The 71,895-nt window shown below is 42.6% G+C and overlaps 1 protein-coding gene, 1 long non-coding RNA gene and 2 pseudogenes across 2 annotated transcripts; 1 reads left to right on the forward strand and 3 right to left on the reverse strand.

Annotated features, from left to right (window-relative positions):
• Positions 1-1,426, reverse strand: part of LOC128316049 (60S acidic ribosomal protein P1-like) — a 1,910-nt pseudogene extending 484 nt beyond the window's left edge.
• A 23,152-nt stretch (positions 1,427-24,578) lies between these two features.
• Positions 24,579-28,056, reverse strand: SIX1 (SIX homeobox 1). Its single transcript, XM_015071815.3, has 2 exons — positions 27,190-28,056; positions 24,579-25,127 (listed from the first exon to the last, which is right to left on the reverse strand). Exons 1-2 carry the CDS (start codon positions 27,747-27,749, stop codon positions 24,833-24,835), a joined length of 855 nt encoding a protein of 284 aa, XP_014927301.2. The 5' UTR covers positions 27,750-28,056; the 3' UTR covers positions 24,579-24,832.
• Positions 28,057-30,082: 2,026 nt separating this feature from the next.
• On the forward strand, positions 30,083-32,428 carry LOC128316051 (uncharacterized). Its single transcript, XR_008299437.1, has 2 exons — positions 30,083-30,294; positions 31,071-32,428. It is a non-coding gene; the product is annotated as an uncharacterized LOC128316051 (long non-coding RNA).
• Positions 32,429-46,492: 14,064 nt separating this feature from the next.
• On the reverse strand, positions 46,493-55,181 carry LOC106974562 (ferritin light chain-like; annotated as a pseudogene).
• Positions 55,182-71,895: the final 16,714 nt, after the last annotated feature.

A 71,895-nucleotide genomic window follows, 5' to 3' on the forward strand; every position in this document is an offset into this window, starting at 1 on the left:
GAAACATATAACTGGCATATTATCCTGAAGGGTCCTGAGAAGCCAAAAATCTGAACATGCAATCATTAGCAAAGTCAAAATATGTCAATCTCATGAGCTGATTGTACCATTGTAAGTGTAAGAAGTAACATCTCCATTCTGTGTTCTGGCTTGGCATTGATGTAGGTACAGACAAGAGTGCTAAATATCATGTAATCTCATGCAATATAGATTGTTTGTTTTATTAAGGTATATTTGACACATAACATGATATTAGTTTCAGGTGTTCAACATGATTCTGCATTCATATATATTGCAAAAATAAGTCTAGAGGCACGTGGGTGGCTCAGCTGGTTAAGTGTCTGACTCTTGGTTTTGACTCGGGTTATGATCCCAGGGTCATGGGATTGAGCCCCACATTGGGCTCTATGCTAATTGTGGAGCCTGCTTAGGATTCTCTCTCCTTCAGTCCCTCTACCCCACTCATGTTATCCCTCTCTTAAAACAAAAGGCTAGTCAACATCCACAATATAGATTCTTCATTTTTTAGAAAAAAATTTAAGTAGGCTTCATGCCCAACACAGACCCCAATGCAGAACTTGAACTCATGCCCCTGAGATCAAGAACTGAGCTGAAATCAAGTCAGACACTTAACCGACTGAGCCACCCAGGTGCCCCTCAATATAGAATCTTGTCAAGCACCCATCATTTTTCCATAAAATCTGAATTCCAGCACCATGGTGTTATAGTCCTGAGCTGCACATAACCAGAAATAAAAACAGAAAGCTCACTCTGCCTTGAGCCCCTTCCAAATCTGAATCCTATTTTGTAGGTTTAAAAATTTTAGCCACAAAAATCCATTAACCAACTTTGGAACAAAGGAAGAGAATTTTTGTTTTAGCTCAAAAGACTCTTTTGTGAATTATGCATGATGTTTTTCCAGTGCTAGGAAAAGAGAGCCAGGGCAGGAGAAATACATGCCACCAGCTTCTATAAAATTCTAAAAGCAGATAACTGGTCTCATCATGTCAAGAACATACTAAAGACAATCCTTGGGTCAGTTATAACCTAAGGACCAACTTTTTTTTTTTAAGAGCTTTTTATTGAACAGGTTACAGAAGAGGTTTAGCTAAAAAGACCAAAGCCCATGTCATCATCAGACTCCTCAGATTCTTCTTTCTTTGCTTCCACTTTCTTCTCCTCAGCTGGAGCAGCAGTGGTGGAAGAAGCAGGTCCTCCTGCTGGGGCAGATCCACCAGCCCTTACATTGCAATGAGGCACCCGATGTTGACATTGACCAGGGCCTTTGCAAACAAGCTTAGAAAGGTTCAACATTTATACCTGCTGCTTGAATGAGGGCATTGATCTTATCCTCCGTGACTGTCACCTCATCATCATGCTGGATGAGGGCTGAGCAGATGCAGGCGAATTCCTAGACAGAGGCCATGGGCAGGTGAGTGCTGAGCTGGCACAGTGCTAGTTGCTGGATGAAGTGAGGGCCTCACCCCAAAGCAGCCTTAGCTTCCTTGGAAGGACAGAGCACCTTAGCAGCAGCTGAGACAAGGCCCAACTTTAAACTTTCTGCAAAAATGATTAAAAATTTTAAATTTCTGCAAAAGTGATTCAAAATAACCCCAGGAGGGGCACCTAGGTAGCTCAGTCGGTTAAACATCTGACTTCAGGTCTGGTCATGATCCCCCTGGTCTGTGAGTTCAAGCCCCATGTCGGGCTCTGTGCTGACAGCTCAGAGCCTAGAGCCTGCTTTGGATTCTGTGTCACTGCCCCTTCCCCATTCACACTCTGTCTCTCTCTGTCTCTCAAAAATGAATAAACGTTAAAAAATTAAAAAAAAAAAAAGGCTAGATGATTGTCCCTTTTCAAGGGCCTCTTTCCCCCTACCTTCTCCTAGGTAACTAGCATGAAAACAATGCTATGCAATTTTCATGTCCTTCCCAAGGACCAAACTGGAAGAAACTTCATAAAGCTCTTGATAGACCAAGGTGTGTATTTATTTCTCTTAAAGAGCCATTTCTACCTTCTTGCCCTCAATGGAAATTACAAATTGTCCCAATGCTAATATAAGCCCCAGGCTACTGAGTCCATAAGTCACAGAGTCCATTAGAGTGATGCAAAGAAACACTTTTTCCCTAAGCCCCAAACAGGGAATTTGGCACCAAAACTAAAATTGATGAGATTACATATTTGGTATTGAAGCCAACTCATGGTCATAGCCAAGGGGTCCCTAATTTCCTACCCTTCTGCAAGATATAGGTACGGCCTCCTTAAGGTAAAAAGCCACCCACCAACTGCCTATGTCACCAATGTATAAAACTCAGTGAGCTCATAATATAAACAGAGAACTATTTACTATATTCTTGGCACTGGCAAGCTTATAAACAATAGCTCAGTGGAATATTTTTGCATTAGGTTTGTTTCCTGAGTGTGTTTTTCTTATAAAATCTGCACTCTTACCCAAAGATTACATTACTCATTAGGCATTACAGCTGTCCTTGTGACCTAAAACAAAGGGGTGTTACCTGGGCATTTTCCCAGATAATGATCAGCCATTCTTGGGTTGAGGTACGGGAAAGTTTTTGTGTACAGCATCCAGCAGGTGGCACTCACATCCAAGGCTACAGGGAGCTTTCCCACTGGCAGAGAAATCTTTGTTCACAAAAGATTGTTCATTACAGCTCAGTAAATAAATAGTAGACAGATGGCTTCTTAATAAAAGACCATGAATTTCACTCCTAGTGTCTTCTTAAATGAAGTTTTGACATTGCATATAAGCAGGAAGCAATTTATGTGGCTTTTTGTGTGTAAAGTAATCCGAGACTGGAAAAATTCCACACTGAAAATATAGCTTTGTGGACATTATGAACTGAATGTTTGTGCCCCCCAATACTCATTTGTTAAATTCTAATGCCCCAATATGATAGTATGTAGTGGTGGGGCCTTTGGGAGGTAATTAGGTTACAAAAGTAGAGCTCTCAGGTCACCTGGCTGGCTCAGTCAGTGGAGCAGGCAACTTTTGATTTCAGCGTTGTGAGTTCACACCCCACCTTGGGTGTTGAGATTACTTCAAAATAAAATCTTAAAGAAAAAAAAAGAGTAGAGCTGTCATGAATGGGATTAGTTCCTTTATAAGAAGAGGCTAGCTTCTTATAAACACACATAAGAGCTAGCTTTCTGCTCTGTCTGCCAAGTAAGAACACAGCAAGAAGACAGCCTTTTGGAAAACTGAAATATGGGACTCACCGAGAACTTGACCATGTTGGCATCCTGATCACAGCCTTCCAACCTACAGAACTGTGAGAAATAACTCTTGTTATTTAAGCCACCCTGTCTATGGTAATTTGGTCTAAGATATTTCTGTTATCCCTTGCATAATTTAGCAATATTTGCAATAGAATTAACGAACCATATGTCACTTTGAATATTAAAAAACAAGCCCAAACCATTTTGAATAAGAATGAATTAAGCAGAGAAAAACATAAAACAAAAAGATATTCCTTGCTAAATATTCTCATATAACAACAGTGCCTATGGTTGCCAAATCATGTTCACGAAGGCCCAGGAATTGTTTTGCAAAAGGGATGGAATCAGCATGATCATAGACTATGCTTAGGATATATGTACCCTTGGGTCACATGTGGTAATTATGATTATGAATCCATATCATCTCTTCCTGAATAAGCAAAATCAATAAGCAAAATCAACTACTCTATTACTTTATTAATGTAAGGGGAAGTGCAGTAAAGTCTTGTTAGCCGTACAAGATCAGGTAGACAAATACGACCTAACAATGCAACTCACCACACACTTACTATGTATCACACAATCAAAAACCTGCCACATAAAGCAATGTAACCTCTACAGCAAGTGTGTGAGGCAGGTAGCACAATTATCTCCACTTTGTAGGAAAGGAAAAGAAAGTTTAGAAGCAAATTACATAACCCACGTTAGCTTCATCTCCTCATTGTAAAATGAGAGAAAAAAAAGTATAAGCTATTTTTTAGGGCTGTGAAAATTAAATAAAAGAATCCATGTTTACTCTTACTTAGCCTTGTAAGAGTAAATCCTAAGTATGTGATTACTAATACTAGTGCTGCTGCTGCTGCTATGATCACTACTACTATTATGTCATAAAAGGATACAATGTTACATAATATTATTATACATACTATATAATTATTTCTGATGCATTGTTATAGATTGTATTAATATATATTATAATTTTTATTATGTTATAGAAGTAGGTATTTGTTCAGAGTCACACAGACAGTATGTGGCAGAGTCAGAATTTGAACTCAGGTCTTTCTGACTCCAGAACTTGAGTGCTCAGTCTAGAGGAGGCAATGCTTTTGAATGACTAAACCAGGGTAATTCTGAGAGTAAAATAACACTTCTGGAAATAGGAAATTACTTTCTTTTATGGAGAGAATATAAGAACCATCATCAGAAAACAGCCATCTCTCCAAGTTTCTCCTTCCAGATCCAAACACACACATGAACAAGCAAGTGCCTATTCTCCCCAACCCATCCTGTAGGTTAAGATGACCTTTTATCTTTCTGACCAAAATATGGTACCTTAATGGTCATAGAATTACATCCTTCTCAAGGGAGGCGGGTAAGGAACTAAAATTTAATGAAGAACCATGACTGGTGTAAGCCAGAACTACTCAGCTTTGAACCAAGGTAACCACACCATAGGATGCATAGCCAAGTCTTGGTCCTGGCTTATCCAGTATCAGCAACACGACCGAGTGAGCTATAATCCAGGCATTTCAATCACAGTGGTTGGTGGTGCCAAATCATGGCATCGAGGGGCAAGTTCTCCTACTAGTAACCTTAATAAGCTGGGTGTGATTTTGAATATTTCTTGATAGGATTCTAATCCACCCACCAAGTTCGTTTCATTCATTTGCCATTCTTCTGACTGCCTTGAAATGTATATGTAAAATTGTTTTGGAGTAGTATATTTTAATATATTACACTGAAACCCCTTTCCTAGTTCATAAGGATAAAATGAATTGATTTAAATTATATTATTTTGGGTCTTGGATTCCCAAGATTTCTGTGTATGTCTATGTTTCAAGCTATCATTTCTTCAATACCTATCATGTATTGGGCATTATGCTTAACACTTTAAATACATTTTTGCATCATTTAATCTTCAAGTGTAAGCCAGGAGTTCTTAATTTAGGATTAAGTTCAGGGTGTCCATATATTAGATGAAGAAAAAATCACATCTATACTTTAATTAACCTCTAACCTCTAAATAAAATGTAGCATTTCCTTGAATTATCACTGTAGGCAGTAAACCAAGTAGCATATCCATAGTACCTATGTCTTTGTCACCAATAGAAACCACAGATATTTTCAAGTCACATGCTAGCTCTTGCAGATATCTCAAAATATGACTTATACTAGGCACTTCTTAAAAATTACATTAATTAGGGGTGCCTGGGTGACTCAGCTGGTTAAGTGTCTGACTTCCGCTCAGGTCATGATCTCATCGTGAGTTCAAGCCCCCCCATCGGGCCCTGTCCTGACAGCTCAGAGCCTGGAGCCTGCTTTAGATTCTGTGTCTCCCTCTCTCTTGGTCCCTCCCCTGCTCGCACTGTCTCTCTCTCTCAAAAATAAATAAACATAAAACTTTTTTTTTAATTACATCAATTATTATTAGACCAATTATTGTTGATTACTATTAGGGTCTAATGGTAATTAATAAAAGATAATATATATTAGTAGCTCACAAATTTGGTAATTTTGTCAAGTATAGTTCTTTATAGCTGATTTTAGTGGTATTTATTTAAAAACATTGTTCTCAGAAGGGGTCTGTAGACCTCACAAAACTGCGCCAGGTGTACTTGGTACAAAATAGAGTAAGAATCTCTAGTCAAGGCTAATCACAATAACTCCACTTCCCCCAACCAGTGACTTGTTTATAAATTAGCATATGACCCAATTCTGACCAATCAGACAAAGAAAAATCTGTTAAAGGGAGGCTTCCTCTTTCCAGAGTGCTCCAAGAAGAGAAAGTTGCTCTGATCCCTCTGGTTGCAGCTGGGCCTAGATAAGATGGCTGGAACAGTTGCAACCACTTTGCAACTAACCTAGGGAGGACATTAACACACAGAAGATGGTGTCTCCAGGAGGACTGCTGTGAGAAGACTGCCTGGAGGGTCCTGCCTGGAACCTGCCCTACTGTTTGGGTTTGGGTTTTCTGATATTTGCAGCCATATGTACCTAAATTCTGCTGCCACACTTAGAGAAAAAGCCTCTCTGAGAAGGTAACACTCAAGTGGCAGGAAGGATTAGGAAGAAGAGGGGCGATCCTCAGGGTTAGAGGAACATAGTACTGAAGTATAGTGACTGAAGGGGAGGATGAAATGAGATAAGATTAGCAAAAAAAAAAAAAAAAAAAAATCATGCAGGGCCTTCCAGGCCACGGTGAGAAGTTGAGACTTTTAAGTGTATTGAGATGCCATTGAAGGACTTGAGGCAAAGAAGTGACAAGATCCAAGTTCATTCTGGCTGCTGCTGTTTGGAGAATATACTAGAGAGGGAGTATAGCCCTGGGGAGATGTGGGGCTATTGTAGGAATGAATCTAGGTAAGAGATGATGATAACCTGGACTCTATGATGGGAATATTAATTGAAACTGTTAATCTCAAAATTTAGTTTGTGGAAGAATCACTTCTTGTATTTGTTTAAAATGCAGGTAAGGGGTGCCTGGGTGGCTCAGTTAAGTCAGTTAAGCATCCGACTTCATTCAGCTCAGGCCATGATCTCGTGGTTCATGAGTTCTAGCCCCTCGTCATGCTTTGCACTGCCCATCCTCCCCCTACACATGTGTTCTTTCTCTCTCCCCCCCCCTCTCAAAAACAAATAAATAAACATCTTTTTAAAAAGAAATGATCTTATCATTCTCTGTCCCATACATTCCTGAACATTATTCCTTCACTCAAAAAGCATCTATTAAGCTTCATCTAGGTGCTTGGCACAGACCTGGGCACTGGTCATACCAAAATAAATAAAGCATACCCTCTCTTATGATAGATGTTTATCATTTTCCCTATCTTTCCTTGGATACCATTCATGCTATAAAACGTAGCATTATGGAGAAAAGGAAGATCACAAAGAGAAATTAGATTCAGTAGAAAATAGAAGCAGGAGAATATTCAAGAACAAGACTTTGGAAAAATATAAACTGATGAGACTGTCCTGAGATCCTGCATGTGGATCAGGTCTTATTATGAATCACTTACCTGAACCTTAAACAAAGAACAGGCAACCTCTAATATCAGGACAGCATCTGACAACCTGAGAGCACTCCAGAGACATGTACTGAATACTCAGAAGAGAAAAGTATGTGTCTAGATTGTTTTATAAATCACTGGGGTCAAGATTTTCTTGTTGAGGGGAGGAAGAAACAAAAAGAACTATAATGCCATCTTCTAAAGTTGTCCAAGACAAAGTCCTCAAATCATTGCATGCTGATCCCATCTGAAAGGTAGAAAATCTGAGAATCCATGAGATATTATTGGGATTTTAGCCCCAGTCCTAGACCCTTTGATGCCTAATATACTTGGCTCTCTAACTCTCTCCTGAATAAGACTAGAAGGGGTTTATTGTGAGCATAATTACTGTTTCTCCAAATAATACCAGAAATTCTTTACTAAAGGATAAATACTGAGTTGTTTCGAGTAGGCATCAAAGGTTACAATAAAGCTTTAAACACTTCTGCCAAGAGCCTTAAAAGCAACAATCATTCAGTAAGTAACAGCCTGTTCTCATGAGTTATCTAGAACCTCAAATTTTTTCCTAGCCACCCTGAACTCTTCTCTTTAAGTTTGTTTGTTTGTTTGTTTGTTTTTGAGGGAGAGGAAGAGAGAGAGAGAGAGAAAGAAGGAGGGAAGGAAGGAGGGAGTATTCATGCATGAACAGGGAGGGGCAGAAAGAGGGAGAGAGAGAATCCCAAACAGGCTCCAAGCCGGGCTTCATCTCACAAACCATGATGAGATCATGACATAGGCTGAAAGCAAGAGTCAGATACTTAACCAACTGAGCCACCCAGATGCCCCTCCTAGCTACCCTGAACTCTTAACAAGTTGACAAACAATATGTTAGACAAGTGCAATAAAGAAAATTATGTATTGTGTACAAGTCACACTCTCAATAAACTGCCTTTGCTAACATTCTGGGCACAGCAAGGCTTTCAGGCTGCTGGCATATCTCTGATTTCAAATATAGAAATAAATTTAAAAGTATAAAAATATAGGGTGCCTGGCTGACTCAGTCCATAGAGCATGCAACTCTTGATCTTGGGGTCATGAGTTCAAACCCCACTTGGGGACAGAGTTTACTTAAAAAATTTTAAAGATGAAAATAAAATATACAAATATAGAAATTGAATCCTGGCAGCCTAAAAGCTTTATTTTACCTTAATAGACATATGGCTTACTAATAGGTGGGGAAAAGAGGATGAGGAGACTGCCTGCCTAATTTAAATTTAAATTTACAAACTATTTATAAAATTGCAGCATTTGGTTTGCCAAGTATTGTGCTTTCTGTGCTGCCAAATGGCCAGTTTGACTGGGTTTGGGTAGTTATTGTGTTTTGTTGTTCTTTTTTTTACAGAATTATGATACTAGCTTTATATAGACACAATCTTACGCACTTGGAAGAATCTGGTTTTAAAACTGTAACTGTAGCTTGTACACATGCTTATACTTCCTAGCCAATACAACTACAATTGTTCCCAAAAGATACTCTGTTTACATTAGATTTATTTTTCCTGGTTTAATACACAGTTAAACACCCATAAATTCACCAAATCTAGTTAGATAAAAATCTTTCTCTCATTACCTTATGAATATTTACTATGGTTAACACCTTCCTGGGGTGCTCTGGCAGCATTTTTGTTTAGGGTTTGTTAATGAAAACCATTCCTAGAAAAAGTCTAGAGTCACATCTAAAGACAAAGATCTTTTTAAAATTTTTTGTAATAAAAATATTTATCCTCCAAACATGAGTACTAATGTAGGTGAAATCAGTCTATACTTTTTTTTTTTTAAGTTTATTTATTTTGAAAAAGAGAGAGGGAGCATGCAATGCACTGTCAGTGTGTAGTCCACTCAGGGCTTGAACCCACAAACTGTGAGATCATGACCTGAGCTGAAACCAAGAGTTGGATGCTTAACCCGTGGAGCTATCCAGGAGCCCCGCCAGTCCATACTTCTGTTATAAAGTATGTGAAGCTACCATGATGCTTTTCTGTGTAATTATGCTTTCCACTTCTCAGGGACAATCTGTCTCAAAGGGAGTCATTTAGCTACCTGAACAGTTTTCTGTTTCTACCAGCACAATCTCATCAGGAGAGATTGCACAGGGAGATAAGGCTATCCTACGTACAGCTGCATCTAGAGTCCAAGGTCAAATCCTACTGTTAAAGCTACATTTGGCTCAAGAATCATTTTGCAGATTGCTCATTTTGTGGATTAACCATAATTCTGCACTCCTTGTTAGAAAGAAAAGCTCTCTTTATATATAACTGGTCAACTCTTTAAAATAAATGTGACCTCAACTCTATGAATTAGCTAGTGGCCATGGGCAGGTTGTTTCTGAGACAGCCACTTTTTTTAAGTTTATTTATTTATTTTGAAAGAGAGACAGAGATAGAACGTAAATGGGGGAGGGGCAGAGAGACAGGGAGAGAGAATCTCAAGCAGGCTCTGCTGTCAGTGCAGAGCCCAACTCAGGGCTTGATCCCAGAAACTGTGAGAACATGACCCGAACCAAAATCAAGAGTCAGATGCTCAACCAACTGAGCCACCCAAGTGCCCCTGAGATAGCCACTTTAAATCATACTGCCAGCAGGAGAGAGACCTTCCTGAATGGTGGTTTTCTAACTACTGCCAAATTCTCAAGGTAGAAAATCGTTCCCATAAGAGTTAAATGTACATCCCTTTACCCTTTCCCTTGCATACATCATAAACAAAGACAGTACCGAGTTTGAAATCTCATGAGAGGCTTATCGTTTTAAACCTTACTTTTATTATCATTTCTTGTATATACATGGCTACAAATTTCACTTTTTCTAAGATTTCATTCTAGGCAAATGTTCTCATTTAATTGTAACACTGAGAGCATATCTAAATATTTGGATTGATTTCTGTTGAAAGCAAAGGGGCTAGACGTTTAGCAGAGATCACTGTGCTGACATGTCTGCTTTCTATATGCAAAGTGATTGGCTCAACCAAGCAGCACAAGTCCAGAAAAGTTCACTCAATCATCTAATCCCTTCTTGCATTACATTTTTCCATTTTTAAATCTTTGGCTAATTAGAAGCACAACCTTATCATGAAAGAAAAGACGATATTTCCTCTTCTCTTTTTAATCCACCTTCATTCCCAACTGCAATGTCTCCTCCCACCATCCTTAATTAACTACCCACTGTTGATGAATGAATCAATCCTTCAATAAAGATAGTGTTTATTTCCATTTGTAAAGACATGTGCATCCAATCTACCTGGAATGGTTATGCAAATGAGTGCAAAAGGAAGAGATAATGAAAAAAAAAGAAAACAGGTTTCAAGAGATAACTACAGAAGTCAAATTGCTGAGAAAATAAATAAGTTACAGTGTTCTCTGACTTCTCATATGTTATGAAAAACTATGGCCATTAGAAATTCACTACTGAGGGGGCCACCTGGATGGCTCAGTAGGTTAAGTGCCTGACTTCAGCTCAGGTCATGATCTTCCGGTTGGTAAGTTGGAGCTCCACATTAGGCTCTGTGCTAAAAGCTCAGAGCCTGGAGTCTCGTTCGGATTCTCCCCCTTTCTCTGCCCCTCCCCAGCTCACACTCTGCTCTCTCTCTCTCTCTCAAAAATAAATAAACATTAAGAAAAAAAAAATTCACTGCTGGTCTTGTTGATTTTCTCTAAATAGCAGATCCAACATAAGACCTTTTCTGACACTGAGTTGAGACATGGATGCACTTTACCTGAGATGGTACTTCATCCTAATAATCCATTGATTTCTATAAAATCCAATAATTGATTTTTTCCTTACTAAAAAAATTTACCAGTCTGGTACTTCAAATAGATTTTATATATATATATATATAAATATATATATATATATATATATATATATTTGTACTCGTGTATATATATATATATATACATATATATATATCTGTACTTGCAGCCATTAATATCATAGTCTCAATAATTTACTAAAAATTTGGAAGTTTGTATGTTTTTCTTCCATAAAATAATTTGTAGGGGCACCTGGGTGACTCGGTTAAGTCTGAGTCTTTTTAAAATTTTTTTAAAATGTTTTTATTTATTTTGAGACAGAGAGAGACAGAGCATGAGCAGAGAGAGGGAGACACAGAATTCGAAGCAGGCTCCAGGCTCTGAGCTGTCAGCACAGAGCCTGATGTGGAGCTCAAACTCATGGACTGTGATATCATGACCTGAGCTGAAGTCAGACACTTAACCAACTGAGCCATGCAGTAGCCCCAAGCATCTGAGTCTTGATTTCAGCTCAGTTCATGATCTCACAATTCGTGAAATGGAGCCCCAGCATCCAGCTCTGTGCTGACATCGCGGGGCCTGCCTGGGATTCTCTCTCTTTCTCTCTCTCTCTCTCTCTCTGCCCCTCCCCAGTTCATGAGCTAAATAAATAAATAGAATTTGTAGATATCATAATTTTTTGTCGAGGCATAAGAGGTTAAGTCAATTGAAATATGTCCAAACAGAGTCTTCAAATCTTCTCAACCATCACCTTAACAGCCATCCACAAAAAAATACCACACTAAAGTCTAGAACAGGAAGTGAAGAATAAATAGCACTTCCAGTTATGGCTGGAACATAAACGAGCATGGGGAAGTCTTAAACTTGAATTTCAGCCAGGATACCAGGATTGTTGATACCATTTCCAAGAGAACTAAAGAATATTAAGGCGAATTATGTGGTCAGAACTTGAGGTTTTCTTTCTCAGCTAAGAAATATGGCATGTTAGAACTCTCTTCACTCGATGGATGAAAAGATATAATTTCAGCGTTTAACCAGTTGGTATGCTTGGTCAAAGAAAGCCAATGCTGGAATTACAAATAATAATCTGCATCAAATTAGCCTTCACAATATAGACTGGCCTGTGAACAAAAAAAAAAAAAAAAAAAAAAAAAAGAGTTATAGATTAGGCTCCAGACCTTCTTACCCACTCTTTAGAAGGGGATGCAATCGCCACAAGAATTTCCCACAGGAAACCGCAAACCCCAACACCTCTGGTACCACCTGCATGTCCTTTTGCACAAGTATTGGCCCACCCCAACTTTAATTCTTGAGAGCCAATGGGTATACAACTGTACCAAAAACCACTGAATTTCACAACATAACTTGAGACAAACTGAATCTGAAAGGCTATTTTATGGGTATTTTGCCTCCAGTCCTGCAGGTAATACAATCCCCAGTACCCCCACTGGCTAGCAGTATTTGACTCTCCTAATCCTCATTACCATACTTCTGTTGGCATACTCCTCAAGGGAAGTATGGCTGAGAGCACCAGCAAGGAAAATAAGTCTTTCTTAATCATTTGTGTTGTTCATAAGAAGTGCAATGGAAGATTAGAATCAACCTTGAGTCTTGTTTGTGAGTTTTGTAAATATCCTCACAAAAATTTGGTACTTTTGTTTTACTATACTTTACCCACCTATTTTAGGTAATCTTTCAAATTCAAGTCTTTGTAAGTCCAAAGTCACACGATGATTTGGTTTTTAAAAATGGGAGGTGATCACAAATTATAGTATTTGTCATATATGTGTTTTTACAGTAAATTTGCCACCATATAATGCTAAAAACTTGAACTTTGAAAAATAGAGTATTTGTATTTCATTTCGTTCCTTGTTTAGCTCAGCTAACTAGTGCTAAAATCTTCAAATTCCATAAGAAGTTTACTTATTTTTCCATTGTTTTTGGCCTTAATCAAAAGGAAAAAAACATGCTTTCAAAAGTTGAAGGACCAGTCAGGTATCTGAAATTGACCTATAATTAAAATCATAAAATGTCATGCATCATAAAATATACTGAAAACATCTAGCATGTTATCTTCTGAATACTCCAGGAGGGCTAATTCATTTTAGCTATAACTAATTTCCAGTGGAAAGAAAGTTATATACTTCTGAGCATATTGACAAATAAGTCTTTCAGTTTCATGGAGGTTAAGTGGTTGAACAGGAAGTACTGCCTCAGCACATATATATCAATCCTTTAGAGAAATTCTAAAATCAAGGGGCCTGGATTTCCACACTTACTTTATTCCACTATGATACATCTGTAAAGCAGAAATAAGACTCCCCTCTTTATCCAGCCTTCAAGTTCAGTCATATATTTTTTTATTTGAAATGAACTAAAGCTGATTTAGAGCGGACATGCCTTTTGGAATGCCCTGAGGACTTTCATTTCTTGAATGATATGCTAAAGCTTGGACTCTACCCAAACCTCCTTGAAGCACCCTCTGCAAAGTTTAATCTAATTTAAATTAACTTATTCCTCAGCATAAAATGCTCTTACTTCTCCTTATTTTTTTGAGTGAGCACATGGACATATTTTTGTTTCTGAACATGTAGATGCTGAAAAAATTTAGAAAGAAAAATCCCTACATATTTCTTTATTTCAGTCATGTTAAAAGCAGTGACAGAAAGTGTGATTCTGAGAACTCCTGGCCCTGGCACTATGCAAATCATTTCAGCAGCAATAGTTCCTACCAAATGTTTCTCTGATGGCCCTGAACTCTCATTTTTCTGTCCATCCCTGTCTGTGTACTGCTTACATTCAAATATTTACTTCGCAAATAAAAGTAATATTAGAACATATATTTGCCAAAAATAAGCATTTGTATGGACAATTGCAATTCTGCGTGCATAAGGTTGAGTACATGTATATAACAGAACTTTTTGGTAAATTGCTAAACATTCATCTATTCCCTGTACCTCTACCTCAAGGAAATTGTGAGTGTAATATACGGTTTATTAAACAAACAAACAAAGAGTGTTGAACTCTTCCTGAGTGTTCAGTGAGTGTATAGTGATTGACTACAAATTACCAACTTCCCTAAACTAAAAACTTAAATATGTATAGTTTTTAGTTGGCTAGGATAGTTGAAAAAAAATGAAGATGCTGGAGCAAGAGGTTAAAGAATTGAATACAAAATGCTTCTTCCAGTAATGACAATGAAAGCACTGTGAAGGGATTGAGGTATGTGGGGATCCATCCTTTTTTTATATATTTATTAAAATTTTTTAAATGTTTATTTTTGAGAGAGAGAGAGAGAGCTCATGAGTGGGGGAGGAGCAGAGAGAGAGGGAGACACAGAACCCGAAGCAGGCTCCGGGCTCAGAGCACAGAGCGGTCAGCACAGAGCCCGACATGGGGCTCGAACCCATGAACCGAACCCATGAACCATGAGATCATGACCTGAGCTGAAGTCCAGTGTGTAACTGACTAAGCCACCCAGGCACCCCTGTGAGGATCCATCCTTAAAGACATCTACCACATGTTTGCTTCACCTCCTCTCTGGGATTTATTTTTATTTTTGCCGGGATTATTCCTCCTATCAGTAAATCCCAAAACAATCCCAGAAACTTCCTTCTCTCTCTTCTTTCTCTCTCATTCATTTACCCATGCAAATTTCAGCTATGCATATTACTTTCGATAATACCTGAATGAGAAAATCCTTGAAATCAGAGAAGGATATGCAATATGTCAAAATGAGCTATTCATCCCTGGTGATTTTTAGAGTGTCACAAGAGAAGAAATGTACCCAAGAGGGTCCTGCACAATTCCATCTCTGGGAATTGTGCTCTATCTAAAGACTCTCTGTCATTTCACCAGCCCATTCATTTACTCAAAAAACATTTATCAGGTGCTATTATATCCAGCACTGTGTTAACATCAGCAAAGCATTAAATCTTCAAAGTAGTTTCTTACTCTACACTTATGTTGACACATTTAGGTGGGCCTTAAATTCTGTACTCAGCTGAATGCTTTAGTTCCCTTCTAAGTAATTTGTCATTTTCAGCACATATAAGTGGGTTTTATTTTTCATCAATGGAATTCTACCATATATGATGGCATCTACATAAGTGTTCAAATCATGAAGAATAGAGATGACAAAATCCAAGCATTATATACCTAAATATCATTCCAGAATTAAATTACTGGAGTTCACCTTCAGTGTTCTAGGCTCGGAGCTTCAAGAAATAAGTTTCAGCTCTGACTACCTCCAAAGGCTAATCAGACCTTATGTCTCTAGTCTCTATTGCAGTAATTTGTGCATCTTTCAGCGTTTCAGACAAAAGGAGGGAATGGCCATGATCTGCCCTCACTGGAAACGCTAGCATCATGGGAATTTTCCCAGGCAGCTTTGTGCAACTAAGGAGGCTTCAAGCATATTATAATTATAGCTACTATTCATTAAATGTCTATTGTGCCAAGCACTTTACATTTAATACTTCCGCTCATTTAAGCTTCACGGTACCCCTGCAGTGTAAGTATGATAGCTCCTATTTTCCCTGGTGAGGATCAGAGAAGTTGGGTAACTGGTGCAAAGTCTAACCACTTGCAAGTGTGTCTAAGTGATGGATCTGCGACAATGCATCGTTCTGATTCTCACTTCTGTCACGTGTTTCTGCTTTAAAAAAAAAAAGCAGCCCACCTGCCTAGACTCCATGAAGGTTGGGGAGAAAGATGGAGACTGACAACGTTGTCTGGGAAAGATTTCTGAACTCTAGACAAAGAGTAACGACAATTTGTAAGACAACAAGTAGTCGCAGCTGTCTCGGTTAAGGAGAAAAACGCAAAAGAAATGAAGAGTATCAGAAATGCGATAAATAAAGGTAAAAATATATATATATGGGGGGGAGGGGGGGAAAGCGAGAAAAACGCGCCTTTAGAGGCCTTGGGTTTACTGCCTTCTACCACCCCTGAGGTTGCGCGAGCACAGGGCGCGGTGACTGACGGCAAAGTACGACCCAAAGATTGTTGGCCGCGTGGGAGTCTGCGCGTCACCTCCTCAGCTCCCTTTTCTCTCACTACCGCCCCCCCCCCCCCCCCCCCCGCCATCTCCCAAGCGCGGGCGGGAGCTTCCACCGCCAGTGCGGGCGAGGCCCGGAGGCAGATGGACGCTGCTGACTGATGGGGGCGGCCGAGCGCGAGGGCGCTGAGTGAGGCCCGCGCCTGGTCGCTGCTGGGCCTCAGGATCCCGGCCGCTCACCCTTCGCGGGCCCCGGGCGGGGTCGGAAGGGACACCTCCGCCCAAGAACCTCCGCCCGGGCAAGTGTGGGCGCAGAGGTCGGGCCTGGGCCTGCGCTGCGGCCCTCGGGAGGGTCTAGGCCCTGGTGCAGAGGCCGCGCTACCCGGCATGGGTGTGTGCTAGGCCTGCAGCCGTGAGTTTCCCTCCCCACTCAGGGTTGACCCTGAAGACAGATGTAACTGTGGCGGCAGCGGCGGCCCACGTGGTCTGGAGGCGCAGAGCGCTTGGGACGCGGCGTGGAAGTCGGCCCCGAGAGGCGCCCGGGCCTCTCGCGCCCAGCTCTCTCCGTCTCTGCTCTCCTTCCCTGGCTCAGAAAGCCTGCCAGCCGCAGCCCCAACCCTCTCCTCTGTCCTCCCCCAAAGCCGGGCTCCGCTTTCCCTCCATCAACTCTAGGCCGAATTCAATCCGAGAAGGCTCCTTTGAGCTTTTGTGTTTGCTGGGGGAGATGTGGGCGCAGGAGGGATCGCGTTACAACTTTCATTTCCTGAAATGTTTGAGGGAACATCCAGGGTTTTTATCCCCCCATCAGGCCGGGCGATGGGCTCGGGTTTCAGGCCTTGTCACTCAGCTGTCACCAAACAAACGAAGCTCTCAGAGCCCTGGAGAGGGAGTGCTACCTGCTATTCATGACCCCTAGAGCAGGTGATCACTCATGGGAAAAACAGGTAGGATTAATCATAGGGCTGTTCTCTGTTTCCTCTCCTTTTTGGCAGACCTGCCCACAGTGTGAAACCTGTCAGAAAACAAATTAACTCTTTCTTGTCCCCCAGGGGAACTAAAAAGAAATTTTCAGAAAACCCAACATGCATTTACACCAAGTGACCCAATGAGAGTTGGAGGGAACGTCTATACATCTGGCTCCATTTGGCAATTTCTTAGCTTGTGGGGTTCCCATCCTAGTGGGACTTGGAACCTGAGGCAACCAGGAAAGAATGGGGCATATTCCTATCACCTGGTTCTACCTATTGAAAGGTGCCCCAGGTGTGGTCCCAGAACTTAGGTAGATTCACCTCCTTTCTTCCTGAGTGTCAGTGCAGCTGCGCTTGATCCTAGTTAAAGGAAAACCTCTACCCTATCACAAGTTTCTAAGAAACATCTTTAAATGGGTGTTTTCCATCCCCCAGACTCTTCCCTAGTCAATCTTGTTGAGCATCCATAATGGCTCTGTATGAGAAAATCCAAACTATTTCATAATTTCCCCCATTCATTTTTATTCCTAACTTAATTTAGAAGTAATTTCTTAAAACTTCTTGCCTTAGTTGATCAAAAACAGAAATTTAGCATATTGGTGTTCTTTGTTGTGTGGATACTGTTTAAGTGCTCCTTATTAAATATTATAATACAAGATTTAAATTATACCTTTATTTTCTATTTTCCTCTACTTTTCTTTGTCCTATATCTCTGTCCTTCTCTGGGGGAAAAAATGTTTTAATTAGAAGGAAAGAGGAAATGCGTACAGATTTGCTTCTAAGATACATAAATGTTGGAAAAGTAACAAGGACAGTTTTGGAGCCATAAAACAGACTGGTTTTTTAAAACAGAAGTGTGGTTAGGGGACTGCATTGTCATTCAGCCTTGTAGTTTTTCCATAAAAGTTTTGTGTGTGTGTGAGAAATCAAGAGATATATCATATGTAAAAATAATCCTCTGGCTTTCTTTATGAAGATTTTGTCTGTTTATTTTGAAAACAGCCATTGGTTCCAGATTCCCAGAACGGATTTTGTTAGATTAGCTATTTGTACTCAGAGGTAGAGCCCTGAGCAATATTATTCTTCAATTAAAATCAAGAACTTGACTTTAGAAGGAAGCATGTTATGTTTATATAGCATCAGCAATGCATAGAAAATATTCACCACACATATCTGAAGACAGACAAGGCTTCGATTGTTTAAATGTTCTTTTCACTTCCTAGATACTAAGGCACTTTGACTTTCTATCTGGCTTAATTTTCTTAAGCTTGTTACCTACTTTCATTCACGGCATTCTAAATAAATACAGAGCTAATGCTTCTTCCATGTAACTATCTCCTTGACTTAGAGATAAAGGTGCCTTTTGCAAGGTATTGCAGACTATGCCACCACACTCCCCAAATGCATTTTCGGTACAGTCAACCTAAGTTTTAGTTTTTGCTCCCTTCCATCAACCACACCAGTCCCTGCCACTACTCCCCCAAACACACACACGCTGCAAAAGTTAAGGGAGCATTACTGCATACTGATGCTTACAATTTAAGTATAATATCTGTGTGCGGGCTAACTAAAGACGTCACAGCTATGTGGGTTGGGTTGGGTTTGTTATTGTTTTTCACAGTCCCGTTGCCTTTTCCTCGTATTTAGATTATTTGGATAAGTGGCAAGTCAAATTGGAATTGAAGTATTGCAAAGCAGGTAAAGCCATGCCTGAAGTAGGGGAGCAAAAGAGAGAATAGTTGAGTTTGTAAAAACCACTTAATATAAATTGGAGAACACCTAAACAGTTGGTTTTACAGGCTTGCTGACTAGAACCTGCAGACTTTGTATGAGGGAAGTTGACTGACCAGGTCTATGACACGTTAAAGAACGTTTCAATGTTCTTTAAGAACAATGTTCTTTAATGCCCTATGTTTAGTAAAAATATGTAGTCTAGGACTGTTTTTTTTTCCTTTAAGATCCCACATCTATACCAGCTCAGGTCCTGAACCACCACTCCCCCCAAAACCCCAAAACCCATGTACCTATTATAAATACACCATGATATTTTAAAAGCCATAATCAATTTTAAATCCTAAATTAAATTATGATAGCAAATTTAAATAAATTTGACTTGTGTTAATTCATGAGTGCTCCTATTGAGGTCTCCTATATCAGTCCTATAAAAGATTTATCTCTAAGTTAGAGTAGGAAGAACAGGGGACCAGTTGGAGGAAGCTAGTATGCATTTCCATGCCTTCTTACTATAGTAAGTAAAGGGCCAGAATCTTTCTACTTACCTGTCTTTTTAATGACAACCGCTAATGGCAGTGAAGAAAGGAGAGCGGCCAATATCACTTAATAGTATTTTAATTACAATTGGGTAGCCACTTCAGGTAAGCTTAAGTGTGTGTTAAATCTGAAGTAAACCTTTTTTTTCCCCCTCCAAGATAGGATTGTTTGAGGTTTGGTTTTCAGTTTTTTGGTTTTGTTTTTCTTTGTACATTTTCCTGTTTGATCCCTTGGGGGGGGGGCAGATTTTTGATTTTAAGAATATTTTAATGTTATGGCAAAGGAAAACAATTAGTGAACACTTTACCAAAAAAAGGGGGGGGGGAGACTCCCAAGTAGCAAAGAAAAAGAGGGGAGAACTATGGTTCTCAGCTCTACCTGCTGAGAACGGGGTCTCAGCTGTCCATTAACAAGTTAAAAGGAAAGAAGCTGAAACTCATACTGAGTAAGAGTCCGGAGTCCACGCGCCTCAAGCAGTCTCTTTCTCTTTGTTTTTAAATGCTACTGTAGTGTTGTTTCTCGCTGTCTGAAAGGACCACAGCGTCTAAAACGCTGATTGTCATCCTCAGTGGGAGAACAGGTTTCCAATTTCATCAGCTGGAACGAAGTTGTGTGTGTATACTCGGCTTAAAACACTAGAGAAAACGTGGCCTTCCCAGGGTAGCGCTTTTCCTGGGTAGACAGTAAACCAACAATTCGCCCCAGATTTTGACTCTTTTCGTTCCTGGCTGGCTCATCCATCTCTTTAGAGAGTCTTCCGTGTGGAGTCACTGGAGTCAATCAGACTGGGGGAGGGATCACTATGATCTTGAGGGGCTCGAGCGTTCCCACCTAAGGTCGCAGAGCATACCTGCTGGCTAAGGGACTGAGCCCTCGGGTAGCCTTAGTGCGAATTGCCCCTTGGGGGCCAAATGAGCACAGGCACTGGTTCCGCTGGCTTCCGGAGGCTGGAGGAGGGAATCTGGGAGAGTTTTTAGTGTTCTACTCCTGGGGAAAGCTCCGAAAAAGGAGAAGTAGCTCAGAGAGAGCACATGAGTCACCTGCGACTCTCCTCACCTTAACCCTGACCCTTTTATCCATGTCAACGCCACCTACTCCACCAGAGAAGGGCGGAGTGTGAGCGGCGACAGTCTGGTCCGCAGTGCGCTTCGGGTGGTGCTTTCCCTGCTGGGGCCCCGGGCTGTACGCGGGGCAGAGGTTGATGCTGGGCCCAGGGCCACTGGCCAAGGGAGAAACGTCCGACCGGGCCCTGCCAAAGAAGAGGAGCTGTCGTCCCGACCTGGCAGAGACTCTAGAAACCAAGGCCGCTTTCCTGTGCCGTCGACCTTCTAGCGACAGGGCAGGGAAGAGACGCGCTTTCTGGCTGGCACTCCTCCGCCAAAGGCGCGGGTGAAAAGCTCAGGTCCAAAAGCCGAGGCCGAGGCCTCAGGAAGCAGAGGAGACAGAACATATCGGAAGCAGGGGAACAGGCGGCGGGGCCTAGGCCGCCTCCTAAGTAGGCTCCTAGGCCCGAGGCGGCTGCCCTGGACCCGAAGCGCGGTGTCGGAGCACCAGGAAGCGTTCCCCCTGCGGCCGGGCCAGGATCCGCCTGGGGCCTGGACGGCTTTATCCCGCCGCCACGCGGCCCGCTCCAACCCCACAGTGGTGCGGCCGCGGCCGCCTAGTGCCTCGCCCAGAATTTAGCTCCACAGGTTAAAAAGGAGACCCGGACTTGGGCCTGCAAGGTGGCTCCGGGGTCCACAGGACGATGGCAGCTCGTTGTCCCGCGAGGCTCAGGCTACCACCTCTTTGGCCCTTCCAGGGCAGCCTCGCAGCCTCTGTTCCCAAAGCCTCGGCCGGCCGGGCCACCAGGCCCTGCGCCTGGAGATGAGCTGTGATGGGATTCCCGGGACGCGCACGATTCTCTGTGAACTGGTAGAGAAGAGCCTCGGCCAAGGCGGGGAGGAGGGAGCTGCGGCGCCCCGACTCCCCGTGCTTCCGCAGGACAGAGTGGCAAGAGCTGCCTCCGGAGTCTGCGGGTGGCAGGGGGAGCTCCCCCAGCGTTCTGCAACCGGAGACGCGCGGAATGGAAGCCTCTGGATTCCCGGGACCTGGAGTTCTGCCCGCAGACTTTACCAAAGACCTCCCGGAGGGGGAGGAGGTAGGAGCGAAGCCCCCCTCGGCCGCAGCCGCCGCCGTAGCCGCAGAGGCGGCGGCGGAGCAGAGGAAGGCCGGCTGTGCGTGGGTTCAGGGCCAGGTGCCCGCCCGGCCGTCAAGGTGCGGGGGAGAGGAGCGTAACGACGATCACCGCTCAGCAAACAGAGTCCGCCCATAAGCGCCAATGCCAATGCCTCTTCCTGGAAGCTTCCACTTCAGCTCGGGGTCAAGACCAAGCTGTCCTTGCCTGGAGAATTGGTTCAAGACCCGCAGTGTCCGGCCCCAGGGGCGCCTGTCTCCTTGCCTGCAGCTCGTGGGGCTCTGATGGCTCTCGAGCCCCTACTTGCTAAGCCAAAATCTCGGAACCGCCAGCCAAGTCCCTTTGCCTCCGAATAGTTAGGAAGCTTCGTTCTCAGCCAAGAGGTCAACATGAGCAGGCAGCCAGGACGCGAACAATTGTGTGTTCAGATTTAAAACGTCAAAAAAAAAAAAAAATCGCACTAGTATTTGTTTTTTCATTTTACTTGGCAAAAGGCTGTAAGGTTTCGTCCTAAAAACACTATTTATAAGCCGTTGTTCATTACTTTTGGCTATCATTAAGAAACCTGCAGAGGAGAAACGAAAAGTGGCTTTTGATTCAGTTAAACTGCGACGCCGAGAAGATAAATTGGATGTCCCTTAACAGCTGGTCCTCGAAGATTTCCTCAAGGAAAAAAAAATGTGGTTAGTTCCCCCAATGATCGCTCCAAAACGATTGCCAAGAAAACTCACAGCAATAGCCAGTTTTCTCGCCTACTCCTGCTTGTCCCTGGTTTCGCCAGACTGAGCCGAGGCCGGCGGAGGGAGGCATATTGTGCAATTTCTTATTAAACACATCTGGAATATGCGCACTCTGGCTCCAGTGCCAGGGATTTTACAAAGAGTTTATGACTGTGACAGAAAATTGTCCTTTTAACGAGTTTACAAGCAGTAATCACAGGGGTTTTTACAGGACTGGCCCGCTCTGCTCCTCACCAGATCTGCAGACATTTCCAAGATTCACCAACCAAGGGAGAGGAAGTGGGCCCGGGCGCCCAGGGAGACAGATCTTCCACGAGTCTAAAATTATACCAAGCAGAGCTGGAAGAGTGGGGGGTAGTCATCGGAGTAGGAAGAGAGGGCATGTAAGAAATTAAAGTAATTGGCCCTTCCTTATTTTCCAGGGAGATTTCCGCGGTGTCCTTTGAAGCCTGTCAGGGTCATTGAAAGCTATCTTTGTGCAGGGTGTTTGTTTTGGGGAGTGAATGTGAAGAATGTGCGGAGATCCCCTGTGAGAGCCCCTCCTGCAGAGGGTGGCATTTCTCCGTGGCCCAAGACGTGGAGAATAAACACCCTAGTGACTTAAATAAACACCAACTTAATGATCCAAAACACTAACAAGGGAGATTGGGACCCTGAGCTCCCAATCCAAATGATGGTCTCCCAGCGGCTGTGTGCACATCTGTCCATCACTAAGGGGGAAAAAAATGACTTTATAAGTAAAAGTGACTACAGTTAAGTACAGTGATCCTGTCTCCTTTGAACTCAGTCAAAGCTATTTGACATTAAAAAAAAAAAACCTCATAATAAGAAGGCCTAAAATTCTACCACCACCACCCCTCATACACACAACTCAGTCTCCTAGATCAGGACAGGAAAGACAGGAAAGAGTAAGAAAGAAATGAATATATTAATAGTGACACGGATGGGGAAAAAATCAAAATTATGAAAGTGTCATGTCAGAAAATAAATAGACTCTCTCTGGGGAGCAATATTTTTACAAAGCACAAGCAAGCCAATCCTGTTATCCTGAGTAGAATTTTAATAAATAATGCCATTTGTTTCACTAATTTTAAAAGCTAAATACAAAGATACATCATTTTTGCCCCAGGCAAAAATAATATGGAGCCTACACGATTACTGGGATTTTTCTGGACACTATCTCACAGCAGTGCAAAGAGCCCCTGTCCTGTTGGTCTGCTTTCTATTTATACAGGTTAATTCACAATGTTGTTATCCATGTTCAAGTCCCCCCCACCTTTTTTTTTCCCCAAGCAGATATATTATTTTACTTTCACAGTTTTGTCATAAACTCATTAATACAAAAGAGCTGAGTTAACATATGAATGCTGTGGAGAAGAGCTAGTGGTAAACAAAACTGCATATCTAAATAATAAAAAAATAAATAAATACCCTAGAGCTAACTTCACTCTTTTTCTATCACATAATCAACTCAGTCACCACTCTTGGTTCAGGTGGTGGCCTTCAAAGTACCCTGCAATTCATAACCATCATTAAGTAAGAAAGCAAGAAAACTTCAAAAAAAAAAAAAAAATAGGGCCCAATGACAGCAATACACAACTCACCTTTCAGAAACAGAATCGTACTCCTGGTGTTCTACTAAGTTTTAATTTAGACTGGTTTAGGTACAATAGAAAAGAAACCTGAAAACACATGCTGTTTTAGTAACAAATACCAGGTTGCCAGATTTGTCGCATATCTTTGCAGGCTAGAAACTAGGAACAAGAGAAACCCTTAACAGGAGTAGGCTACAGATATGAAAGCTTCAAGGGCATGAGAAGTAATGGCATTCAGGAAAGTGTTTTTGGTTTTTTTTTTTCACATTGGTACATTTTTAAAGTTTGCCATTAAAAAAACCCAAGAAAACAAACAACAACCAAAAACCCCACTAAATTTGACAAAAATAGTTGTAGCACTAATGGCCACTGCTATTTCTAACTGCCTTACACAGAGGGCATTAAGACATTTAGGCACTTAGTTTTCCCCCTAATACTGTTCTTTCGTTTTAATCTACATAAAAGTGTTTAACACTAAATAATGAAAAATGTAAACTTAATTTTTTCCCCATCAAAAAAAAGTTATAAGATCATATTTTTCCTATTCACCTTAAGAATGCAAACATTTTCCTCCTGGCTGGAGGCTTTTATTTTCACTATTTTGACTTCTCTCTCTCTCTCTTCATTTCCTTTTCCTCTTCCCAAATGATTTTGCCATAAATAAATTAAAAGGAAATAAGTAAAATTCAGTTGATTTGTAATTCCCATTCACTGAAAAAAAAAAAAGAAAGAAAGAAAGAAAGAAAGGCTACTGAAGCTGGCACATGGATTGCCCAGAACCAAGACTGGGTGAGTGGGTGCTTTTGTTTGTTTGGGTTTTTTTTTTTTTTTTTTTTTCCTGATCTCTGCACTGGGATGGGAAATGCAAGAGTTGGAGAGAAGAAGGTAACTAACTAAGCTTGAGATCGCTGTTGGTTTTGAGTTTTAAAAAGATATTTGTGAAAGTCCACCATTCCTTTATGCGCAGAGAACCCCAGAAACAAGCTGCAAAAATGTTCCTGATTTCTATTTACAAGTGTCCCTAGTCACTGCTTCCAGGCCCAGTACCTCCCCACTTAAGACCCCAAGTCCACCAGACTGGAGGTGAGAGGGCCCAGCAGGGAGTCCTGGAGCTGATGCTGGTGGGCTTGCAGGCCGTGGCTGGGCTGTGAGGCCGTTAAGCCAGGGAGAGAATAGTTTGAGCTCCTGGCGTGGCCCATATTGCCCTGCAGCAGAAGTACCGAGTTCTGGTCTGGACTTTGGGGAGGTGAGAATTCTTCTTCTGAGCTGGACATGAGCGGCTTGCCCCCTTCCAGAGGAGAGAGTTGATTCTGCTTGTTGGAGGAGGAGTTATTGTTTTCGGTGTTCTCCCTGAGAAATAGAGGACAACACCATATGGTTAAAAAAAAAAAAAAAGTAGGTTAAAAAAAGTGTGAGTGGAGGGAGGGGACCTGGCAGGAGAAGAGAGCCATTGTGCAATCAGTCATATACCCAAATGGAGGAGCTGTGCCCTCCCACCCATCCCCAAGGGTCCTGGGGTGAGTAAGGAGGCAAAGGAGACTGGAGAAATGGGAAACTACTGGCAGAGCTTGTGGGGAGCCACGTCCTTTCCTCTTCCAGATTTTAGAAAGCTAGATCAGCAGGACTTATTTGAAACACAAAAATTATTTTCAAAATTGTGTTCAAGCAGTTATTTTCAAATACCTATCAACTGGCATCACGCTTTGGAGTAATTAAGTTTGAAAATCGTCCAACAAATGGTCGTTGGTGATAAAGAAAATGATCAGAGGACAAACAGAGCCCAACGCACAGATGTTTGGGGTGAATCAAGTCAACTGTCCTGTTCCCATCTGAGGAAACAATTAAACGTCGAGTTTCCCTACCCCTGCCCGGAGGTTGTGGTTTCAGAGGCACAGGACAGGTCATGGGAAGTGGTGTCCAGAGCGGCCCAGTGACCTGAGTAAACACAGGGAGCGCAGCCAGTCTCTCCGATTTCATCAGGGAGTGGGCCCTCGGGCCTGACTTATAGGAGGGACCTTTTGTAACTAAAGTCTAACTGGAACCAACTGTCCCCGTCCCCGCGTTAGTCGCTCAGTCCTTGGTCCCTCACAGCTCCCTCTGAACCCCCTCCCGGACATCCACAACCGCGCACCATTTCCCAGCAGAGGAAACTTCGAGGCCCCGCGCAGCCCGAGACCGGGTGCGGCGTGCCTGGGCGTCGGTCCGGATGCTGGGTGCTGGTAAACTTCACGGTTTCGGAGCCCTGGCCGCTTCCGCCTTCAGGGTGCTGGCCCATCCTCCTCGGCCCCAGCGCTCCCCCTTTCTCTCCCCTGCCCTGTCCCTCTCCCAGGACAGCCGCCGCGGCTTAAAGTATCCAGGCTCCGTGCTTTTCCACCCGGAGGGGGAACGCAGAGGCGACATCTGCGGCCCCCAGGCTCTCAAGCGAACAAAGGAAACCCAGCCCTACCAGGCGCTCAGGTTTCCCCAAAACTCCTCGGCTTCCCGGAGCGCGCTCGCCGCCGCCGCCGCCGCCGCCGCCGCCGCCGCCGCCTCCTTGGGCTCTTCCGAATCTCGTTCGGAAACTCCAACAGCAAACGGATGGAGCCGGGCCAGGTGGCCGGGGGTGTTCGCGCGAGGAGGGCGGAGGCAGAGGCAGGTTAAAATAACATTGCCTTCTGAGCTCCGGAGAGAAGTCTGCCACTGGGGACCCCCTTCCTCAGCCGGGGCGGCGGCGCGGACCGCCAGATGGACCCGCCGCGGCCCGGGACACGCGCGAGGGAGCCCGGAGACGAGCAGTCCTTTCCGGGCTTGGGGCGCCGCGTAATAAGTGCAGCGCCAACTCTTCCAAAGCTCTCCTTTCTGTGGATTTCTTTTGAAAGACTCCTCCCTTTGTACCGCTAGTGCGGAATGAAGCGGCGACCTCTCGCCTAAAAGCCTACCAGGAGAGAGCGAGGAAAGGACGCGGCGGCAGTGGGGGCAGAGCAGATGTCTCAGGCCGGCTCCACACCTCTGGGGAGCAAGAGGAGAGAGGTGCGCGACCCTCAGCCCCCACCGAACCCCTTTCCTCGAGACACCAATCAACACTTCTCTCGTAGTTGATCTAGAAGTTCTCCCTGCACCGCCCCCCCCCCACTCGTCGCCCCAGCCAACCAGGGAGGCACGAAAAACAAACCTAGCGCCAATATTTCCTGACACGCACACCCCAAGAAACCCACGCGCGGGCGCTCAAATCAAATGACTCCCCATCCCTAGCAAGCGATCTCAGAGTTCATGAACTTTCGCTGCAGTACCGCGGAGGCCCGGGCGCCGCCCCGCGGACGGGCTCCAGCCGGCGGAGAGGACGCGGTGGCGAGTGCCAGCGGGGGCGAGAAGGGGCGGAGGGGAAAGGAAGGCTTCCCGGGGTCGCCCGAGCAGCGGGAAGCACGCCGCGTACCTTTCCTTGGCCTCGGCGGCCCGGTCTCTTTGCCTCCGGTTCTTAAACCAGTTGCTGACCTGGGTGGTGGTGAGCCCCGTGGCCTCGGCCAGCTCCCGCTTCTCACGAGGCGAGGGGTACGGGTTGTGCGCGTACCACTCCCGCAGCACACCCCGCGACTTCTCCTTGAAGCAGTAGCTGGTCTCCTCGCCGTCCCAGATGGTGCGCGGCAGCGGGAATTTTCGGCGCACCCGATATTTGCCCACCGCGCCCAGGGGCCGGCCGCGCAGCTTCTCGGCCTCCACGTAGTGCGCCTTCAGCCACAGTTGCTGCAGCTTGGGGTGGTTGTGAGGCGAGAATTGGTGGCTCTCCAGGATCTTGTAGAGCTCGCGGAAGTTCCCGCGGTGGAACGCAACCACGGCCTTGGCCTTGAGCACGCTTTCGTTCTTGTGCAGGTGGTCGCAGGCGGGCAGCGACCACAGGAACCTGCCCAGACGCTCCAGGTTCCCGCCTTGCTGCAGAACTTCGCACACGCACGCCACTTGCTCCTGCGTGAAGCCGAACGACGGCAGCATCGACATGGTTGGGGCCTGCCGAGATGCACTGCCCGGGCGCACGAGGCAGGGAGCAGCGCCTTAAAAGCAGGGGGGCGGCAGCCGCAGGGAGGGGGGCGCAGCTGCTCCTAACCCCCTCCCTAGGATTTCCGTAGGCGAAAAAGCTAATCGAAATTTAGGGCTGGGCGGCCGAGGAAGAAGGCGGAGGGGGGCGCGCTGGACACGGAGAGGCCGGTTCACTCCGCAGCCTTTTTGGGCCTCTCTGGCTCCGGCCTCCCGCCGGGTTGATGCTGCTCGTTGCCGGGGAACTTGGTTTCTGTTCTCCCCGCAGCGGCCTTAAAGCGCGCAGCGTCCCCGGCGCGCTGATTGGCTGCGGGCGGCGCCTATCCGGGGCTGGCCAGCCCGCGCGCCGCCGGGCAGGGCAGCGGGGCCGCGCCGCCCCGCGCCGCCCCGCGCGGGGAGGGCGCGGCTGTGGAGCCCGGGATAGGGAGTGGTGGGAGGAGAAGGACCGCGAGAGGTGGGAAGCGGGGTGGGGGGAGGGAGCCGCGCTGCCCAGGGGCGGGGGGGGGGGGCGGGTGTGAGTGGGTGAGCGCGTCAGGACCCTGCAACGTGAGCCCCCTCTCAGTGTCACCTAAGGGCAGCCGCGCACATCTCTGCACAAATCAATGACTCCAGACCTTAATATTCCCCTCCTCTCCCTCTATACCCCCGTCCCTGTCCCTTGCAGACTTGCCCTTTCCCGGTGAGCTCATATTTAATTACCTTAATGTTGGAATGAATAAATAATGGATTGATGAATAGCTTATGGAACGCGATAAATAATACAAGATCAGAGCAGGGCTCCGGGCTGCAGACTCTGGAAGAGCGTCTTCTCCCCGGCTGACTTCAGCTCTAGGAGCCTAATTCCCTCTACCATTCTTCCTTTGCCCCCACTGCCCTCCAAAGGGCACAAGTATTCCCAGCTGGATGGCGCTTCCCTTGTTTTCAAAAGGCCACGACTATTTGGGACCTTGGGAAGAGCTGTTGACAGCATTGTTGCCGAGCAAATAAAGATTCTGAGGGTTCATTTGTGATTTGGTATCTTAACGTTCTATGGTTTGAGCCGGCAGGCTTCTGGACTCAGTTTCCCCATCTGCGCCGTTGCGTTTTCCGAGGCCACCTCTGCTACTGAGGAATGCCCAGAAGCTTTACTTGCTATTAGCAAAAATGCTTTGGGAACTTCGTACGAAAGGCGCTGGATGGGGTGTAAATTAAATAAAACTGTGTCCGGCTCCAATAGCTGTCTGATTGTAACCTAATCCTTGCCCTGCTCTGAGAGGGACACTGCCCTCAGAGCCAGGACGACAGCGGCTCCAAGAAGATTAAATAAAGAGGTGTGTGTGTGTGTGTGTGTGTGTGTGTGTGTGTGTGTGTAGATTGCAATGCTGGCCTATTTTACTGCGATAGAATGAGAGATGTCCTGCAATTTCAGCCCCATCATCTGTTATTTTGTGTATATGTGGAGAATGTTTAGTAAAACTGCACAAACAAATAAAGCTGTAATTATCTTAAGCCTCATTTGCACACCTTGTTCCAAAGCAATTATTAAAAAGATTTTGAAAACAATTAGCGTCTCTAAACAAAGATAATCTATTGTCAGTAGCTGAGACTGGCAGGAGATAAGAACAATGCTGGGAGATAAGGAGAGCAGAATGGTAGAAGGAGAGTGACTTTATAACTATACTTATCTCTGATTAGATAAGTTCAAAACAGAATTTTAAGTACACTTCAAAAATGCTTTTGATTTAAATGCACCCTCTTAGTGAATGCGAAGAACAGACTCTAGGCTCTTTAAACTTGCTTGTCTTCTTTAAATATGTTTTGAGTCCACGAGCCAGAGCCCAGCTCCACAGAACCATTTACATATTGAGACATGAGTGGGAGAAGGAACACTGTGGAAGTTTCCCCCTATATAATGTGTATGGTTTTAAAATAATGTGCCCAGTTCAGTGCACCCTGCAATATATATTTTAAACTCATGAAGCGTTTCACCCTCCTGGCTGTCTCTCCAGAGATTCGGAGTAGAGAGAAGCTGCTTCTCCCCCAAACTCCCACACACAATGCATTTTGCATCCTTAAAAGTCTGCAGTATCCTGTGCAATTAGACGTTGGAAATAGATGCTGATATTTCATTACCTTTAGGGTTATTTTTTAAATGCATTTAATGGGTGCATAGTATTTCAAAAGAGCCCCTACCACATGGTGTGCCCAATGACTTACTTTCTAAACTGGAAGCCTGGCATGCCTGAGCCCAAGCCCATGTGTCTGGTAATTTTCCCTCGCCGTCTTATTTTAGTGCTCATGATGTTTCAGATGAAGCCTTAAGGAGCTGCAGTGTCCTGCCAGAAGGAACGTCTCTGCTTGGAATAGTCCTTATTGACATGGCAGCTGTGTGAAGACCGGAACGGAGGTTTAAACTCCGCTCTAAAAATCAGTTAATACCCTCAAGTCTGGAGCAAGTGCGCAGAATTAAAATGTGTGTGTAGGGGGTGGAGGGTCTGTAAGTACAGCCGCCTGTCTTCAAAGACAAACGGTAAGTTGAGTGTGGGGTGGACTTCATAATTAACAATTTTGTATAAGGAAATGAGGCATAGCTTGGACAAATAAGGGCAGGTATAAATTTACAGGGGAGGATGAGGAGCAGAAAGGCGGCAATTAGACACCAATATGACCACCTTTTTTTCCGCTTCCTCCAGACCTCTCTGCCCACTTCTTTTCATCTTTCTTCAAAAGGAACAAAGACGCGATAGACGTTGGCGACGACTGGGGAGACGACTGTGTGGGTGCCGCGATTGCGGGCACCGGGGTTGATGAGCTGTGGTGCTAGTCCCCAGAGGCCGCGCTCGGGCCAGCCAGCATTTCTCCTTGCGTTGAATCCAATAGATCGCGTAACTAGAAAGGAGAAGCGCTATTCGCTTTGCACCAATGAGCCTACCTGCTATTTCGATCCCATGGTTAGGGAAACCAATTGTTATAAATGTTAATTGTTGGCTCGGATATACAAGGTTTCCCAAAATGGAGCCTTTCAGTGAAAACCACTAAAAGAGGTAAAATGACATGAATTTACAAACCACATAAACCAAATGATCCATTTTAAATCGCACACAGAAAGGTTTGAGTTGTTCTAGTAACTTAAAACCTTTGCTGTCAATGCAAATCACACGAAAAACAGAGATGCGTCGGAGATTTAAAGGGAACGAGCAACTATAGCCTCTGCCCTTGCTGCTTCTCGGCGGCTCCCGAGGGTAACGCGGGTGGCGAGGGGAGCCCGACGCCAGGTTTCGGCGCTTCTGTGCCTCCTCTGTGCAGGTAACCGCCACGCGCGCACAACTTGTTTATGGAAAAGGCCAATGCACTAGTTGCTGGTGGGGTTTCTCGGCGGGATCGATATAAGGCCTCAGCTCAAAAATTTCTGTGTGGAACCCACTTGTTTCTCTTATGGCTTGGAGAGAGATGCACTGGGTCTCCCGGCCCTGCTTTCTCGGAATTCCTTTGCCTTCAAGAACCACAGCGGGGATCCTACTCTACCTACAGATACTTGGAAGGAAAGAGCATCGAGAGGTGCTTCTTCAATAAATTAGCGTCGCCGCTCTAGGGCAGTGAGGAGACTCCCCAAATCCTGGCTGAAGTGACAACATTCATCTTTTTTCTCCGCTTGGTCGGAAACTCCGGGTGCCCTCGACCCTTGGGATCCCGGGATCCGACGGCCAGCGCGGCGCCGCGGCGGGAGAAGCCGCCCACCTGCCTCCTGGGGGGACGCTGCTCCCCGCGAGGTCTGAATAGGCCGAGGGCTCAGGCAGGGAGATTTGCGGACCCCGAGAAGAGAAACTCAAAACCAGTCCATTAGTAAATGAGTTTTGTGTTGTCAAGGTTCTTTCCCATCCACTTGCTGTTCTGAAAAATAGATCACGTTTCGTTATCTTTAGTGGGAATCTGCAACGTGACACCGGATCCGCGCGGCCCCCGCCTCTCTGCCTCCCTCCCTTCCAGGCTCGTTCGGCGGGGCCAAGGGGAGCCGGTCGGCCTCCTCGGCTTGTTCCCGAACAATGAAGATTTGTCTGTTCCCCTAATATATTTATATATGTAAGGAGGGAGAGAGTTTTCTCCTGGAAGCGGGAAGCCGCGAGTGGAGCCTCCCGCTTCCTTGGTGAAAAAACCCAGCGCCAGCCCACGACGCCGGGAGACCGCCGCCCCCCGCCCACACCTGGACAAACAGAGCGGGCTTCGAGTCCGGCTTGCTGCTAAAAACCCTGCCGCCCCGCGCGGCTCCTGGAAATACAGGCTCCGCATTGTCCCGGGGTCGGGGAAAGGAAAGAGAGAAAGGCTAGTACTGAGAGACAGCGCTGCGAGGGAAGTCAGATTGGAGGACAGAGCTGGGGTGTGTGCCTGGGGGTTTACCGACCCCTCTGTGTGCATCCCCCTCCGCGTCTGCTCTCTCTCGGTCTAACTTATTGTCTCTTTTCGATCTGGAAGAGGAAACTCGTTTATTTTGTGTGCCAACCTGGTCTATCATTTCTCTTTCATTCTCTTTCCTCTGCCCCATCCTCTCTCCCTCTTTCCCTCACTCTCATTCTCCTGGTCTCTTGTTTCTCTCTGTCTCTGTCTCTCTCTCTCTCTGTGTGTGTCTCTCTCACACAGACACACACACACAGACACACACACACACACACACCCTTCTGGATCTCTTTCTTTCTCTCTCTCCGGTTCCCCTCCCTTCCGCAAGGCTCGGGGCGCCTGCGCCTGTCTCCTACTGCCGCGGACCTGAGGTTTCACAGACAGAGGGTGCTGGCGCAGGGCGAGTGAACTCTCAAGTCCGGGCAGGGGCGTCGAGCTCAGCCTGCAGACAAGCTACGCTGAGTGGTGGCATGGTCAAAAGGTGGGAGAGCCGGTGGGTAGGGCGGGAGAAGTGGGTTGGCCACCTGGAGGACAGGGGCCGACTTTAGCTCAGTTCTGAGAAGACTGTGGCTCAGGAGCTCACCAATGTTCACATTTGACCCAGAAGATGCCACTCAACCTCGGATGCCAAACACCTTTGTAGAAAGTGAAGGAGAGTGTTGTAAGAATCCCTTCTTAAGAATTTAGGACATTCTTGTCACTTTCTCTTATTAATATCGACTTAGGGCAAATTTACCAAAAAAAAAAAAAATACCATCCGAGAGTCCTTATCTTCCATGGAATTTCCAATCAACTTTTTTTCTCAACTAATGTACATCCTGAATACCGCATCTGTCTAAGCTAAGAAGAATTTCCTTTTGGGAGGTGAAAGCCTGCAGCTCCTCCTGTTCAGAGGAAAGTGCTAGTGACGGTAATGCAGGGTGACACTAAATAAACAGTTAGGGTGGACTGGAAAGATGGAGTTAATTATCCAGTGAGCTGCGTTTCAGCCCAGACCATCAGGGGCTGATTTGTTTTGGCTCATAGTCCGAGGAAGGAGACAAACCACTCTCTTCCATACATCTCTTAGGGATCCTGATCGCTGATGTCTCAAACAAAACAAAAACCAAAACCACTACTCAGGTATCACTATTTCAATTAAAATTTGGTTTATTACTCCCCTGCAGACTCTGCAGAAAATGTCCACTCCATTACCACCTAGCCCTGGAGAGAAGACCCAAAGTGACCCAAAATTGCACTCCCTAAATTTTTTTTTTTTGGAGGCCCTTTGGTAGGGAAAGTGGACATCTAGCACCCCCTCCCCATCTCTTCACTTAAATTCTCAGAATTTTATGTAACTACATGTTTATAAAAACTAAGACGTGGGCCTGGATTTCACGATGGTTTTCCTCCTCCCCCCCCCCCAAATCAGGCCTCGTGAAATTTTAGATGCAATTAGATTTATTGTTTGCGTGATTCACTGACTATCCGGTTTCTTCAGGTAAGCCTGCACTTATATATAAATCCTAGTAACTTAAAACTTCCCTCTCCCCACTTTACTCTTCTCTCCCTCCCCTCTACCTCCCTCCCACCTCCCTCCCACCTCCCCGCCACATTCTGATATTAATAATCCCCGGCTGCCCCTCTTTCCGGGTCATTACGGTACTGCTGGTCTCTAATCAATCCTAATGCGATGGCAATTGGAGTCCCTGATGACTGCGGCTCGGGTTTCTTGTAATGGCTCTACCACATTTTCCTGGACCTCCTCCTTTAACCTGAGATGCCAGGGGGACGAGTCCCTTCTCGGCTGCTGATTACTTCAAGATGTGGGGGCTGGTTTGAGCAGAAGGAGAAAGAGACACGCGCACAGCGTGGCTACCACTGTGGGCTGAGCCTCTGGGGTGAGCAAGGCGTCTGCGCAACGGGTGCCCTCACCCGAACGCCTTTTGCTACACCCTTTTTTCTTTTCTCCCCATTTTCCAGGTCCAAACTCACCCTCGCGGGCAAAGAGGAAGATTCTTAAAACGCTTTCTTTCTTCTTTTTCCTCGTGCAGAGATGCTTCATGGTCTCTGGGCCTCTACAGTTCTCGAGGGTTCCCAAAATGCAGTGCCTGCCTGGCTCCCAGACTAGGCCTGACCCTCGCTCAGAAGTGAACGCCTCTCCCCATTCTTCAGAGCCAACTCCCCTTCCTGCTGGTTATTTTCTCCCAGTACAATCCCCCCCCCCCAATTTTAGTGTACTTATCCCTAAGAAGAACAGGAGTCTTCCCCATCTTTCTCCCTGACCCTCGACGTCTATTTCCTTCCTCACTCCAGTAGTGCCTGAAACTCTCAACCCGTTCCTGATCCAAAGCTGAGGCCAATCCTGCCAGGAAGGTTCATCGCTCACAACCTTTAACCTCTACAGAGAAAGGTCCAATACTTCGTTCTGGCTGGTGCCATTGGGAGAGACAACCGAGAGTGGGGAACCTCCTTCTCCCCTTTCGATAGCTCGCTCGCTTCCCCAACCCTGGTCCAGGCCCCGCAGCTGGGAGATCAGCACGTTCGCGGCATTTGTATTCTTCCATTTCTCAGCCTAAAGCCATTTAGCCGTAACCCGAGCCCAGGATAATTGCCACGTTTCTGCCGCGATACTTCTAAAAACAAGATAATGCTTCTGAATTGCGGAAGAAAGTGCTGTGGACAAATTGGGCGCTGAGCTGCCGAGATGGATCGCTTTGTTAGGGGCGGCCGGTGGTTTGTGACTCAATTAGTGCATTTCTGGGAGCTGCTTGCGCTCTGGAGCCGGGTCAGCAAGAGACCAACTACGCCTGTCTCTCCCGGGCGCAAGAAGAGTTTGGAGGGGGGGGTGGGGGCGGTGAAAGTACTTCAGGCCTGTACCGGTCGGTGCAAATCCATGCAATAGGAAATGTTTTTGCATTCCAACACGAATACATTGTTTGGGTTCTAAAGGATCTGGACTTTTACCGACAGAAGCTTGACTGCCTCTGCTTCGGAATGGGCCGCGCGGCGTTTGTCTGAAGCACTAGTGCCCTGAGCTGTGCAGAAAGAAATACTGGGTGGAGTGTGCTGAGAAGGTGCCCACTCACCCATGCCCCTCTGCGCGTCTCGCCCACCCGCCTAGACCTGAATTCTGCCACAATTTTTCCAACATCCGGGCTGTAGCCCTTCAGCAACCCCTCAGGGCGAGGCTTCCAGGCAGCCCGCAGACCGCGAGGGATGCGTTTAGGGCTTGGAACAAGGCTGTAAGAGCTTTCCTTGCCTCTACCCAAGTTCACTTGCCAACCTCCCATCACCCAGCTTGCAGGCCCACGTCCACCTTTGGCGGGCCCGTCTTGGGGTCCGGGCTAAGCGACTCTGCCAGGTGCGCGCGCTTCCAAGTCGCCGCGCGCGGGCGCGGAGGAGAGCTCGCAGCCCCGCCCGCTGGCAGGCAATGCCTAGCCTGGGGAGCCAGGCCTCCCTCGCGTCCAGCCGCCCGCGCCAAGAACCCCTCCCGGAGGCCACGCGGGAACACTCGGGCGCTGCGTCTACGCCAGGGACAGCTCCGCCCAGTCCTGCAGCCAGAGGTCGCGTGTTCCCGCCGGGCCATCCCCAGGCCCGGACGTGAGCAGGCCTCGGATCCCGCGGCTGTCTTGGGTTGTTCCCCGCGGCGATTGTTGGGACCCAGAGGCGTAGGGGCGTGAAGTAGGAGGGGACAGGACTGAGGAGCGCAGGGCCAAGAAGCAAGCGCAGGAAGGTCAGCGGAGCAGGGATGGGGTGCAGGCCGGCGGCGGGCGCGGCTGCAGGAGAGAGAGGGCGCTGTCTTCCTGGCAAAGGATCACCGGGCTGGCAGGCAGGATCCGAAACAAAAAAAGAAAAGAAAACCTGCCCGGCTGAGTCGCCGGAGTGAGGGGCGCGCGGCGGGGAGGGGTTAGGGTGGCAGAGCGCATATTCTCGGCCCACCACCCGGGAACCGCCTGGCCTGCCGTGGCCTTGCCAACGCCTAGTAGCCCCCAGCGGGACAGGCAGGAAAGGGAGCCTTCTTGGGTTCTTTTAGCTTTTCCCACAGTTGCCTTCCTTCAGCGCCATCCTTCCTCGGAAAACTGGAGATGTTGGGTAGGGTAGGTCGCGCTTCAATGACGATCGAAGTGTCCCCAGTTTCCCTGGCGCGAGCAGGGAGGGGAGCGAATCCGGACCCCCTTTCTCCGAGCGGGGCTGACTTTTTCGGTTTCGTGAGTTCCATGGAAGGAAACCGGAAAATCCACCAATCTTCATTTCAACGCGCCGCCGTACCAAGTGGTCTCACGCGGTTTGGCCGCGCCTTGACCAGGAACAACCAAGAGAAGACCCTCTTATTTTACTGTCACTAACTAGACGGGGCACACACGCTCAGAGACCGGAGGGTCCGGAAGACACTTGCTATCAACCATTCCCCACCCAAACCCACAAATCTAAAAACTGGATTTCTGTTAATTCGGGAGAAACTGCTATCGCTCCATTCCAAAAGTACATACTCTGTCATCTACAAAGGCCAATGTGTTCTTGTCTTTACGTGCTCATAATAAACTAGGCAAAGCAAACCAAAAGGATCCCAAACTGCCTCATCTTCTGTCTCGAAAGGTCTCTCTGTATTACCAGATGTAAAAAGGCCCTCCTGGTTTTTACATAGATAACCAGAAATGAACGTCTCCTTACACGTCTGCCACCAGAGAGTCTCAAGCTCCAGCCGCCATGTGAATCTCTTGGGGAGTAGCGACTCTTCCATTCCATAGCCCTTCCAGCAGAATTTAGGTGGCCCTGTAGTTCCGTCTTCGGCAACAGAGCAATTTCCTAGGAGTAACTGGGTGGGCTGCAATCCGCCTGCCTCTTCACATTGAGAAACGCTTCTCTTGTGGGAACGCCTGTTTCTATTCATCCGATTTTCTAATTTCTTTGATCAGCTTAAATATTTTCTTGGCAAACGGAAATTGACCATGCCATGAATATGATAACAACCTGCTTGGAAAAAAGCTATATTGTTTCCAAGCAGCAGAAGAAAAAGGGGCGGGGGGAGGAGCTGGCTGTTAGGAATGTCTGTAACAGATTTCTGCACCTAACATCTCTGCAGTCTCTGAAGCAGCTTTGTGAAGCTGCCTTTTCCTTTAATATAGTTTCTTCCCTTTCTCTCCTCCCCTCAGATAAACACACACCTGGTTTCCTAAAAGTCTTTGATAGTCTTTATAAAAAAAATAGAACTTCAATAGATGCCTCTGGAGAATTTCCCTTTAAAACATAGATGAAAGGCAAGGTTAATACAATGTTCTCTTAATCCCTTTGCTTTCTGAGTCAAAATAAATATTTTCTTCTGCATATGATTGTACATCCTGCCATTTGGCTGTGGCTATAAGCAAATCGACCGGTAATAAAAGTGTTTTTGCAACCGTGTATTGAATGCAGTTCTCTTGAAATCAAGGGGATGGTGAGGGAGAGGGAGGGGTCATACTTCACAGGCAGGAGTTGGTGGGTTTCTGAAAAAGCTGCAAGAAAAGGACCTTTCACCTCTCATTAGTGATGGCATCAGTGCTCGGGCAGAGTGGAGCTGAGGTCATGTTACATATGGCACACAGTCTGCTCTGCACTTGAAACGTCAGCTTTGAAATTTTAGAGAGGGGAAAGGTCATCTTTAATAAGCTAAAGTCTGGGGCTCCCATTGCCCTCCTCACAAACTGGGTGGGTGTCCATATGCTTCAAACCTTCTGCACAAGTTTTTTTTTTTTTTTTTAATTTGTAGTTTTGAGCTGATTTTTGTTTCACATCTTCATTTAAGTCATAATGTTTTCAGCTGTTAATACTCCAAAAGGCCTTTCATTTTTATAGCAACTCTGTCATCTTCCCTTTTCTTTTTATGCAATCATAAAGCCGTCTGTTCTGAGTGATAGCTTTTAGAACTCAACTTCCCAGGAGAAATGAAGTGTATCTGTCCATCTGCATACATGGATCCAGACATGTGAGCTATAGGGTTACTCTTCTGAGTGGGTAATTTAGGCTTCACTCTTGTATACTACATAACTTACTGAACCTTCAAAACATTAAAACTTCCATATTATGTAAAAGCTCTGGTTTCTGAAAACTTCCTGGGTACTACTAAAATTTTTCATGCCAGTTACTGAAATCTCACATTTTATTTTTACCATGTGGGGGAAAACTCTCAAATCAGAATGTATTGATTCTTCTGTAAGGCTTAAAGCGAAGGCTGACTGACAGATGCTATAATGGTAGATACAGCACTGGGGAAAAAAGTGCTAATATCTTACTTCCTCATTCAGAAAATGTTAGGAACATTTGTGAATGTTTAATCCTCAAATTTGTTCAAGAAGTGAAGTCAACCAAGCCCAAGCCACTGAACTCAACCCAGATCTCTTTGTGCCACTGTCAAGGTAGATGCGAATATTTTTCTTTCATGTAACTCTGCAAGGAACTTCTCAAGAGTGAGTCGGTTCCTGAAACTTTTTCTCCATATGGACTTTCTATCCAAGAGGAGCTGCTTCGCCACACCATTAAATGCATTCCTCACTTACTTGTCTTTATATCTGTCAATGTATTTAATCTGTTTATCACATATTCCAGATTTTGGTTGTTTTTTCCATTTTTTTCTTCCTTTACATAAAACGTATGTATTTTCTCCTTATGAAATAAACTTTTTAAATATGTTTATTTATTTTTGAAAGCGCGCACACGTGCGAGAGAGAGAGAGAGAGAGAGAGAGAGCAGGGGAAGGGCAGAAAGAGGAAGAGAGAGAATCCCGGTGCAGGCTCCAGGCTATCAGCAAGGAGACCATTGCAGGCCTCAATCTCACCAACCGTGAGATCATGACCTGAGCAGAAATCAAGAGTCCCACGCTTAACTGACTGAGCCACCAAGGCGCCCCAAAATAAACTTTAAAAATATGTTTATTTATTTTTGAGAGAGACAGAGCGTGAGTGGGGAGTGGAAGAGAAAGAGGGAGACAGAGGATCTGAAGCGGGCTCCACCCTGACTGCAAAGAACCTGATGCAGGGCTCAGACTCAGGAACCTTGAGATCAAGACCCTAGCTGAAGTCAAACCCTCAACTGACTAAGCCACTCAGGTGCCCCTAAACTTTTTTTTAAAGTTAACTCTACACCCAAGGTGGGGCTTGAACTTAGGATCCCTGAGATCAAGGGTCATGTACTGTAACCGAATGAGCCAGCCAGGCACCCCTCATCCTTATAAAATAAACTTTAAAATGGAAGACAACTATGTATGATGATCATTTCAAACAGTAGACTTGATTTTTAGAAATTTCTTCTCCCGTTCTGCAATTGGAAAACATTGGAACAATCTACAAACATCCCCTTGAGCCAAATAAGGTTTCCTCATTAATAAAGAATTTAACGATTGTGATATGCAGATAGATGTTAGTTTAGTTTTGTTTCTAGTTAGGTTCTCAAAAATCCTTAATTTTGGAGATACAAAAATGTAAAAGAGCAGTCTGCAAACTAGCAACTGAAAGTATAGATGAATAGAATGACTTCACAACCAAGGATGACATCAAGTAAATAATTTATTTCTGATCACTTTCATACATTAGGGTTTACTACTACTAAGCTAGTGGACTTTGTGATACTTCAGCTAACCCAAAGCACTTGAGGCTTTGATGGCCCAAATGGTTTATTAAGTTCAATCAATTGAGTCAATAAAAAGTCAAGACGAAGATGAAAACACTATAGTCTTAGGGAATGCGTGTGTCTTTAGGAGGGAGGTAATGTTGTTTTTTCTGTTTGTTTGGGTCTGTCTTTCCTTTTTTTTTTCCACTGAATTTTAAAACTTCTAAAAATACTCCAGGAAAATTTAAGAGCTGACTGTGTCACCCAGTAAGCTTGAAAAACAAGAAGTGAAATATTTCAAGAGGCAGGTTCATCACTGACAGGTCGATAATTCATTCAAGGCCCATAAAAGGAATACTAATAATTTCCACTTTTTATAGGATCCCTCACTCAAGAAACTTTAACATTTTACAAGCCTGATCTCATTCATGTTCACAGAACTTTGGGAGATATTATTCTTATTGCAAAGGGTAATTATCCCTACTAAAAAAATATGACAGAGAGATTGTATAATTTGTCCACGAATTATAATTCAGAGACAGGGTGAAGATAAGAGCGATGAACCTCAGTTTCTTGCCAATTTCGTTTTAAAAAGCAATATTCCATAAAGAGATCAATGATTAGAGTGATTAGGATTTAGCGAGTCCTTGTAAAATATTATTCTCCTTAAGTTAGACTCTAAAATTCAGGTTCAAGATTTGTGAGAAATTTAATAAGTATCTTTAAACTATCATGAAAAAGACAATGAAACATGAAGTGGCATCAGTCCACGTGGGTCTGGTAGTTCTACCATCCTGTCTAGAAGTAAGCAATAGTTTTAGTTGGTACAAATGTCATGTGGGAGGAGACATACAGATTATAGAACCATGAGCTAATTACTACAGCTTAACTGTCCCACAGAGAAACTATTAAGTGTTCATAAACAGGGTTACAATGGAGTATGTATTCGATGCCAAGACTGGCCTGTGCTTTCAATGCTTACAGTTCTTTCTTTGACTTATTTAGGAGACTATTATAAATTCCAGAAAATTAAGGATTTAGTTAATTTTAAGGCCAGTGCTTCACAAATTTAATGGGCAAGCAAATGACCTGAGGCACTTGTAAACATTCAGCTTACTAGGTCCTACCCCTAGAGTTTCTGATTCTTTAGGGTTTTTTTTTTATTTAAAAAATGTTTAAGTTTATTTCTTTATTTTGAGAGGGGAGGGGGGAGGGCAATGCAGGGGCTCCATTGTTCTTGACATCATAACCTGAGCTAAAAATCAAGAGTTGACACTTAACCAACTGAGCCACCTGGGTACCCCTGATTCTTTAGCTTTAAAGCGGGACCCTGGAATCTACATTTTAATAACCACCTTGGGTTATTTTAATGCAACTGATTAATGGACTATTCGTTGAGGATAAACATTGTCTATGCCTGAGGTAGGATCATTAAAAAAGGAAGGTTCTATCAGCAGGAATAAAGTTTAAACTCCAAATTCTGACCTAAGTAGAATTTACTCTTCTCTGTGTAATTTCAAAAGAGGACTCTTAGATGAGGTTTTACTGGTGGGGAGGATCTTTGGGTTTCTGAAGAATTTTGCAGGAATTAAAACGTTTCCAGCTAGTAATTAGATAGAAATTGTCCTCTTTAAGAGATGCTTCTGCTGAATGTGTTAGCAGGCAAAAGACACCCAGCCCAGGAGAATGAGACAGGAGGGAAAAATCTTTGAAGGAACTCTAAGCACCAGTCATAAAAATAAAGCAAATCTCATTGGCCAAAGAACAGTGAATAGGACTGTGGCAGAAAACAAGGGGCCACTATTGCCTCTTGAATGCCACCTGGAATACCAAAAGGTTTTTAAAACATTTCTCAGTGTGCCTGGCCCCTTTAGAATAGTGTAACCCAACTGGGCCCCAATCCCTTAAGATCTTCAAGAAATGAAGACACTCTGGAGAGTTGCCACAATATGATGAAAGGAATGGAAAATAAAATTTAGGAGGAAATTAAAAGTGGCTGTTGACACTGCAAATAGTGGTCATTTGTTAGTTAGAAAGGTATAGAGGGGGGCGGTGCCTGGGTAGATCAGTCATGACCTGTGGCTTAAGTCATGTTATCCGGGTTCATGAGTTTTAGCCCTGCATCAGGCTTGCTGCTGTCAGCACAGAGCTGGCTTCAGATCCTCTGTCCCCCTGACTCTCTCTGTCCACCCCCCCCCCACCGTCTCTGCCTCTCTGTCTCTGTCTCTCTCTCTCTCTCTCAAAAATAAATGAACATTTTTAAAAAAAGGTATGGGGGAGCCTGGGTGGCTCAGTCGGTTAAGCGTCAGACTCTTGGAGTCCATGAATTTGAGCCCAGCATTGGGCTCCGTGCTGACAGTGTGGAGCCTGCTTGGAATTCTTGGAGCACCTGGGTGGCTCAGTAGGTTAAGCGTCCAACTTCAGATGAAGTAATGATCTCATGGTTTGGGAGTTGGAGCATCGCATTGGGCTCTATGCTGAGAGCTCAAAGCCTGGAGCCTGCTTTGGATTCTGTATCTCTGTCTCTCTCGGCCCCTTCCCTGCTCTAGCTGTGTCTCTGTGTCTCTCAAAAATAAACAAACATTTAAAATAAATTTAAAAAGTATAGAAGGGTTTTTATAGTAAATAACACAACCACAGGGGCTCCTGGCTGTCTCAGTCGGTAGAACATGTGACTCTTGATCTTGGGGTTGTAGATTTGAGTCCCACGGTGGGTGTAAAGATTACTTAAAAAAATATCTTGGGGTGCCTGTGTGGCTCAGTCAGTCAAGCATCTGACCCTTGATTTCAGATCAGGTCATAATCTCACAGTTTGTAAGATGGAGCCCCATGTCTGGCTCTGTGCTGACAGCACAGAGTCTGCTTGGGAGTCTCTCTCTCCCTCTCTTTCTCTGCCCCACCCCCCCACTCATCCTCTCTCTCTCAAAAATAAAAAAATAAACATTAAAAAAATCTAAATAAGTAAGTAGCACAACCACATAAATCACAGTGTCTTGCTTACAAGAGGGAGATTAAATATTGGGAAAGGTTAACCATCATAATTAATTATTTTTCCTCCTTTAAACATCATTTGAAAATGAGACCATGGAAACATAGACTCCAGGCTCTTTGCCATTGAAGAGACCAAGAGGTCTGACACTCTAAGTAGAATCCCTCAAAAAAATGTTTTTGATGGGACAACCCCAGCTGTGCTTACACACTTGAGTGTCAGAGAACATCTGTTTTGTGTGTTTCACTATTTGCCAAAACAAGAAAGATATGAATGGTGTTAACAAAGTCACATGGAATCCATGGTTCTGTACAAAGGAGATAAAATGCCAGAGAAACATGGAGGGGATCTTCTAATTACTTGTTGGCCAAGTGGAAAGTTAGAGCAAACTGTGCTAGCTAAACTGCTTTCTCCAGTTTCCATTTGAGGCATTTCTGCTGTTTGCCCACTGCCTAGTAGGCTGCTGGAGTTCACTATAGGAAAAGTAAATATTGTCATTTCAAATAAAGAACTGTTTATTATATAACAGAACAGAAGCTGCCTTCTATTTTTGAGACTCTGCTAAGTTAATTGGGGACAGTAACCAAAGCAGTTGCCCAGGAGATGGTGTTTTCCAACAGCTACCGTCCTTCAAGCTAAACTGGGTTCATGTTTGTCCACAAAGTGGCAATCACATTGTTCTTGTCATTGAATGTTCTTTGGCTCCTGTTGGGACTGAGTAAACGGGGGCACCATTTGTACTACGTTCCCACGCAGCCCATTTGATTTCTGCAGTGAGAGCCAACCAGAAGCCAAGACAGATCTAAGCTAAGCCTGATGTCCTGCCACCATTAATGGGATTTAGCCCAGACTCTTCTCAATGAACAGGGAAAGGTTTACTTAATGCTTACTTCTACCTAACTCAGTAGTTCCAAAATTTTGGTAGATTTGGGACTGGGCTCAGTTTTCTTGGTAACTTCTCCACATCCATTTTGATGGAGATTTGCTGCCCACATTTTGAGAAACACTGGTTTAGGCGCATGATAGGGAAAAGAAATCTAGACTGGTGGTGAATTAAGATAAACACAAAGTTTGGGTTAATAAAAGAGTGTTTTTCAGGAAAAACACTTCAAACAGTTATAATGCTTTCTGTTTTCAAAGGGCTTCTTACATCTGATCCTCACTTGTGAGATGGACAAGGAAGAACAATATTATTAACTCCATTCTACAAATAAAGAAACTGAGATAATGAGTGTAGTAGTGACTGGATATGTGGTAGAATGGAGACTAGAAGCCTGAGTTTTCCTGTTTTGTTTACCCACTTGGTAGTCTCCTTTCTAGTAGGTCAAGATATGTAGATATTCCTCAAACTTTTTGATGGGTATAAGACATTTCACGAATTTAAAAAACTTATCTAACTCTTACGAATGGACATGTCTTTTGTTTCCCTCCAATCTTTTTGTTTTATAAATAATGACTCTGTGACTATCTTCACACCTTTATCTTTGAGTACTTGTGTGAATATGTCTTTACAGCAAATGGCTAAAAGTGAAATTGCTGAGTTAAAGGGTATGTATTTTATTTTTTTTTAAGTTTATTTTTATTTATCTTGAGAATGATACAGAGAGCAAGTGGGGGAGGGGCAGAGATAGAAGGAGAGAGAATCCCACCCACACTGTCAGCACATGAACCTTGAGATCATGACCAGAGCCAAAATCGAGTTGGGCGCTTAATGGATTGAGCCACCCAGGTGCTCCAGAGGGTATGCATTTTAAATTTTAGATGTTTAGGGGTGCCTGGGTGGCTCAGTCAGTTGAACATGCAACTTCAGCTCAGGTCATGATCTCGCTGTTTGTGAGATCGAGCCGCCCCTCCCGCCGGAGTCCCGCTCTGTGCTGATAGCTTAGAACCTGGAGCCTGCTTCAGATTCTCTGTCTCCTTCTCTCTCTGCTCCTCCCCTGCTTGTGCTTTGTCTCTCCCTCTTAAAAATAAATATTAAAAAAAATTTTTTTTAACTTTTAGATGTATATTACTAAATTGTCTTTCAAAATCTATATCTTTTTGCATTCCCCTTGACCGTATACAATAGACTATTTTTCCTCAAATGTCCATCTGTTTTGTTTGATCTTTGCCAATCTGATTGGGAAAATGTGACTAACTTTAAAACTTTCATCTTACTGTTATTAAAGTATCGTATATTGGTATATTTTAAATTATGTCATATATATACATATATATATATAATTAGATAGCATAGCGTAAAAATCTGAAGTGCACAGCTCAATAACTTTTTACATAGGTATACAGCTGAGTAACCACCATCCAGATCAAGATATAAAACATTTCCGTCAAAAATACAATACAATACAATACAATACAATACAATACAATACAATACAATAAAACATTTCCATCACCTCAGAAAACTCTGTCTTGCCACTTCACCCACTCACCCCAGGAATAATCCTTCTTCTGACTTCTATCAACACGAATTCATTTCCCCTGCCTGTTCTTGAATTGAATATAAATGAAATCAGTTTTATGATGTCTTCCTTCACTCAACATATCTGTGGGATTCATCCTTGTTGTATATATCAGTAGTTCATTCTTTTTTGTTATTGTTTTATATTCCACTATATGAATACACTATGCATTAGTAATCCATTCTCCTGCTGATGGACATTTGAATTGTTCTAGTTTTTTACTGTAATAAATAAAGCTGCTATGAACTTTCTTGAACATGCCCTTCATTGAGTATATATACTCATTTCTCTTGGTTGTAAACCTAAAGAATTGCTGAGTCATAGAGTAGCTTTAATAGATACTGCTTAATAGTTTTCTAAAGTTACACTCCCACCAGCAGTTGTATGAGACTTCCACCTTCTCCCCATCCTTCCCGATATTCAGTGTTTTTATGCTTTTACATCTTAGATTTCCCAAAGAATATATAATAGTATCTTGTGTTTTTAATTTCCATTTATTTATTTATTTATGTATTTATTTATTTATATTTGTGGGAGAGAGAGGCAGAGGGAGAGGAAAGAGAGAATCTCAAGCAGGTTCCATGCCCAGTTCCAAGCCCACCATGGGGCTTGATCTGATGACACTGAGATTATGACCTGAGCCTAAACCAAGTTACTAGCTCAACAAACTGAGCCACCCAGGCACCCCTAATGTACATTCTTCTGATGAATAATGATGGTGACCATATTTTCATATGCTTATTAGCTACTTGGATATTCTCTTTTGTGTGGTACTTGTTCAAATCTTTGCCCATTCTTTAAACTGTTGTGGGGTTTTTTGGTCTTTTTTTAAAATTTGTTTGAACTCTTTATATGTTCTGATTATAACCCCTTTGTCGGATGGATAGATAATTATTGTAGTTTGTAACTTGCCTCTTTACTCACTGGTATTTCTAATAAACAAAAGTTCTTAATTTCAATTAAGTCCAATTATGTTTTTATTCTTTTATGGTTATTGTCTTTTGCATCTTATATAGGAAATCTTTGGGGTGCCTGGCTGATTTGGTAGAGTCTATGATTTTTGATCTCAGGGTTATGAGTTTGAGCCCCACATGGAGGGTAGAGTTCACTTAAAAACAACAACAAAAAACAAAAAAAACTTTGTCTACCCCAAGGTCAGAAGTTCTACGTTTTCGCCCCCCGCCCCCTTTTTTTTTTTTGCTGCTAAAAAGCTTTATTGTTTTCATTTGGTCCACGGCTTGGGCGAGGGCTTCAGGTGGTTAAAAAGCAGCCTAGTGGCTGCAAGGAGAGACTCAGGCACAAGCCCTGGCACCTGGGGGATGCCAGAAGGACCCTCTCAAAAGCTGCTGGGCTCCAGAGACTTCTAGTCGTGCTTGAGGGTGAACCTTTGGAAGAGATACTCGCCCAGCCCAGCGTGGGGGCCGGACAGCCTGCGGAGATTAGTCAGGTGGTCGCCCATCTTCTTGATGAGTTTCGCTTCCTCATCTGGAAAGTGATTCTCCAGGAAGTCACAGAGATGGGGGTCTGCGCGGGCAGAACCCAGGGCATGCAGATCCAAAAGGGCCTGCTTCAGCTTCTTCTCCAGAAGCAGGGCGGCTTCCATGGCGTCCAGGGTTTTACCCCACTCATCTTGGGACAGTGTCTGCACTTCCCGGAAGAGGGTGCGGCCGCCGAGCTGGTTTTGAGTCTTCAAGAGACGCTCAGGGCCCTCCCGCTTCTCCTCAGACACCTCGCTGGAGAAGTGGTCCAGGCCTTCCAGACCACGTGGTCACGGTCGAACTAGAAGGCCAGGGAGAGGTAGGTGTAGGAGGCCTGCAGATACATGTCGACCCGGAGGTTGACGGCTGCCTCCACCTCGGTGGAATAATTCTGACGAATCTGGGAACTGGGTTGATCGGTAACGAGGAGCTAAGTTCAAAATCAGGTGTTGGCTGGTTCGGGAGGCAGAGGGTAGGCAAGAAGATGGCTCCAAAGGTTGCAAATGGAAACAAAAGTTGGAAGGTGGTCGGAGGCCGGTAGAAGGGGCGTCCCTGGGTCTGTTCCGTCCAAACACCGTTGAAGCAAGAGACAGATGCGCAGGACCGCGGGTGTACTCTCCTATGTTTTCTTCTAAAAGTTTGAATATTGTAATTTGACAGTTTGGCATTTTTAATTAAAATTTTTTAAGTTTATTTATTTTGAAAGAGGGGAGGAGGAGGAGCAGAGAGAGAGGGAGAGAGAACCCCAAGCATGCTTCACACTCTCAGCGTGGGGCCGATGTGGGGCTCAAACTCATGAACCTGTGAGATCATGACCCCTGCTGAAATCAAGAGTTAGATGCTTAACCAAGGGAGCCACCTAGGTGCCCCTGGTATATTTAATTTTGACACATTTATACTTATGAGCCATTTTTAATTTTTGTATATGGTCTAAGGAAAGAGTTAACTTTGTGAGTTTTTTTTTTTAATCCTCGTAGTTCTGGTCTCACATGTTAAGAAAAATCCAAACAAACATATTTTCTTGTGCAGAATTGCATTGGCACCTCAGAGAGAAAATATTCAATATTTTACCATAAATATGTTAGATGTAGTTTTTTGGTATTTTTGTAGATAGCTTTTGTCAGATTAATAAATTTCACATATATTCTCAATTTGCTGAGAAGTTTTTCCTGAGTGATGTTTATTTTATCAATGAATTTTCTGTATCTAATGAGATCATTATATGGTTTTTCTCTTTTTCTGTTAATGTGGTGAATTATATTAATTATTTTAGAATGTTAAATCAACCTTGCTCCCCTGGGATGAACATACTTGGTTATTGCATTTTTAAACAATCTCTGTATTCAATTTGCTAGTGTTTTATTTAGAATTTTTGCATTTATATGCAGGAAAGATTTTGGTTTTGGCATCAGATTTATGTTAGCTTCATAAGATAAGTAAGCTGGTGTTACCTTTTGTCTAATCTCTGAAAGGGTTTGAGAGAAATTATCATTATTTCTTCTTAAATATGTGGTACAGGGGCGCCTGGGTGGCTCAGTCGGTTGAGCGTCCGACTTCGGCTCAGGTCACGATCTTGCGGTCTGTGAGTTCGAGCCCCGCATCGGGCACTGGGCCGATGGCTCGGAGCCTGGAGCCTGCTTCCGATTCTGTGTCTCCATCTCTCTCTGCCCCTCCCCCATTCATGCTCTGTCTCTCTCTGTCTCAAAAATAAATAAAATGTTAAAAAAATTTTTTTTAAATATGTGGTACAATTTATCTTGAAAGTCACCTGGGCCTGGTTTATTTTTTATGGAATTTTAACTATAAATTCCATTTCCTTAGCATATATCAAAGTATTAGCATTTTACTTCTTTTTGTATCAGTTTTGGTAAATTGTATTTTTGAAGAATTTGTGTACATTGTCAAATTTATTGCCATAAAGTTCACTGTGTTCTCTTAGTATCTGTAGAATGTGTAGTAACATGACATTTTGAAACTCCTAATACTGATTTTTTTGTGTTTTCTCTCTCTTTTATTGACTTTTTAAAAAGATTTTATTTTAAAATAATTTATACACCCAATGTGGGGTTCAAACTCACAACTGTGGGATCAAGGGTTGCATACTCCACTAACTGAGCCAGCCAGGCGCCCCTCTTTTATTGCTTATGTTTGCTAGGAGATTATAGATCTTATTATTCCATTAAAAATGAATTTTTAGCTATGATAATTTCTCTATAGTATGTATACTTTCCATTTCATTGGTTACTGTGCTCTCTTTACTGTTTCCTTTCCTTCTACTTTATTTAAGTTTAATTTGTGCTTTTTCAAGTTTTGTAAATTTCCTTTCCTTCTACTTTATTTAAGTTTAATTTGTGCTTTTTCAAGTTTTATAAAATGAAAGCTTATTGATTTTAATTTATTTTTATTTTTCTTCAAGTAAGCTCTACACCCAATGTGGGGCTTGAACTCACTACCCTGAGATCAAGAGTCACATGCTCTTTGGACTGAGCCAGCCAGGTGCCCCTAGAGCACTGATTTTCAGCCATTCCTCTTTTTTTTTAAAATGTATTCATTAGAGGCCATAAATTTCCTTCTAAGCACTGCTTTAGCTACATCCCATAGCTTTTGGTGTGTTTTATTTGCATTATTCTTCAGTTCAAAAAAAATTTTTTTTTATTTAAGTAGGCTCCACACCTAGCATCGAGCCCAATGCAAAGTTTGAACTCACAATCCTGAGATCAAGACCTGAGCTGAGATCAAGAGTCTGAAGCTTGGGGCTCCTGGGTGGCTCAGTCAGTTAAACGTCCTGACTTTGGCTTAGGCGATGATCTCATGGTTTATGAGTTTAAGCCCTATGTCAGGCTCTGTGCTGACAGCTCAGAGCCTGCAGCCTGCTTCTGATTCTGTGTGTGTGTCTCTCTCTCTGCTCCTCCCCTGCTTGCACTCTGTGTGTGTGTGTGTGTGTGTGTGTCTTTCTCAAAAATAAGCACTAAAAAAAAAAGAGATGCTTAACTGAATGAACCACCCAGGCACCCCAGTTCAAAATATTCTCTAATTTCCTTTGTGATTTCTTCTTTGGCCACAGGTCATTTAGAAGTGTGTTCCTTAATTTTAACACATTTTGGGATTTTCTCCTTATATTTCTGTGTCGATTTCTAATAGTTGGAAAATATACTCTGTATAATTTCAGTCCTTTGAAATTTGTTGAGTTTTGCTTTATAACCCAGCATATGGTCTATTTTGGTGTGCTCTTGAAAAGAATGTGTATTCTGCAATTATCCGGCACAGTGTTCTCTGAGTTTCAATTAGGTCAAGTTGCTTAACAGTGTTGTTTAAATATATTTTCATTGACAATTTGGTCTTTTTGATTTTGGTTACTAGGAAATGTGTGTTAAAATCCCTAATTATGGGGACACCTGGGTGGCTCAGTTGATTGAGTGTCCCAAGTTCACCTCAGGTCAAGATCTCAGGTCAAGATCTCATGGTTCATGAGTTCGAGCCCCTGGGGCTTGAACATAGGATTCTCTGCTATCAGCACAGAGCCTGCTTTAGATCCTCTGTCTCCCTCTGTCTGTGCCCCTCCCCCACTAGCACGTGTGTGTGCACACACACTCTCAAAAATGAACATTAAAAAAACCAATTATGATTGTGATTTCATCTATTTCTCTTTTTAGTTTACTTAATTTTTGTTTCATATATACATATTTTCTTATATTTATTTTAAAAGAGAAAGAGGGTGGGTGTGAGTGGGGGGTTGGGGCAGAGAGAGAGGAGATAGAGAATCCCAAGCAGGCTGTCAGCACAAACACGATGCTCCATCTCATAAGTCATGAGATCATAACCTGAGCTAAAATCAAGAATCAGATGCTCAGCCTACTGAGCCACTCAGGTGCCCCTCATGTATATTTTTAAATATTTTATATGTAAGGAATATCTATGCCCAATGTGGGGCTTATACCTACAACCCTGAGATCAAGAGTCACATGCTCCACTGACTGAGCCAGCCAGGAGCCCTAATTTTTGGTTCATATATGCTAAAGCTATGTTATTATGTCCATACAGACTTAAGATTGTCAGGTTTTCCTATTGAACCAGTGCTTTGATTATTATGAAATGTTCTTTCTTATTTCTAGCAACACTTCTTGCCTGAAAGTACATTTTGTCTTATAAATATGTCATGCCAGCTTTCTTTTGATTAATGTTTTCATGCTATGTCTTTTTTTCACTCTTATACTTTCAAGTTATCTGTGTCTTTATGTTTAAATGTATTTCTAATGAACAACATAGTCTTTTCTGAAAAACTGACATCCACTTACTTATAATGAGCTTATTGACATAATTGGGTTTAAGTCTACCATCTTCTATTTGTTTTATTGATTTCATTATCTTTACTCTTCCTTCCTGTTTTCTTTTATAGTAATTAAGTCTCTATTTTATTTTGTCTCCATTTAATTTTTGTTATTTAGTATCTTTGTAAAGAAATTACCAAATGGTATATATTTTTTCATTTTTTTTCTTAATGTTTTACCAAATGGAAAATTTAAAATATTAAGTCCTTGGGACTACCTAGGCGGCTCAGTCAGTTAAGTGTCTGACTTCGGCTCAGTAATGATCTCACAGCTCCTAAGTGTGAGCCCTGCATCAGGCTCTGTGCTGACAGTTCAGAGCCTGGAGCCTGCTTTAGATTCTTTGTCTCCCTCTCTCTCTGCCCCTCCCCTGATTGTGCTTTGCCTCTCAAAAATAAATAAACATTTTTTAAAAATTAAAAAGAAGTTTTAGAGTTAATTAACATAAATATAGCAAAATTCTTAAATCTATTCCTAGGCTATTAGATTCTATACATATTTATATTAAACATTTATTTTATATATTATTTATAACATCTTTTACTTTTATGTTTTAAAGATTTTTTTTTTTAGTGTTTATTTTTGAAAGAGACAGAGTGTGAACAGGGGAGGGGGAGAGAGAGAGAGAGGGAGAGAGAGAGAGAGAGAGGGAGAGAGAGAGAGAGAGAGAGAGAATATCCCAATAGGCTTCTCGCTGTTAGCACAGAGCCCCACTCAGGGCTCAATCCCATGAACTGTGAGATCATGACCTGAGCTGAAATCAAGAGTCAGAGGCTTGGGGCACCTGGATGGCTCAGTCGGTTAAGCACCTGACTTTGGCTCAGGTCATGATCTCAAGGTTCATGAGTTTGAGCCCCGCATCGGGCTCTTTGCTGACAGCTCAGAGCTTGGAAGTCTGCTTTGGATTCTGTCTCCCACACACTCTCTCTCTCTCTCTCTCTCTCTCTCTGCCCCTACCCCACTTGCACTTTCTCTCTCTCAAAAATAAGTAAACATTAATAAAAAAAAGACTCAGAGGCTTAACCAACTGAGCCACCCAGGTGTCCCTATATTTTTTATATTTAAAAACATTTGTTTTTTATTTAGATAATCTCTATGCCCAACGTGGGGCTTGAACTGACAACTGTGAGATGAAGAATTGCATGCTCCACCGACTGAGCCAGCCAGGCACCCCTATGTTAAAAAAAAACTTTTAAAATCTTCTATATGATTACTACTGGGAATCTAGAAAAGCTATTATCTTTTATCTGGCTTCTTTATTGACCTCTCATATTTGTTGTAACTATTTTCATTATTCCCATGGATTTTCTAGTTTAACCTTAAATCATCTGCAAACAATGTTAAATGTTAAAATTCCTTTCAAATATGTCTTAGTTGGGGCACCTGGGTGGCTCAGTCAGTTGAGCATTCAACTTTAGCTCAGGTCACGATCTCATGACTTGTGGGTTCCAGCCCCACATCAGGCTCTGTGCCTCAGAGACTGGAGCCTGCCTCCGATTCTGTCTCCCTCTGTCTGCCCCTCCCTGTCCATGCTGTCCATGCTGTCTCTCTCTCAAAAACAAATAAACATTAAACAAATTAAAAAAAAAAAGACAAGTATGTCTTATGTTGAACCATATGAAATTGTCAATATTTTGCCATTTTGTCCTATAGAAATGACACTTTCATATGGTTTAACTTACTGTATCTTTTCTGCCCTATATTTATTACCTTAGCTTGAAACTCTGTAATAACACTGGATAAAATCAGCAATAGAGGACCTTTGTGTTCTTCCTAATATTAATGGCAGTGTCTTTTAACATTTAATTTTTTAAACAAAAATATGATGTTTAGGGCTGTGTTTTATTACATTAAGCAAGAGTTCTTCTTTTTCTGGTTTCTATAACTCTTAGGAATGTCTGTTAAAATTCATGAAATATCTTTTTGCTCTCCATAAACATGTACTTATGGATTTTTTCCTTTATTAATAGAAATTATATGTGTAGATGGCTTCTTAAAAATTTTCTTTATAATAGTTTTTAAAATGTGCTACAAGATTTACTTTATATGCTTTTATTATCATAGAGACAGTGCATATTCATGTAGCAAAATTAGAAAATGTAGAAAAGCAAGTATAGGAAAATAAAATTTTATTCTCACTATGTAGAGATTAGCAATGTTAAAATAAGTAGATTTCTCTGTGCTGACCATCTCAAATTCCATGTGAAATGTTTTAGGTCATGGTGTAATGGTTTTTTTTTTAATTAAAAAAATGTTTATTTTTGAGAGAGGAGAGAGAGAGAGACAGAGACAGTGTGAGTGGGTGAGAGGTAGAGAGAGACGGAGACACAGAATCTGAAACAGGCTTCAGGCTCTGAGCTGTCAGCACAGAGCCTAATGTGGGGCTTGAGCCCGGGGACAGCGAGATCATGACTTGAGCCAAAGTTGAACTCTTAACCGACTGAGCCGACCCAGGCTCCCCTGATGTAATGGTTTTTGATACATAACTGGATTCATTTCATTAATAGTTTATTTATAATGTACTTATTCTCATTGGTGAAATTGTTCATGGTTCTTTTTGTAAGTCATGGACATGTTTGAAAATCTGATGAAAACCTTTACCCTTTCTTCAGAACCATATATATGTGTGCATTTGTGTGACATATACACACAATTATCCATTCGGTTTCAAACACTGATGGACCTTCTTGAAGCTCCATCAGGAATATTCCAGGGTCTAGAGACTCCAGCTTAAGAACCATGGTCTGATTTTCTTTTTTCTTTGCCAGGTTCTGGTATAAGAATTGAGCTAAAATTGGAAGCTCTTTCTTCCTTTCTTCCTTTCTTCCTTTCTTCCTTTCTTCCTTTCTTTCTTTCTTTCTTTCTTTCTTTCTTTCTTTCTTTCTTTCTTTCTTTCTTTCTTTGCCTTTCTTTCTTTCTTTGCCTTTCTTTCTTTCTTTGCCTTTCTTTCTTTCTTTCTTTCTTTCTTTCTTTCTTTCTTTCTTTCTTTCTTTCTTTGCCTTTCTTTCTTTGCCTTTCTTTCCTTCCATTTCCTTGCAGATTTGAAAGAATTTGTGCCTAAAGTCCTCTAAAGTAGGGACACTAATTTCTTCATCTTACCCATATAGAATCAAGTTTTATTAAATAGTTTATGGATGAAGAAAAAAGAGTTTTAAGTATATTTTTGTAAGGTCTTTAGTAACTTACAAAATGATCAAAATTGCGTGAAAGGGTGGGGGAACCTGAGGAGTGTTAAATGGTCTACACTCCGTATCTTTCATTGAGGGCAGTCAAGAGTACTCCTGATGGTTGATAAACCAAATAATAGAGACATAGTATATTAGTTAGAGTCCTAGATAGTTCCATGAGAAGGACCCAAACCAGAAGTGGTCCAAAGTGACTAACTCCCAGGCCCAGAACTAATGGTTATGGGCTGGAAGAAAGAGAGCAGAGAGACTTATACTTGTCAAACTGTACACTCCCTAAATCTGCAGGTTGAATTTTTATTTCCGTGGCCATGTTTTTTAATTTATATATTAACAAAAAGTAGAATGCCATGTAAGAAACCTATAGGATAAAATTTCAGAGGAAAATCCATGGAAATAATTATATAATTATTACACAAGAAAGACTGATAACAGGTGGCCAAGATTTCAACTCAAGAAGCCAGAAAAAGAACAACAAAATAAGTCCCAACAAAATGGGCAGAACTAATACAGATGAGAGTAAAAACTAATAAGGGAGAAAAAAAACAGAGAAGAATAGAAACGAATAATAAACAAAATGTAAAGCAAGAGCTGGTTTTTCAAGACAGAGACATTTTAAAACATTAAGAGAGATATTTGTGGGGCACCTGGGTAGCTCATTCAGTTAAGCATCCGGCTCTTGATCTCAGCTCAAGTCTTAAAATCAGGGTTGTGATTTCAAGCCCTGTGTTGGGAATGAAGCCTACTTTAAAAAAAGGAAAGGAGGGAGAGACAGAGAGATTTGTAACTTTGATCAAAGACAAGTTTCCTAGTTTCAACGGCAAAAGAAAAGTACATTTTCCCACCTTCTGAATATGTGAGTCTTCATACACGGTTAAGACTATGGTAAAACAAAAGCAGTCTTTAATGCTACTTCCTGTTCTCCTCTGGCATGTGCGGTTCTATAGTCCATCGCAGGAGAAAGTGGTCCCTGGCCTGCTCCATCGCACCACTAGCCACTTCTCCAACCAGAACGTCAGGCATCTCCCATCACTGCTCCACTCTACCCCATTGCTTTCTTGCATCTTATGTGACAGTAGGATCCCTGTATTTTATTTTTCTGTAATAAACTGTTTTCCCAATCCTGTCCCAAAAGCTTTTAGCGTGTTCTCTTTATCCATGGTGTTGTAAAATTTCAGAATGTGTCCAAGTATGAATCTTTTTTTCTTTTTTAAATTCACCCTATTGTGTACTTAATAAGCCCTTTTAGTCTGAAGTTTTACATCTTATACCAACTCTAGGGGATTATTATTTTTCTATTACTTTTATGATTTTTTTCCTCTGTTCTCTATTTCTGGAACTCTTATTAGATACAGTTTCTTTTAGATACTCTATCTCTCTTGACAATTTTTTCCCTTGTCTTTTCTCTGTTTGGTCTTTTTGCTATATGTTTCTTGCCTTTTTCTTGCATTCTTTAGATTTATGTTTTACTTTGGTGGTTGTTTTTTTTTTAATTGTATTTATTTTTTTTTAAGTACTCTCTATACCCCATGTGGGACTTGAACTCACAACACCAAGATCCACAGTCGCATGCTCTACTGACTGAGCCAGCTAGGTGCCCCTGGTGATTGTATTTTTAATCTCCATGAACTCTTCATTGTTTTCCAACTGCTCCTTTTTTATAGAGGTCTCTTCTGGTTTAAGTGGATACAGTATCCATGAGAGTATAATGCTAAGTGAAATAAGTCAGAGAAAGACAAATATCATATGATTTCACTCGTGTGTGTAATATAAGAAACAAAACAAATGAACAAAGAAACAAAAGAGACAGACAAAAAAACCAGACTCTTGAATGCAACAGAGAACAAACTTGTGGTTGTCAAAGGGGAGATGGGTGGGAGAATGGGTGAAATAGGTGATGGGTGACTAAGAGTACACTTATTGTGATCAGCACTGAGAAATATATAGAATTGTTGAATCATTATATTGTACACCTGAAACTAATATAACACTATACATTAATTATAGATGAGTGAAAATGAATGAATGAATGAATGAATACAATATCTTCCCTTTTGGGACACTGACTAGAATTCCTTGTAGTTTATTATGTTTTATGAATCATCATATTTCTACCAGCTGGGTAAGGCCTTTTGATGTTTATTTTGGTTGTTCTCACTTGAGCTACAGAATTTTTCAACCATCCATGATCTTTTACTTTTTGTGAGTCAAGGACAATTTGATTGACATAGGTGGCTTGGGATGGGTTTCCTGTGTCCTGCCTCTGAGTTAGAGCCAGGTTTTGTGTTTGTAGGTAGGAATGTGAATAATAATTCACTTTAGAGTGCTGGGGATATGTGGTCAGGTTGGGGGTCTCCCCAAATGCCAAAGAAAAGTGGGTCCTTCTGGTGCTGCAACCCCTATGCTGAGTTGCTATTGCATGAATACCTTACATACACTAAATTTATTCAGAGATGATATTTCCAACTTGGCCTGGGGGCAAAAGACATTGCTGCATAGAAAGATAGGAGAAGGGATTCAGAGACCAGGGCCAGCAGGACTCTGCACTTTGGCTACATCAGTCCTGATGAACGTACCCCTCTTTGGAGATGGAAATGAGGGTACCAGCACTCCATAACACCACAGAATGAGTAGGAAAGTTGTATTCCTCAGAGGAGATCCAAATGCTTTTATCTGAAGATTAGGACAAAAACAGTAACAGTCCACTATAATAGATAAGTGTGATTAACCCCATTTTATGAGTACATTTGGTGAAATACTGTGAATGAATTGTGGAGATTAGGAATGAGGAAAACCTAGTAAGTCAACATAATGTAAGCAACACCATTGCTGATCACTGTGTTGATCATTGAGGGGGAAAAGCTAGAGAGAATGGTTAAGTATTTCCATCCATTTAATGGCCCACACCAGTTGGAGGTGGAGAGGAAGGGACTCTGAAGAAGAGACTCTGTAAATCATTAACATCATAGCAAAGATGCTGTAGGCTCCATTTGAGACCAACTTCCAGTTTCTGATTCACTGAATGTTTCCCTTTTTTAAAAAAAATATAGTTTATTTATTTATTTTTAGAGAAAGAGAGAGAGAGAAAACAAGCAGCAGAGAGGCAGAAAGAGACGGAGAGAGAGAGAATCCCAAGCAGTCTTTGCACTGTCAGCGCAGAGCCTGATGCGGTCTCAAACTCATGAACCGTGAGATCATGACTTGAGCCAAAACCAAGAGTCCGACGCTAAACCAACTGAGCCACCCATGAATATCTTTCCCTTTAATTGAGCATAGAGTCATCTGGGAGTTGAATGTGGCTGTGGAAGAGATACTTGGAATCTTACAAAATGTTAGGGGCCTTATTCACTCCATTTGTATTCCCGCCTTCATTTGTACAGTTCCTGTGCATTTCAAAGACTTTTCTCAGTGCTGACAGGGAAGGAAGAACTGCTAAATTGGAAGCTTTTAAACAGATCTAGATTTTTAGGTATTCCAAACATGGTCAGATTTGATGCATATAAATCTCAACCCCATCACAATGTTGATGGGATCGTTCATTTCTTTTCTTCTTAGCAAAGATAACTGTCATTCCCAAACACAGATCAGACATTTAGCCCTCACAAATGTAGTAATCAAAATAGAGAGTGATCAGCTTATCCAGTTTCCCATCTGTGCTTCAGCTGTGATGTTTAATTTTCATTTCCTCCTTCCCATTGACATCTTAACCCAGCCAGGGAGGTCTGATAGCCCTTTCCAGGGGATGTTGTTACTTCCTCATTCTTACATAAGAGCCGGAATTCCATTTGGAAAGAGAAATTACACTGGGCTTAATCAATAACCTCAAAGAATTAAGAGAAAACAAATTACCTGTTATTTGACTGTAATATGTATTTGATGGCTATGATTTGTGTTCTTGTGTTAATTGTAGGATCCTAGAATTAGATTAACTATTGTTAACATCTAAAATTGATTTAAATGCAAAAAGAATCAATACATGAGCTAAATGTTTAAATATCATGACACTAACAAGAGACTGAGTCTTCCACTGAATTATTCTTTTCTTTCTGCATTTGAAAACAATGCACCTATCTAGGGGAGATGAAAAAATACTGACTGTTGTAAAGGACAATGTAAATAACCCTCCATCATAAAAAGGAAGGTAGTGCCACAGGTGGTATAGTCAGGGGACAGGGATGCAAGAGCACCTGACTTCAGGGGTCCCAAACAGACCAGGTTCAACCATTTTCTGCTGACAAAATCCAAAGTCAGAAAGACCAGTGGCAATGAAACAAGAAAGGAATTTATTTCAATGAGGCCAACACTGGGAAGACCGCAGATGAGCATCTCAGAAACTGTCTCCAAAGTGCCAAAAATACTTCCTTTCAGGTTTGTATAAGGAAAATATAGGGGAAGGTGGGTGGGTGGGTACGTAAAGGTGGGCAGTGAAGGTCAAATTGATCTTTGTCTTGGGAGTCAATCATAGATGGGGTCTTGCTGGCTCAGGGCAGTCCTTACTGCTTGAGCAAGTCGTTTCTTCCCAGGTAGGGGATTCTTTGCCCTCAAGGTCTTTCTTCCAGAAAGAAGAATGCAAATAGAAAGTTTGAGGTCAAGGGGCGCCTGGGTGGCTCAGTCAGTTAAGCCTCGGACTTCAGCTCAGGTCATGATCTCATGGTTCTTAAGTTCAAGCCCCACATGGGGCTGCTGATGGCCCAGAGCCTAGAGCCCGTTTCGGATTCTGTATCTTCCTCTCTCTGTGCCCCTCCCCTGCTCCTGCTCTGTCTCTCAAAAATAAATAAATGAAAAAAAAAAAGTTTGAGGTCAAAACGGAAGCAGCTAAAGTCCTCTTTCAGTGGGAAGAATAAGGAGTAAGTGTAGCAAAACTAAAAATCTTAGCATTAAATTTGGCAAAAGATTATAGTAATTATAATTGCTAATGTTTTTGAGCACTTACTGGATGCTTGACAGTTTTTGTTCTCATTCAGTCTTCACAACAACCTTATGGAACATGTACCAAGAAGGTCTGGAAGGATCTGCCTCCACCAAGTCACAGGCTGGGTTTGTGAAAAATGATTAAAGAAGACAACTTAGATGGCACAAATGAACTTTATTTAACACTTCATGAAGTGGCAGTCTCCATTCCCAAGGGTCCAGAGAATTGCAAAGTGGAGTGAAGGTGAGGGGCTTTTATTAGGAAAAAGTATAAAGGACAAGAAAGGGGAAAATGAAAAATAAACAAAGAACAGGGGTGTTAAGTATGCAGCCCAGAGATGGCATGGTGTTGGGGATTGACTGATTGGGTGTGCTGTATTTGAATCAAGTGAAACCTTTATAAGGATGCGAAAGTTATCTAAGTTTGTTTCCTGATGTGGCATCCTGGGAAGGAGTGACTCCATCGTGGGTCTGGAAATGTATTGCAATAGGGTTGAAGCCCAGGTCTGCTGACTGCAGATCCAGATCCCTTAACCTGTGTGCTATGTTTCAACAATTGTGATTCTAGATATTCTAAACAAATGGAGTCTTGATGGATTATCTTGACAGATAGTCCAAAGACTGGTATATTCAGAAAGATATTGGAGTTGGCCAATTACTTGCTCTTTTTGTTTGTTTTTGTTTTGTTTTATTTTTTATTTTTTAAAATTTACATCCAAATTAGTTAGCATATAGTGCGACAATGATTTCAGGAGTAGATTCCTTAATGCCTCTTACCCATTTAGCCCATCCCCCCTCCCACAACCCTCCCCATAACTCTCAGTTTGTTCTCCATATTTGTGAGTCTCTTCTGTTTTTTCTCCCCCCCTGTTTTTATATTATTTTTGTTTCCCTTCCCTTATGTTCATCTGTTTTGTCTCTTAAAGTCCTCATATGAGTGAAATCATATGATTTTTGTTTTTCTCTGACTAATTTAACTTAGCATAATACCCTCCAGTTCCATCCACATAGTTGCAAATGGCAAGATTTCATTCTTTTTGATTGCCGAGTAATATTCCATTGTATATATACCACATCTTCTTTATCCATTCATCAATTGATGGACATTTGGGCTCTTGCCATACTTTGGCTATTGTTGATAGTGCTGCTATAAACATGGGGGTGCATGTGTCCCTTCGAAACAGCATACCTGTATCCCTTGGATAAATACCTAGTAGTGCAATTGCTGGGCCGTAGGGTAGTTCTATTTTTAGTTTTTTGAGGAACCTCCATACTGTTTTCCAGAGTGGCTGCTCCATCTTGCATTCCCATTACTTGCTCTTTTATTTCACTAACTTAAGTCTCAGAAACTCTCTTGTTAAATTTGATACCCTCATAATCCTAAATTTTGTTTGTTGAATTGGATTCTTGAACTCTTCTTTAGTATCTTGAAAGTTCTTAGAGAACTATTAGAATGTATATAAAGTCAGAGGCCATAGAAACATTTATGGATCTGAGTTGGGGCGCTAAACCTAGTTCAGTGTGTGTGCATGTATGGCAAGCACACGTGTGTCCATGGGAGAGTGTGTGTGTGTGTGTGTGTGTGTAAACACCCACATGTGAGCCTGTGTGAGGTTGCCTAGTTAGATGGAACTGGGACCAAATAAATTGTATTTAAACAGTACCTGTTTGTTTGTTTGTTTGTTTCTTTCTTTCTTTTTTTCTTTCTTGTTGTTTATTTTTAAGAGAGAGACAGAGACAGAACATGAACAGGGAAGGGGTAGAAAGAGGAGACACAGAATCTGAAGCAGGCTCAAGCGTCTGAGCTATTATCATAGAGCCGGATGCAGGGCTCAAATCCATGAGTCGTGAGATCATGACCTGTGCTGAAGTTGAAGTGGGATGTTTAATGAACTGAGCCACCCAGGCACCCCACTGTGTCCCTGTTTAAAAACATTAAGACCCTTTGGTGCAGATTCTCCTTGTTCTTTTTTTATTTTCAAGTAACACTTGTAAAGCCAAACACAGTTATGCAAATGTATGTCAAGTAGGACCCCTGAGCCCCTGGGGAAAGTGTAAAACAAGATCTTTTGTTACTTGACAAAGGCTACTCCTACCAAGAAACCCGAGGTTTGCAGAGTTGGACCCTGAAGGGTGAAGGTGGAGTTGAAGTGACTATATTTTCAGAAATTCCCAAGATCTAACATTTTCTCTTCTGTGGATCAACATTATTAGAACATCTCTGTAGGACTGAGATAATCCTTTGTTATATTTTATTTTAGAGAGAACAAGCAGGGGAGGGGGCAGAGAGAGAGAGATAGAGAGAGAGAATCTCAAGCAGGCCCCACGCTCAGCACAGAGTCCAACATAGGGCTTGACCCCACAACCCTGGGATCATGACCTAAGCTGAAATCAAGAGTCAGACAGTTAACCGACTGAGCCACCCAGGCGCCCCAGGACTGAGATAAGCTTGACCAAGACAAATCCGTAGGAGAGGACACCAAGAGCCCCCAGCTGTAAGTTATCCCAGGTAAGAAAGTCTGATGTAGTGGCCTCATTCAGCAACCACACTCAGAGGGTGTGGGTGGTCTTGGTACAGCAGGTTGGTGAGGTTGGATGGCCCTCTCGACATTGACACCTTGACATAGAGGGTGTGCTTTAATAGCAAATGACTGAGCTTGTGTGAGGGTAAAACAACACAGTCTGTACCCTAACCCTGTAGTGTTCTGGGCTGAATACAACATTGGATGGAGTGGTTCATCCTTTCTTCTTCCAGTGATTTTAAAACTAGTTTTGTAACCCAAGCTATTGGAGTGTAAATTGCAGAAATATTTTAACACAGACTCCAACTTTCCCAAATCTGATATTCCACTTCAGATATTCAGGTTTTGACTACATTGATGATTATGTTTTGAGTAAAATGTTCACTTTAGATGAATATATGCTTTATTTGGAAATATCTTAAAAGTCTTAACATTTATTTCTTTTGAACTCGATTTGCTTTGCCAAAGATTATTTCAAATTTGGAATCATGAATTCCCACTATTTTGTCAAAAATATTTGTGTTGGATCTATTCAGAACCTCAAAAACCTCTGCCCGTGTTTTTCTATCTCTGCTGCCATGGGAAGGTCTTTCTGCAGAAGCATGTTTGCAGTGTGTTTGGGTTGTGAGAATCACCCAAATCACACTGTGAAGTAGGCAGGAGAGGGATCAGTCTTCCCGTTTTCTGGCTGAAAAGTGAGGTGGGTTATGTGACTTGAAGAAGGTCTCCCAGCTGGGCAGAAGTAGTGCTGGAACTTGAATGGCTCTTTCTGACTTTTAAGCAACAGACCCTTTCTACCCACTGTTATGTGCTGTTGATCCTTATGAATAGTTTTCTAGACTGAAGTGTGCTCTTCAAGGAGGAGGCAGATCTGGGTTCAAATCTTGAAGCTTCCACTTCTCATCTTTGGTTGGGCAAAGTACCTAACATCTGTAATCCTTGGTATCCTCATGTTGAATGGGAAAAAACAATACTATAAATTTTGCATGGCTGTTAGGATTACGGAGCTGTAAGTTGTACAGCTGGTACTGTAGCGTTAGTGTAAGAAACACCATGCAGTCTCTCTTGATGGTCTCTAACCCTTGCAAATTTGGATATATTTACCACTAACTTTTTATGAGTACACAAAGGACTGCAGCACTTTTTAGGTTAGCATGGAGTGATACAAAGAACTCCAATCAGTAGACTAGTTCTAAGTACCATCTACCCCTAATAAAAACAAGGGTTTAACTTTCATTCATTCACTGAACAAATTTATTGAACATCGATTATATGGCAGGTATTGCTCTAAGCCCCAGGGAAACAGCAATAAAGAAAAAAGGCAAAAATCTCTGTCCTTACAGAGCTTACATTCTAGTGCCACTTATTATACACCAGACATTTGTTCCAGTGATCAATGCTGTGTAATTCAATATCAAAATTATGTAAAAATAATACTTGGGGAAAAGTTGGTTATCAATTATTTTGCTCCATGTGGTATTGACTGGGGTCACTCGGTCCTATTCACCTGATAGCTGGTTTAGTCTGGAGGGTCCAAACAGGCTCACTCAGATGCCTGACCCCTTGTCAGGATGGCAGAAAAGCTGAACTCAATACAACCCCTCTTCCTCTCTATGTAGCTTCTGGGTCTCTCCACAGGGTAGTCATACTTCTTACATGGCAAGTGGCTTTTCTTGGAGAAAGTGGTCCTGGAGACAGACCAAGGCAGAAGTTGAAAGGCTTCTTCTGACCCAGAGTTGGAAGGCAAGAAGCATCACTTCAACTGTGTTTCATTAGTGACAGGTGAGTGCCTTTGGTCAGTGCGGGTTTAAGGGGAAGGGAATTAGATCCCACCTTTCCATGGGAGGAATGTCAAACAATCTGTGGCCATCTTTAAGATGCATTTTAACTGTATCTCATTTAGTCCTTACCACAATAACTCTATAAGGTAAGTTCTCTTAAATTATACTTGCTTTAGAGATAAGGAAACTGACACGGAGAAGTTAAGTAACTTGCCCAAGGTTGCATAGCCAGTTAGTGGCAGAGCCAGGATTAAAAAGTGGTAATGTAGGGGTGACTGGCTGGCTCAATTGGTTATGTGTCCAACTCTTTGTTTCGGTTCAGATCATGATGATCTCATGGTTTGTGAGTTCGAGCCCCGTGTCAGGTTTTATGCTGACAGAGCAGAGCCTTCTTGGATTCTTGCTCTCCCTCTTTCCTAGCCCCTCCCCTGCTCACACACACTCTCTCTCTGTGTCTGTCTCTGTCTCTCTCTCTCAAAAATAAATAAATAAACAAAAAAGATTTAAAAAAAGTGGTAATTTAGCTCCAGAGTTCAATGTTTTAAACATTACATTTTACTCCCTCAAATGATTCGCATTACCTTGAACAATTGTTTTTTAAGTGGCTGGGTCTCAGTTCCTCATGCACGATATGAAAGGCTAAGGACAGAGTTATTTTCCATCCCATATGCATTAGAATGGCCACTACCAAAAAACAAAAAATCAAGTATTGGTGATGATGTGGCGAAATTGGAACACTTGTGTACTGTTGGTAGGAATATAAAACAGTGCAGCCTTTATATAAAATAGTATAACAGTTCCTCAAAAAGTTAAAAAAAGAATTACCATATAAACAGCATTCCACTTCTGGGTATATATTCCAAAGAATTAAAAGCAGAGTCTTGAAGAGATAATCTGTATACCCATTCTCCTAGCAACATTGTTTACAATAGCCAAAAGATAGAAGTAACCCAAGTGTTCATTTTTGAATGGATGAGGAAAATGTGGTATATACATACAGTAGAATATTACTCAGCCTTAAAAAGGAATGAAATTCTGACACATGCTACAACTTGGATGAAACTTGAGGACATTGTGGTAAGTGAAGTAAGTCAGACACAAAAGGGCCAATAGTGTATGATTCTACTAATATGAAATACCCAGAGGAGTCAAATTCATGGAGTCAGAAAATAAAAGGGTGGTTTCCAGGAGCTCAGGGAAGGGAGGAATGGCAAGTTGTTGTTTAATGGGTATAGAGTTTCAGTTTTGCAAGATGAAAACAATACTGGAAACGGTTGCTCAACAACGTGAATGTACTTAACACTATTGAATGGTACACTTAAAATGGTTACAGTGGGGCACCTTGGTGGCTCAGTTGGGTAAGCATCTGACTCTTGATTTCAGCTCAGGTCATGATCTCACAGTAGTCAGATCCAGCCCCGAGTCAGACTCTGTGCTGGTTGTGTAGCTGCTTAAGATTCTCTCTCTCTCCCTCTTCCTTTGCCCCTCCTGACCCCAAATAAATAAATAAAACTTAAAGAAAGAGAAAGTGAAAGCAGGGGAGAGACAGAAAGAGAGGGAGAGAGAGAATCCCAAGCAGGCTCTGCCCTGTCACTGAGGAGCCTGACACAGGGCTCAATCCTACAACCCTGGGATCAACCAACTGAGCCACCAAGGCACCCCCACCTCTTTATCCTTCAGAAAAAAATTTTTCTAAATGGTTACAACAGCAGACTTCATATTATGTGTATTTTGCCATAGTTAAAAGTAAAAATTTCATCTTCAACTTTTATAATTTTGTATAATTTTTATCGATAACTATATCTAATATATATCCTAATATATCTAATATATATCTTATATCTAATAGAATAGTAGCTTCTGCTAGACTTAGAAATAAATTTGTAACAAGTATTCCAATTATGGGTTGGCACCCATACTCTCATAATTTTACAGAAAGAAGTCATTTAAATCATAAGAAAGTAGAATATATTATATAATCTCTTTTTTTCTAAACATTGAAATAATGAGTCATTAAGAAAGGTGTCTAGTGATGTGTATAGAAAGTGACTAAAATATACAACAGAATTAGCAAAGCAAACAGGATTTTGGACTCCTTACTCATCAGGACAGGCCAAAGCAAACAAGGGTATATTGTATTGTGCTGTAAAGGTCAATAAATTCAGACTTGACCAATTCGGGAGAGGCGGAGAGATGTGGAAACCAGGGCCTTTAGAACTGAGCCTCACCCCAATAATCAAACCATGGAATAGGACTCAGATGTAAGCTGTGTTTCTATTGCCTGGAGGGTGTCTTGGGGAAAAAACCAACGAACCAGGTGCTGGGTTTCAGAAAATTATTTTACCAGGCCATTTAAAGGAGAGCAAGTTTGATTTCAAGTTGTAATCAGAGGATGAATATAATTGTTTCTTCAAATGACCAGAAAGCCTATAAGGAAGTACTCCAGAGGTACTAGTAAACCTCAGGGCAAGAAGGAAAAAGAAAAGGAAATGCTGGGTTTTTTTTTTTTTCTTTCAATTAAAAAAATTTTTTCCTGGGTCACCTGGGTGGCTCAGTCGGTTAAGTGTCCGACTTCACCTCAGGCCATGATCTCATGGTCTGTGAATTCGAGCCCTGCATTGGGCTCTTTGTTGACAGCTCAGAGCCTGGAACCTATTTCGAATTCTGTCTCCCTCTCTTTCTGTCCCTCCCCTACTCATGCTCTGTCTCTCTTGCTCTCAAAAACAAATAAATATAAAAATTTTTTTTTCCTGATTATCCAAGTAAAACATGTTCACAGGGACATCTGGGTGGCTCGGTTCATTGTCAGACTCTTGATTTTGTTGAAGTCATGATCTCGAAGTTTGTGGGATGGAGCCTTGCCCTCTCTCTCTCTCCTTTTCCCCTCCCCACCTCTCAAGGTGGATAAGTAAAGTTCAAAAAAATTGTTTTGAAAGAAAAGAAAATACAGCACAATGGACAGTTGTGATTTTGATGGCCCAGCAGCTCTTTTATTTTCTGGGTATGTCACACCAACCATCTGGCCCTAGCGGGCACTGCTGTTTTTATTTATTTATTATTTTTATTTTTTTAAGTTTATTTATTTTGAGAGTACGCCCACATGCGTACTTGAGCAGGGGAGGGGCAGAGAGAGAGGGAGGGAGAGAGAGAGAGAGAGAGAGAGAGAGAGAGAGAGAGAATCCCAAGCAGGCTCTGCACTGATAGTGCAGCACTAATGGTGCTTGACCCTACAAACTGTGAGATCATGACCTAAGCCAAGATCAAGAGTCAGATGCTTAACCAACTGAGACATCCAGATGCCCCTATTTTTATTTTTTGAGAGAGAGCACAAGTTGGGGAGAGGGGCAAAGAGAAAGAGAGAGAGAGAGAGAGAGAGAGGACCCCAAGTAGGCCCCACACTTAGCATGGAACCCAACGCAGGGCTCAATCCCAGACCCTGGGATCATGACCCAAGCCAAAATCAAGAGTCAGAGGCCCAACCAACTGAGCCACCCAGGCACCCCTGTACTGCTGTGTTTATTTTTTTTTTTTAATTCTGCTACAGGGGCGCCTCGGTGCTCAGTCAGTTAAGTGTCTGACTTCCACTCAGGTCATGATCTTGTGGTTCATGATGGTTCATGTCAGGCTCTGTGCTGACAGCCTAAAGCCTGCTTCAGATTCTGTCTCCCTCTCTCTGCCTCTCCCCTGCTTGCGCTCTGTCTCTCTCTCTCAAAAATAAACATCAAAAATTTTTTAAAAAATTTCTGCTACAGCATGAGGAATGTAGGCTGTGCTGACTTGCCCAACTCAAGCAGAACAGACCCTGTCACCTCCCCATGGATCTGTCTTCTTTCATTAGCCTGCTTTTCTGTCCACGGTGATTGGCTTAAGAGTAGATAACTGACCCAAGTTAGCCAATTCCATTCTCTGGTTACCACTGCCCTGGCCACTGTGATTGTGAAATTGTTGGACATGTGATCTAAAATGGCCAATGAGAATATTTCATTGGGATTATTTTTGCTGCATCTGTTTTCTCCCAATGCACCCTCCCACCACTGCACACACACACATAAAAAGAATTGGGGGAACATTCTTTATTTCTCTAGTGGCAAAACTAGAAAATGTGAATCCAGGAGCTGCTGGCAATAGAGTCATAAGGCTTGTGGAGAAGGCAGATCTGTGACCCCAATGTACAGAGAGGAACAGAGAGCAGAGATGGAAAGGAGTCCCTGGTTCCACTCAGTTCTTATAACTGGTTCAGTGAGCCAATAAATATTCTTTAAATTAAACTAGTTTGATTGGGGTTTCTGTCACTTGCAATCAAAAGAGCCCTGACTGATATATTTAAAAAAAAAAGTATAAAGAAGCAGAAAAGAACACATCCATAGTGCTACTTCTCAGTGCCAACAACTGATAATACTGTGTGATATGTACTTGTTGTCTTTTTTTTTTTTTTTGGTTTTTCATTAGATCATTTCTAGTATCATCGAAAATTTTAGTAATTATACTTTTCACAACTGGTCCCATAATATTAGACATATAGGTTATTTCCAAGTTTTTGATGCATTGTGGGCATACATTTTTGTTTGTATCTCACATTATTTTTTGGGATATGTTGCTACAAAGAGAATTACAGAGTCAAAGGGTATGAATAGTGACTTTTAAGGTTTTGTTTTTACTTTAAAATTTTTTTTCTTTAATATTTATTTATTTTTGAGAGAGAGACAGAGCGCAAGCAGGGGAGGGGCAGAGAGCGAAGGAGACACAGAATCTGAAACAGGCTCCAGGCTCTGAGCTGTCAGCACAGAGCCCGATGGGAGGCTGGAACCCAGGAACTGGGAGATCATGACCTGAACCGAACTTGGATGCTTCAGTCTGAGCCACCAGGGTGACCCCCCCCCCCTTTTTTTGTAAATTTTTTTAACGTAAAGTTTTTTTTTATTTTTTGGTAAAAGTGATACATGATAACAAGAATTAAACAATTTAAAAGGATATGGAAATGCACAAATTACCTTCAAGCATGTTTCTTCTTTTCCAGACTGTCTCTCCCTTTCTTTATGTACATGTATATATCTTCCTCTGCCACTTTTAAAGAACCTACCAAATTATGGTATGATGAAAATACTCTTGTGTACCTTGATTTTCATTATTTATTTACTTATTTTTTAATTAACATTTGGTCCATTTAACTGTCTACTAAACTACTTCTGAAGTCAGAGGACACCTTTTTTTAAAAAAAGTAAACTGTACAGGCAACATGGGGCTTGAGCCTTGAGCTCACCACCCTGAGATTGAGTCGCATGCTCTACTGGATAAGCCAGCCAGGAGTCCCAACAATATATTTTTTTAAAAACTGCATGGTAGGGCACCTGGGTGGCTCAGTTGGTTAAATGTCCAACTTCGGCTCAGGTCGTGATCTCACGGTTCGTGGGTTCGAGCCCCGCTTCAGGCTCTCTGCTGTCACTGCAGAGCCTGCTTCAGATCCTGTCTCCCTCTCTCTCTGCCCCTCCCCCACTTGTGTGCATGCTCTCTCTCTCTCTCAAAAATAAATAAAAATTTTTAAAAATTGCAAAAAATTGCCTCCTTCCAATGATGGACATCTAGGCTTTTTCTAGTCTTTTGACACTACAAACAAGCCTGCATCAAGTACCCCTATATGTAGAGGTATCAAAATGTGCAAATATATCTGTACAACAAATCTCTGGGGGAGAAAGTACTAAGTCAGTAGTATTGTGCTAGGCCTTGCCAAAATGTCTTCACAATTGCCATTCCAAATGAACTCCCACCAGTAATATATGAAAGAGCATACCCTCATCAAGATAATGCATTAACAAATTTTTGTTAAATAAACAAAATAGTTTTTGTTTTTTGTCTTGCCCCTGTGATCAACAAATATTAGTTTCTTTTTGTAGTTGTAATTTGACAATTGCCCTTCCATCTGGAATTTATACCTCCATCTGTCATATGTGAAACTATTGGCCTTATTGCATCTTTATCAGCATTAAGCATCATCTTTATATTATTTTATTTGTTTATTTATTTACTTTAAGATTTTACTCTTAAATCTCTACACCTAATGTGGGGCTCAAACTCACCCCAAGATCAAGAGTGGCACACTCCACCAACTGAGCCAGCCACGTGCCCTGACATTACCATTACTTTAAATCTTTAGTAATTTAATAGGCGATAATAGTATTTCATATTAAAAGCTTGTATCTTATTCATTCATGCAACATTTATTATCCAAACACCTATAGGATGCAGATGTTCTTCTGATGACAATGGTAAGACACTGTCCTTGCCCTCAAGGAGCCTACATTTCTTTGATTACTAATGAATCTGGACACTAAAAAATGAACACTTTCAAGTTGTATTTTAAACCAGGAGTTGTACATTGTCTCAAACTTTATTTACTTACTTGCCTACTTATTTAGCATTGTCTCAAACTTTGTAAGGAGACAGGAGATGATCATTTAAAAATTTTTTAAATGTTTTTATTTATTTTTGAAGGAGAGAGAGAGAGAGAGAGCATGAGTGGAAGAGGAGCAGAGAGAGTGGGAGGCACAGAATCCAAAGCAGGCTCCAGGCTCTAAGCTGTCAGCACAGAGCCCAATGCAGGGCTCGATCTCATGAACTATGAGATCATGACCTGAGCCGAAGTTGGGCGCTCAATCGCCTGAGCCACCCAGGCGCCCCGAGATGATAATTTAAAGATGATATTTATCATTCTGATTGGAAGTGGGATCTACAGATGTGTAGTGGAAAAGTGGCATTTTCGGACTCATTTACATAACTACTTCCATTCTGTTATGTAGAAGGGGAAGTCCATAGGCTTCAATAAAGTGGGCTAAATATAGTGGCAGGTGCCACTAACTGACTGCCAGTGTCTACTGTCCCCTTCTTTTAGGAATAGGATTATTTCACTTTTATTTATTTTATTTTATTTTTGAACGTTTATTTTACTTTTGAGACAGAGACAGAGCATGAATGGGGGAGGGTCAGAGAGAGAGGGAGACAGAATCGGAAGCAGGCTCCAGGCTCTGAGCCATCAGCCCAGAGCCCGACGTGGGGCTCGAACTCATGGATCGTGAGATGGTGACCTGGGCTGAAGTCAGAAGCTTAACCGACTGAGCCACCCAGGCGCCCCGGATTATTTCACTTTTAGTGGGGCATATGGCCACTTGCCTAGAGACTATGTTTCCCTTGAAGTTAAGTATTGGGCATGTGAGTAGGTTTGGGTCAATTACATGTAAGAAGTGTTATAAGAAATAGCTTGATTGTTTCTTAGAGAGGAAGCTCCTACTCCAGACCTTTTTTTTTTTCTTTTTCCTCCTGTGGGCTGGGAAATAACAGAGATTGGAAATCAGTGTTGAAGGTCACAGAGACCAACTACCAGCCTGGGATCCTGGATGAGCTGATGAGGCAGAACTGCCTCATCAGCCTACACCACTCACCTCTGGATTGTTATGTGAGAGAAATAAACTTCTGTCTTATTGAAGTCATTGTAATTTTGAGTCTCTGGAACAGCAGACTGGCCTGTATACTAATTGATATGTATACATAATGGAATAAAGTATGATAGGTGCTCAGAGGCCTAAGCCATTGGCTCCCCTGGCTCTCCAGCTTGCTGGGTCACACTGCTGATCTTGGGACTTGCTAATCTCTATAAGCAAGTCAGCCAATTCCTTACAATGCCTCTCTTTAAATGTATATTATAAGAGCAAGCTTTGCTCAACGGGGAAAGGGCAGCGTCTTCATCAAATAGTGCTGGGAAAATTGAATATCCACATGCAAAAAAATGAAAGTAGACTCTTACGCAAAAATTAATCCAATGTATTCAAAGCCTAAATATAAGACCCTAAACTATAAAACTCCTAAAAGAAAGGAGACAATCTTCATGATATTGGATGTGGCATGAATTCTTGGATATACTGCCAAAAGTACAGGCTGCAAAAGCAAAAATAGACAAATGGGACTATATCAAACTTAAAAACTTGTGTTCATCTGAGAGTTATAGCACAGGGAATACAGTGAATGGTACTATAATAACGTTGCATGGTGACAGATGGTGGCTGTGCTTGTGAGCATAGCACAATGTATACAGTCGAATCACTATGTTGTAAACCTGAAACTAATGTAACATTGTGTGTCAACTATAATTAAAAAAGGAAAAAACCCTTTTGTTCATCAAAGAACATAATCTACAGAATGAAAAAGGCAGTCTATGGAATGGGAGAAAATATTTGCCAATCATATATCTGAAAAGAGCTTAATATCCAGAATATATAAAGAATTCCTATAGGGGTTCCTGGGTGGCTCAGTCAGTTAAGTGTCCAACTTCATCTCAGGTCGTGAGCTCACAGTTCGTGAGTTCGAGCCCCCCATCGGGTCCTGTGCTGACAGCTCAGAGCTTGGAGGCTGCTTCGGATTCTGTGTCTCCCTGCCTCTCTGCCTCTCCCCCGCTTGCATTGTCTCTCTCAAAAATAAATAAACATTAAAAAAATAAATAGTGAAATTAGTCAGAGAAAGACAAAATTCATATGA

Source organism: Acinonyx jubatus, chromosome B3 (genome assembly GCF_027475565.1).
Source record: "Acinonyx jubatus isolate Ajub_Pintada_27869175 chromosome B3, VMU_Ajub_asm_v1.0, whole genome shotgun sequence".
In the NCBI taxonomy this organism is placed as follows: Eukaryota; Metazoa; Chordata; class Mammalia; order Carnivora; family Felidae; genus Acinonyx; species Acinonyx jubatus.

Coding starts and splice junctions, on each gene's coding strand:
- SIX1 (XM_015071815.3), bottom strand. CDS start 27,749: ATGTCGATGCTGCCGTCGTTCGGCTTCACGCAGGAGCAAGTGGCGTGC. Junction 25,128..27,189: donor GCCGCCGAGGCCAAGGAAAG/GTACGCGGCGTG, acceptor TCTATTTCTCAG/GGAGAACACCGAAAACAATA.